This window comes from Cricetulus griseus, chromosome 6 (assembly GCF_003668045.3).
Source record: "Cricetulus griseus strain 17A/GY chromosome 6, alternate assembly CriGri-PICRH-1.0, whole genome shotgun sequence".
NCBI lineage: Eukaryota > Metazoa > Chordata > Mammalia > Rodentia > Cricetidae > Cricetulus > Cricetulus griseus.
In genome coordinates this window covers 49,098,561-49,170,649 of record NC_048599.1, presented here as the reverse complement: position 1 = coordinate 49,170,649, position 72,089 = coordinate 49,098,561, and the positions used below count along the sequence as shown (strand labels likewise).

Sequence of the window (72,089 nt, the reverse complement as noted above, 5' to 3'; positions counted from 1 at the left end):
GAGGATCCCACCCATCTTGCGACTGTGCCTGAGACATGTGCAGTTAAGTGCCTGCGAGTCCAAGTGTGGGTCTCTTGTCCCAGGGGCCAGCTTCAAGCTAATGGAGTGTCTCCCCACCTTTTCTTTGCCTTTAATGAGGGGAGACTTCAGACCTTGAGAGACTTGTGGTCATTTGAGAAAACTACTGGAGATACACCTCTTGTCATCCAAATGACATTTCTTATGGGTAGGAGAGGTCTGCATGCCATTAGACTTCCAGTCCTGCTTGTGTGTTGTTCTCAAAGCTGGCTATGCAGTGGTAGAGAGGAGACTGGGTGGTAGAACAGGGAAGGAACTCTGCTAAGGAGGCACAAACAACCTGTCTGGCCAAAGAAATGCCCTCAGGCTTGTTCATGAGTCAACTGTTTTATCATTGCTGTGTTATTTCTGGGTAATCTCGGAAGATCCTCCCTAACCAGCAGGACCCCAGGGCTCACCAGTTATACAAATGGAACCCAAGAGGCAAGAAGCGCTTGCTCACCAGGCAGACGTCAGAGCTGGGACTCCTCCCCACAGGGAAGAGTAGAGTCCTCCTATCTCAGGCAGAGAGACTTCTCCATTGTCAATCTGGACTCACTGCTCCAGTGGGCTGGGTGCTGTTGGTGTTACTGGAGTTGAAGGTTTAGAACTTGGGCTCTGGCAGCACTAACAAGCTAAGATACCTATCCTCAATGAGTCCATTTGAAAAATGCATAACAGTAGAAAGGAGAAGAGGGGAGCCTTCTTCAGTATGGCCAGATTGAGAAGAGAGACACAAAGGTCCTGGCAGGAGGCATAGGTTTAAATAGACGGCAAGAGGTGCCACAGTTAAGCCGTCCCCTAGTCAAGGAGGTATGGCACTCATCGCTGTGGACTAGGCCCCAGGCTTTCAAGCAAGGTGGTTTGATACAGTGTGAAATCTCTTCCAGGAGACAAACTCCCTGTTAGCTGGTTTCAGAGCTCACTCAGCCTTTTTCCTTTCCCAGCCTAAGACTCCTGGGGAACCCATTTCTTATGGACCTTTGTTTCAATAGTCTGGTAGCCAACAGGAGGGACACTCGTGTCTCTTTAGATCTTTTCGTTCCTGCCAGGATAGTTACAGTGGGGAGACATGGGAAAGGGGGTTGAGGAATACTGTCTGTTGAGGAGAGAGTTCTTGCCAACGCTGGCCACACACCAGGACTTGTCAAACACAGACCACTTAATGCTACACACCAGTGGCATTTCCAGGAACTATAAAAAGGATGGAAGGGGCACAAACAGGAACCATGGGTGCCGGGGCTCTAGGAAGGGCTGTGCTTTCATGAAAGGAGAGTCAACAAACAGCACCAGGTTTTCTGTCTAAAATTGAAGCCAGCACCTGTTGTTCCCTGTTTCGCCCCTGGCAGAGACTTTTGCACTGGGCTGTCTGGCTCTGCTGGTGTGCGGGCCTTAGCGTTGAAGCCTTTGCTGCTAATGTTTCACTGGGATCCAGATATGTTTAGGTTTTGCTTCCTAATTTAAGTAGCAATGTGAAAGTGAACATTCTGGACACCAGAAATCATAACTCAGGAGGTGCCTACCTTTTGGGAGTGACCCACATGAACAACCCCTGTGAGCAGCTGGAAACCATTCATATCATAGTCCAGGTGCCCAGGTGTTTACCCATATGAAAATAAAGGGTCTGGTTCTCTTTTGCTTATTTACTCTGGCTAAGATAGAAGTTCTAACAATCAAAGCACTTACAATACACTTTAACATGTATGCATGTGTGTACACATGTATGTGTTCCATTTATGTGTGTTGAAGTCAGAGGACAATCTTCGGGAGTCTGTTCTCTCCTCCAATCATGTGGATCCTGATGAACAAACTCAAGTCATCAGGCTTGTGACAAGCTCCTTTATGCTCTGGGCTATCTCAACAGCCCACAATAACTGTTTTATTGATTTAGTTTTTATTTAGGTATCCCTATAATTAATTTTATAGCTGGCTTTGGATATCAGGAAAAGGAATTAATCATAGTTTTAATTTACCCAAATGTAGCGCTTTCTATTTATTTTTATTTTTATGTACATTGCTTCTTTGCCTGTATGTTTGTCTGTATGAGGATGCCAGATCCCTTGGAGCTGGAGTTACACAGTTGCAAGTGGCCATGTGGGTGCTGGGAACTGAACCCCACTCCTCTGGAAGAGTAGCCAGTGCTCGCTCTCTCTCTCTCTCTCTCTCTCTCTCTCTCTCTCTCTCTCTTTTATCTGAATTAGAAACAAGATTGTTTTACATGTCAATCCCAGTTCCCACTCCCTCTCCTCCTCCCCTATCACCCCCCAACACCCTACCTATCACATATCCTTTCTGCTCCCCAGGGAGGGCGAGGCCTTCCATGGGGGGGTTCATAAGACTCTATCATATCCTTTGGGATAGGGCCTAGGCCCACTCCTGTGTGTCTTGGCTCAGAGAGTATCCCTCTATGTGGATTGGGCTCCCGAGGTCCACACCTATGCTAGGGATACGTACTGAACTACTACAGCAGGTTCCGTAGATTTCCGAGGTCTCCTCACTGAAACCCATGTTCCTGGGGTCTGGATCAGTCCCATGCTGGTATCCCAGCTATCAGTCTGGGGACCAGGAGCTCCCCGATGTTCAGTAGCCAGTGCTCTTAACCACTGAGCCATCTCTCCAGTCCCAAAGACTTAATTATTTAATTAATATTATTAATGCAGCACTTTCTAAAGTAGTGGAAATAAGAGTGAAGTGCTAGAGGCCCCCCGAAGGCTGATCCCCACAGACGAGGAAAGGCATCTGAGAGATGGGCTGACTTGCCTGGAACCGCTGTCAGGGACAGGGGACACCGGGGTCTAACTTCCTACTGACAACTGCCCCTCACTTTTCATAGTGCTTTACCGCCAGCAATTCTCTCATGTGCCCGATCCTATCAATCCATACTTGTAGCAGCTGTGGGTAACTTGTAGCAAATCCTCTTCGAAATATTATATGCACTTTATTCTATTCAGACAACTCTAACATTCACCTGACTTATGTCTGACATTAATGAACATGTTACCACCCCCCCCCACACACACAATAAGGGTCTTCCTGAATCATGACCTCTAAAGTAAATCAGATAGTGGCAGCCAGTGTGGACTGGGCACTTTAGCGTGGCCAGAATGCTACCCAGCCACTACACGTGTATTATTTCATTTTTATCACCACAGTACCATGACACAGCAGATCTTATTAGTCTCTCTTCTTTGTAGGGTTATAAACTAGGCTTCAAAGTCAAAGAGGCTGCTCAAGTTACTACAAATAGGAAGCAGTGGAAGGAATTAAGCCAGAATCAAACATCTAATTCTCCTGTACAAACAAGTGCCATGTCCCAATTTGACGTCTGTCACTAAGAGTTGCAACAACACATCAACAAAGAATCAAGAGGAAAAAACCTATAAGCCGAAGACTCCACAAAATACAACCTGGGTGTTAGGGACTGTGGAGTCACTAGCCTTGAAAAATAACCAATACAGGATTACAAAGAAGTAGAAATCAAATTAATTTTGCAGAGCAGGACTGATAGAAATTAATTATAAAGTACAGATGTGAACCCAAGATGTAATTTAATATTTTCTAGCTTCTATATTAAAAAATAAGAAGAGACCCAGTGGGGTGGCTCTTGCTGGTAGCCCCAGCACTCACGAGGCAGAGCTGGATGATCACTGCAAGTTCCTGGCCAGCCTGATCTACATAGTGAATTCTAGGCCCACCAGGTCTTTATAACATGATCTTGTCTCAAAAAAAGAAAGAAAGAAAGAAAGAAAGAAAGAGAGAGAGAGAGAGAGTGTGTGTGTGTGTGTGTGAGAGAGAGAGAGAGAGAGAGAGAGAGAGAGAGAGAGAGAGAGAGAGAAGATTAAAAATAAAGAAAAATAAAAATAGGTAAAATAAATTTTAATATATTTTATCTGATATATCTGAAATATCATTTAAATATATAATCACACAAAAGTGTAAAAGTTATCATCAAGATAGCCTAATCCTCTATTCTGCTTTATACATGAAATCTAGTGTGTGTTTTGAGCTTTCTACTTCAGTGGGTCACATTTCAAGTTCTCAGTAGCCACATGTGATAATGCCTGCCACACTGAACAGTATAGGTCTACAAATAAAGAAATAGAAAGGGATTCAGGAGGGATATTGCTGGGTGGCAGCACTATGGTCAGTGCTTAAGGAACTGACTTGGAGCCAAATGTCGACTGACAGTATCAGCAAGAAGTTAGGTGAGACAGTTGTTAAGCCTACATTATCATTTTTCTATTGAAGAAAGCTAGACATTTTAAATATTAAAGCAGTAACCCAGTATGTCCAAAATGAGGTATAATAAAGAAAGAGCTTGCTCTAGGTGCAGAATTACTGGACCCAAAAGTGTGTGTTTTGTTTCCCATCACCCAAACGGCTTAGGAGAGGATGGGGGATCTCTCTGTGTGTCTCACAGATGTGCATGCATTAAAAGGCAAACAGAGTTTTTCCCTTCCAGGCTTTTCAGGTTCTGCCCTGAGACACTCTGGCCCCTGAGCTTTGTGTAGCCTCAGAAGCAGGGAACACCCAAATCATGTAGTTAAAAGCTCAGGTTCTCATTTCCTTGCCAGGAACCCGTCCCATAGGCCACATCGGATGTTGAACTTTTCTAGTAAAACTGTCCTTGGGGCTGGAGACAGGACAGCAATTAAGAGCTCCTCTAGATGACCCAGGTTCAGTTCCTACCACATGCCTCACTCAGGAGGCTCTCAATTCCTGTGGCTCCAGATCTAAGGGATCAGACACCCTCTTCTGGCCTCTGAGGATACTGCACTCACATAGACATTGCTGCCCTCTCTATACCAGGTAAAAATTAAATAAATCTTAAGAAAAAAGTAGAATTTTCTCCATTGTTATATAATTTACCTAATCTCAGGTGCAGTTCTCCTCTGGTGCTGTGGCAGAAACTCAATCCAGTCTTGACTTAGGGGTTCTATGTAGCACAGAGCTGTTGTGTGGAAGGGCACTGGTCTGCGGTGGTTCTGGGAAATGCTATTGTGTGACCTTAGATCGTTAGCCTTGAGCTCTGTGGTCCCACTAATAGATAGCATATGTCCTTACCCTAATCCCAAGCTTCCAGACCTTCGGTCCCCTCTGTGCTGAGATGTGGAATAAGGGAAACCTTTAGATGGTCCTCTGAGCTCCTCTGGGACCACAAGAAGCTGTGTGTGTGTGTGTGTGTGTGTGTGTGTGTGTGTGTGTGTGTGTGTGTGTGTGTGTGTGTGTGTATGTGTTTGTGCAGAATTCAGCACTTTCTTGCTAGGATTTCCATAATTTCTATCTCTCTATAGCTTGTAGCTTCCCTGGATCCAAGCAGAGCCTCAGGTCTCTAAATGCCTCTGGGTTTTAGTTATGTTCCTATCCCAGAACCCAGCCTACAGTAGGAGGAGTAGTGGGTACCAGGGCTCTTCTCAGATTCCTTCCTCAGGTATCTTCCCTCCTGTTTGAGCATCCCATTCATGGCATTGGGGAGGCTTGTCTAGCTCTTTTACATAAAGCCATAGTTCTGAAAAGTACAGGTTAAAGTCAGGAAATGCCACAATAAATGAAAGTTTCTCTGAGAAAAATTACCCATAGGATAAAAGTTATTCTACATCAAAGGACAACCAGAACTGGAGCATTGTTACAGTGGTAAAAACAGATTCACTTTTAAGACTGTTGCAATGTGGGAAAGAGGATGCAGTATAGACCTGGGATGGGGTCAGGATACTGCATGGGTAAGGAGAATCTACAGCTGGGGAGCATGGTGGGTGCCAGAGGATGGAACAGGACTGACAGGAAATATCGGGAGTCAGGAAGGCTCTGGCTACACTCACCTACCAGGATTCTTGCTGATGACAAGGTGGGACGGTTTCACCTTACCTGGGTGATGATGCAGGGTGAGGAACCTGATGAGCAGATAGCCCGACTGAGCAGAATTCTTGCTGAAACTGATTTTATCAGGAAGCAGAAGGGCTGGGACAAGGATCAGGATACCTGCTAAAACCTTTGTCCCTTTGCACTCTGACACTGTTGTTCGGTTTCTTTTGGGTCCACAGCCAGTTTTTACTGGAGCAGTTTTAGGCGGTTGGAGATGGAGAGGGAGTAATAGTCAGAAAATGCCAGAAGAAAATAAGTGAGTCCATGTTGGCTCAGTGGGCAATGGGTAAGTAAGGGCATGTACGTGGGAATGCTTGGTTACATCCTCAAATTCTGCATGCTGCCAGTACTACCCTGTACATAGCCCCCGGCCTGGGTTATGGACTTCTGCCCATGGAGAGATGAGCAATTTGGAGGCAAAAGAGTTCAATCTTTTGTATTGAGACAGGGGTTAAGACTTGCAGTCGGTGTTTCTTTGGTTGGATTTGTTTAAGCAAACCCTACAACGTGTGCCACCACAACCTTCTGGATTGGATCAAGATGGCATGCAAAGTCAGGCTCCCTGGCACTAATAAACCACTGCTTTGCTGAAAAGCATCTGCATTCAGAGAGTCCTGGGCTGGAAATCTCTCTAAAAATGTTTCCAATGACGGGTTTCTTGTTAGTAGATAGTCAAGTTCTATAGGTGTTAGCGAACAGATGTCATGTTTACTGGGCTGTTGCTCAGAAAGTTCCCTTACCAATGACACAGGCAGTCAGGTCAAGGCCAGGAGCTCTCCTCCTACCAACTCGGACAGGCAGAGCCAGTGACTTGACCTCAGACTGGAGGGGCAGCTCCACCACCTAGTGGCAGCATGCAAACATTTCAAGCAAGTTTGCCCTGCTGAGTTAATCAGCTGAGGCACTTAACAATGCAAAACTGAACTAAATAAAGATAGGGGGAAATAGATGTTACAAGAAAAATGTGTGTTTGTGTTCCAGCTCCATTGATTCCACAAATAGTGCCTGTATGTGCTAGTCAGTATTCTAAAAGTCAAACACATATTTTTAAATGTGCCCTATCTGTGACTATAAAAAGATGGCTGATATATAAAGCTTGGGATGATTCATATTTTAGGGAGTAAGATGTAGGATTTTATAATGCATAAAAGTGTATTGTGGGTCCAGAAAGCTGAGTTGCATCTTTGGCTCAGTGTGTTGAAAACTGGGTTGGTCTGTGGAGCCTGCTATGTGGAAATCACAGGTGAGGAGTGGGAAAGAGCCCTCCCCACTTCCTGAGAAGCTGGTGCTAAAAGGATCGCAACTCTGTATTTACAAATGGAAGCACAAACTATATGATGGGTTTATAATCTTGAATTTGGACATACTTTCTGTGCTGTTAGAAGGGGTAGCAGGGAACAAAGGGAATCCTTTTTCAGCTCCCATGGGATGTGGATCCCCCACTTCTAGAATTAAAAAGCATGGTCTTGAACATTCTCTCCCCTGGCGCTCTTCTCTTCATTGAAGGTCCGGCTTCTTCCTCGACTTCTTTCATCTAAGTTCTTTTTTCCTAAAATCCCCAATCTTAGAATCTGTAGGGAAAGAACCAATCCCCCTTTCACACTTCCTTCACATCTAAAGTTCTCTTGAACCCCAAAGAGGACCGTAACATGATACCCCAGTTAGCCCCCCTTTGTTACATGTATAAGTATTTATGTTATAGGTTTGGGGGGCTCTAATAGATGTCACACTGATAGGCATGGGTGACTCATGCCTGTAAGTCTAGCATTTGAGATGCTCATCTAGAACTAGTGTGAGTTCGAGGTCAACTTGGCTACATAGTGAGGTCAAAGCAAACTGGGCTTGAGGTGAGACCCTGATTCAAAGAACTAAAACCAAATCAAACCAAAACAACAATAAAAAATACCCCACTGATTTGTTGAGGTATAATTTACATGTAACTAAACTTTCATTTGAGTTCATGTACAGCTTGATCAGTTTCAATAAACACTCAACTTGTGAAACTAGTATTCCATTCAAGCCATCCCCATCCTTCCCCACATTTTATCACCATATTTTATTACTATTATTATTTTTTTCAAGACAGGGTTTCTCTGTGTAGCCCTAACTGTCCTGGAACTTACTCTGTAAGCATGTACACACCTTTAATCCCAGCATTCAGAAGGCAGAGGCAGGCAGATCTCTGAGTTAGTGGCTAGCCTGGTCTACAGAGTGAGTTCCATGACAGCCAGGGCTACACAGAGAAACCCTGTCTCAAAACAAAACAAAAGCTGTCACCACAATTTAATTAGACCTGTCTACAACTCCATTAAATGGAATTATGCATTGTACTGTCTTTGGCTAACGTTTTCATTTTTTTCTTTTTTCTTTTTCTTTTTCTTTTTTCAAGACAGGGTTTCTCTGTGCAGCTTTGGAGCCTATCCTGGCACTTGCTCTGGAGACCAGGCTGGCCTCGAACTCACAGAGATCCACCTGCCTCTGCCTCCCGAGTGCTGGGATTAAAGGCATGCGCCACTAACGCCCGGCCATTTTTTTTCTATTGTGGAACAGTATGGATATATCAGGATTTGAATATACATTCAACTACAGGTGACAATTTCATGTCAAGCTAGCTACTGTGACTGGTCCTGATATAGACTTAACATTTTCATTTTCCTTGATTAGGAATGGAATTGCTGGGCCAGCAACTCACTGTACACCTGTTCTCTTTAGTGAAGCCTTGCTGTTCTGAATTCCCACCAGTGGTGACCAAGACACCCAGCTGTCCCTTCCCACATCTTTCCAAGCCCCTTTTGCTTTACTGGATTTTTCATAGGGGCATCTTACTAGCTCTAGTCTGTGTCCCCAAACAATTATTGAACATCTTTTCCTGTGCCAGAGTCAGTGAGCCAGTCTGGTATTCCGGTGGCTGCTATTAGTTAATCGGGTAGTTTTTTGTTTTGCTTTGTCTTGTCTTGCTGTGTCATTTTAATTTGTGACACATGATAACCACGTAACTGTTGTGACACTGGCTGAGGACATCTAAGGGTGCTGGGAAGTGGGCTTTCTTTGATTTTGCAACAACTGTGTGTTTTACTTGTACCATGACTGCCTCTTTCGTTAACACAAATTCATGGAAGCAAAACATATAACAAGCGTCTGCTTCCCTTTAGGTACCAAACTGATTTCTCATAAATATGTTCACTTCTCTCTTAACTTTAAATATAAATCAAATTGTTTTATTGTATCTTTTCAGTGTGTGTGTGTGTGTGTGTGTGTGTGTGTGTGGTGTACGTGTGCATGCCACACTGAGCATGTGGAGGTCAGAGAACTAGCAGGAATCTCCTTCTGCCGTGTGGGGCCTGTGATCATCGTGTCATCAGGCTTGACAGCAGGTACCTTTACCTGTTGAGCCACCTCGTTGGCCCTATTCCTTTATTTTAGAAGAGATTTAAGATTATTGAGATTTGGAAACTGGAGCACAGAGCGAAAAGATTCCACCACCCTCAGTTCCCCATCCTCTCCTTTCACAAGACGGTATTTTGGACCCTTTTAGAAGTTCCTTTTCCGCCCTGATTTGCATGCTTGTGAAGTGTTGGTTTTTATTTGAATTTGGTTTGCATATCTTCCGAGCCACGAGCCATGATTACAATAAGGTTTCACAAAGTCCTAGCAGCATATTAAGCCAAGCAGTCCTGCTCTTGTGGTTCAACAGAGAGTCCTCCAAGAGATTCTGCTCATGTTATATACCAGGAGGGTGGCCAGGCAAGCTGCAGTATGCACATCAGGATAGGATGTCAGGGCTTGCACTGTCTCTTCATCTTAATTTGGTTTTCATTTTGCACATCAGTGATTTTAATTACTTCTGAGTAAGTAAGCCCGGTAAGTGCAATATGAGCATTGATTTTATCTTTTTTAAAAAAGAGAATTATTTTTATTTTATGAGTGAGTTTTTAATAATTTAAATTTTTTTTGTCTTTTGAGATAGGGTTTCTCTGTGTAACAACCCTAGCTGTCCTGGAAGACCAGACTCTGTAGACCAGACTGGCCTCAAAATCTCAGAGATCTGCCTGTCTCTGCCTATTGAGTGCTGGAATTAAAGGTGTGCACCACCACTGCCTGGCTCGATTTTATCTTTTTAAAAAATGGTCATTGTGGTCAGTGTGACAGTCTCTGTCTCTCATGACAGCACCCCCTCTAGGGTTTGTCTCAAGATCCCCTGTGTCTTGTTTCATTGCCCCCACTATCTTATTGAAGAGCAATGGCTTATTCCTGTCCATCGGAAGGAAAGGTCTGAGCCCACTGCTTTGATTCTGCCTCTTGAAGAGTCTGGAGGATGGATAAGAACTATGGATAATTGCACATATATATGAAATGCCACAACAAAAGCCATCACTGGGTATGATAACATGGATGAGGGACCCAGGAAGTCACCTACATCTCTCTAAGCCCCACCCACACCTCAGCATACAGATGCTTCTCACTTTCCTTGGCTCAGAGCTCAGCTTCCTGATAGCTCTCCTGGGTCCACCCTTCCCCTGCCTGGACTCAAGTCCCTCCCATAGTCATATATCATAAAAAGATTCTAGAGGTCCTGGTTACCACAGTGACACACGGCCCCTTTTGAAGAAGAGGAAAGACATACTGGGAGAAAATTATTACCATCCCTACTTACTTTGTTTGGCTGATTTGGGGTTTTCTATCTAGTCGGAGCTGGGCTCAAGCTCAGACCTTCCTTCCCCACCTCCCCAGAGCTAGACTGTAGGCGTGTGCTGCCAGGCACATAGAGTCACAGCTTTCCCAAACAGCCACTGTTAACATAGTTTCGGCCTGTAGCATGACTTTGTCCTAGAAGTTTGAAAAAATTAGAGGATGGAGAGATGGCTTAGTGCTTAATAGCACTTGCTGTTCTTGCAGAGGATCCGGGTTCAGTTCCCAGCACCCATATGGTAGCTCACAACCATCCATAATACTATTTCCAAGGGATCTGACACCTTCTTCTGCCATCTGCAGGGAACAGGCATAAATGTGCTCTACATACATCTATGCAGGCAAATCACTCAGACATATTAAATAAAAATTATAAATCTAAAACATTTTAAATTACATTTTATTTATTCTGTGTTGTGTACATATAATGTGTGCATGTGCACACGTGGCTTGGTACACATGTGGAGGTTGGAAGAGAAGGATTAGTCATTCCTTCTACCATGTGGTCCCTGGGGAACATGGGAAGAGATCAGGTCATTAGGTTTGGCGGCAAGCACCTACAGGTTCTTTTCCCCAGCTCCAACTAGGCATTTAACCAAGACTGTCTAGACCATGGTCCTATCTTTAATTAACATTCCAGTGCTGGGGCTTGAACCTGGAATCTTTTGCTTGCAAGGTAAGCACTAAGCTATACCCCCATCCCCAAGGTTATATGTTTTATTTTTACCATTTCATAGGCGAAACTTGCCTTCATCTGGGGCGTTTACTAAAGAGAAGTTCAGGGTAATAATGCAAACATAACGATTGAAAAATAACACAAGAATCATGTTTAGGTATAGTGACCTGGGCTCGTGGTAAGCTACTGTGCCAAGGTGAGTGATGACACACCTTGTGTGAAAGGGGTAAAGGAGCTGAGGAAGCTAACACTTGGGGAAAAGCCAGATGACCTTAGGTTTCCCGTGTGAACGGAGGTGAGTCAGCAGGTGAGTAGCTGCCTGGTCCCCGGCACCTGTGTTGCTGGGTGCTGGCCAGAGAGGAAAGTGATGAGAGCTGTTGCAGCTGGTGGCTCTCACCACCCCACTAGGAGGAAGAGGAAACCTTTCCTGTCAGTAGATAAGCAGGAAGAGCTGGCCTACAAGGCGGTATGAGAAATGACAGCCTCCGGAAACCTTTAGACTTCCATGGTAACTTTCTCCTGCTGTCAGTGGCCTGCCGACTGGAACTTTTGAAACCATGTTGACTGTTTGGGGCCTCCCTATCTAGGCTGGTGGTCTGCCTAGTGTTTGTCTCTTAGGCTGCACGTCCCTCTCTGCTTGTGCTCAGTCAGTCAGTGGGAGTTTGGTGAACCCTATGGCACGCTGCACACTGCAGTTAGAGTGAGATGGCAGGACAGGGACTGGTGGCTGAGTCCTCCTGTTTTCCCTACCAAGGGTGCTGCTTGTGGAGGTTGCCTTAATCCTCAACAGAACAAGCAATACAACTGCAACTGTTGTGGACTGCCTGGCCTCTGGGTTGGGTGGTTAAGGGCTAGTTCCTCGTCTCTGAGCCCAGGTGGTTAAGTGTGGGAACCAGAGTTTGCAGCTCTTCTCATAGTCTGCTTCCTAAAAAAAGACAGTTGAAACAGAGAGAGAGAGTTATGGCTGCCTGGGCTTCTTTTGGAAGGCTCTAACCACATACATCTAGGACTTAGGTACAGGAAGCAGAAAGCAGGCAAGAGGGTGGCTGAAATTTCCTCTGCCGAGTTGGTGCTAAGAAGTGAGCCCCTCTTTAGAGTGCTGCAACAAGGGCAAGGGAGCCTGTCTGCCTGGGTTGCGTGTCTCCAATGTCTCCCAGGTCACATACCTGTATCCCTTCTCTACATCTCCTCATTTCCTTCAAAAAATGAGGCATTTCTAGGATATAATCTTGAAGTATACTTTATAACTGGCCTGCAGCTACCTACCCCTGCTCCTAGAGCAGAGGCTGTAAGTACACAGGAGCCTTGTTGAGCTCCTCACTCCTGAGGTTGTAGTGTGGCCTTGTACACAGTGGGTGCTACTGTGTTCTGTAGCCAGACTTTCCTTTGGGCCACCAGCTCACAAATAATGGCATGGAGACTTGTTATTAACTATGAAAGCTCGGCCTTAGCTTAGGCTTGCCCCTAACTAGCTCCTAGAGCTTAAATTGATTTGTTTCTATTAGTCAATGTCTGCCACGTTGCTTGGTTACTTCTCCTCTGTACCGTATTCCAACTTCTTCAGTGGCTTGGGGTGTCTCTTGTACCTATTCTCTCCTGCCTAGATATTGGCCATCTGGCTCCTTATTAAACCAGTCACGGTGACACATCTTCACACAGTGTAGACAAAAATTCCGTAACAACGGTCTCCTAGTATGTGGTTTTAAGGAACTGGTATTTATTTCAAGTAGTTCTCAAATAGTAGCAGCAGCAGAGCAGCATTAGCAGAAGTCTGAGCCACAGTGATAACCATAGCAACAACAGCAGCCTCTCTTCAGAGTGATGAAGAAATATTAGGTCCCTTACACACTTCTTATCCTTTGGCCCTCAATGTCCCTTCACCTGGGAGGAAAGTCAGGCCTGTTCTTAGATCTTGAAGCAGGGCTGGGATTCACATAAAGTCTCCCAATTCTGTCCTGGCCATAGGAGATGATGGAGCCTTATCCCTGGGGAGTCAAGAAGGTAGATGTTAAAAAGAACTGTTCTTGTCTTCTTGTCATTTACCCCCTATGTCATCTGGAACAGGTGAACCAGCTACTTTGTTTCAGTTCCCAATATGAGATGGAATCTTAAAGCAGTTTGATTTTGTCTGCTGTGATCTAAAAAAATATGGCTTTGAGGTACAATTTACTTGCAACCTATGTACCCAAATTAGATACATAAATCTGATTGTTTTTGATAAATGGGTAATTCCACGGTAACTCACCCTCCATGCATAGCCCGGAGTATTTCTTTTTTTTCTTTTTTTCTTTATTTTTTTCAGTGAAATGGAAATTACTGTTTATTTATGGACATGGGTAGACTACAACAAAGATAAGTCACATGATAAGCAGTTTTCCAGAACAATCCATTCATTGCACTCCCTGCATCAAAAGGTGAACATGGGGTTAGGAAGATGGCTCAAAAGATAAATATGCTTACTGCCCTAGCTTGAAGACCTGTATTCAAATATTCTGCCTAGTTCCAGGTTCAATGAGACACCCTGTCTCAAGGGCATAAGGCAGGGAGTGATAGACCCAGACATCGCCCAGAGTACCTCCCAAAGTTGCCTGAATAATGTATATGTATTTCAATTGAGCCATGCCATAGCAATATACTCCATTGCATGGGACATACCACCTTTGTTTACCCAGCTCTTGGATATGCTGAATATATTTAATTGATTAGCGGTGTGGTTGGGCTTAAGTGGCTGTTTTGCCATTTGCTTCCCATATGTCTCTTTCATATCTTGTTCTTTTCTAACTTCTATTTGGTAAAACAATGTTTTGGAGTGTTTTACTTATTTGCTCTGTTGTCTTTATTATGCTTTGTTTTGTTATTTTTCTGAGGCTGCTTTGGGTTTATACCCCTTTAAATTAAACGTTAATACTTGTTCTTTTCAGTGTAGGCATCCAGGCCATTACGTCACCTTTCTGCTGCTTGTAAAGGATATAAACTTTCAGTCTACAAATGAGAAGATCTTTTCCTTCATCCCCAATTTGTCTTAAGCTCCTGCAGATGCGGAACACAGTGCAGATGGGAATTACAGATTAGTGGATTCTAAAGGTCAAAAAGACATAAAAGAAGAAAGAGGACTACTGGGGAACAGGGAAGGGACCAGCAGGAGTCAGGAGGCCACAACTGTGAGAATGGAGGGGCAGCTATGATCTAAGTTTTTTATGCACAACTATCAAAACATCACGATGAGACCCTTATTTTGCATGATTAATATTTACTCAGAAAAAAAGTTAATTTATAGCCAGCTGAGCATGGCTGTGCAAGCCTGTAATCCCAGAACTCAGTAGGCTGAGGCAAGAGTATCAGGTTTGAGGTGAACAGAGGCTCTATAGCAATACCCTAACTTAAGCAGAAAAACCCACCCACTGCATTTATAAACCTATTAAAAAGGTTAGGGATGTAGCTCAGTGACACACACCTACTCCAACAAGGCCACACGTCCCAGCAGTGCCACTCCCTTTGGGGGCCATTTTCTTTCAAACCACCACACTCTCCATGCTATCCTTTTCTTATAATACTATTTTTCTATCCTGTGTGTGTGTGTGTGTGTGTGTGTGTGTGTGTGTGTGTGTGTGTGTGTGTGTGTGTTGTATGTATGTGTGTGCAACTAGCTGGCCAGTTAGGCATGGGATCCTATTTCTCCTTTCCCAGCACTGGGTTTGCAGCCGCACCTGCCACTTTACGCGGGTGCTGGAAATCCAGACTCAGCTTCTCATGCTTCTGGGGCACATACTTTACCCACTGAGCCATCTCCCCAGCATTTCTCAGTGATTTCTATTCTTTCATCAATGGTCTTTCTCTTCCAGGTTCCCCAACTTTCCAGGTGGTCAGTATTTGTCCTCACACATGACAGTCTTGCATAAAGGTCTGCAAGGACAAGTTAGCTGCCATAGCCTTAACCTTTGAGCCATTCTGGGCACCTTAAGGTCACAGAGGATCATATTCAGGGGAGTTGGCCAGTGCTCCACAAGGAACTAGGCTGTTAGCTGTGTAGCATGGGCTTGTCCTGTCACTATTCTATCTATGCAGCAGTAATAATGAAGATGTTTACACCCCAGGGTTGATGCTGGCATCATAAATGACAGCGTGGGAGGGAAACATTGCTTAAATGTCCAATTTAACTTAAATTGAACTTCACAGCTCCTGACTTTCTGGGTTCACCAGAGGGTACAGGCACTGGCCAGTTTGATGGAGTCAAGGGTCTCAGGCCCCTGTATGTCAGTTTAGCCACACGCTGTCTGAGTTGCCAAGGCCATGGCATGATGTCAAGTGCCAGACAGGCTTTTTAAAAATTGTATCTCTGGCTTCTGGATACACGTGCCATGTGTCTAACCAACTGTCTTCCTCTTTTTACCCCAAATGTCTGCTGCTTCGGATTGCTCCGCAGACTCAGAACCCAAATCCTTTCCTCCTTCCAGGAAAGCTCGTGTCTCTCTCCCAAAAAAAGTCATAACTGTGGATCATGGCCACCCAGCAGGGATGCTGGGTCTTCCCCTCCCAGCAAAATCAACTCTGGAGGAACCAGAGAGGCTGCAAGGAGTGGATTCCAGGATTTACCACGAGGGAGAGAGTTAAACTCTGTGGGAGGGATAAAGGATGCCTGAAAAGATGAGCATGGGTCTTTCAGTCTGTAGAGGACAGGGTCAAAGTGACAGGGATATGGAGATGTGAGGAGGGAAGCTTTCAGGTTCCTTTGGCTATGATGCCATGCGGTTTCAATATCTCACTGGGTGTCCCTTCGTCTAGAAATGCCACAGATATAGACAGCCATGGACTGAAATGATGTGTGAAACACATTCCTTTATTGTGGGCTGTAGACTGCCAGGAGCAAGTGTCTCTGCAGTATGATGTAGAGACTTCAGCTCTGTTCTTAATATGTACTGCACCTTGGTTAAGAATGAAGCAGATTCACACTTGGGGTGTCTCTGTGTGGTGGTCTGGATGCTCTGGCCACACACACTGAGATTGTGTTCCCAAGGCGATAGCACTGAGGAGCAAACATGTCAGGAGACAGGGGTCTTTCTCCAGAGACTGGATCAGTTCCTGTGACGGTAAGTTAGAAGTCACTTGGACCACTCTTGTCTCCTTCTCTCAGGTGCATGCTGCTGCTAAGCTGTTGTGCACACCCACTGTGTGAAGCCCTCCACCATGTTAAGCACAGTATAAGGCTCTTTTTTGCGTACATAGCCATCTATGCCTGTACTTTTTTTGCTTCTAGAGTTATGAGCCTAAATAAATTGTTCTATTTAATAAATTACTGAGTCTCAAATATTCTATTATAGCAACAGAAAATAAACTAAGGCATGTTGTCTTGGTTGTCTACTTTGGTCACACTACCCCAGTTGTCAATAGCATTCATGGCAATAAGAGAGAAACCTCATGCAATTGACTCAACATCATTAGATTAGGAAATTGCTAGGGGGTCCAATAGATGTCTTCTTAAATAGTGTATAATCAAGTGTAATGGTTTTCAATGGACATGGCACAAAGAATGTAGCAATTGTTGGTCTGTCTCTTGAGTCCTAGAGATGTCTTTACAGAAAAGTTGATTGAACTCTCTGAAAAGCTGTTGCTGCTATTGATGCATAACATACTGCTATTATTGGTCTTTATATATATATATATATATATATATATATATATACATATATAATTTGAATTTTTGGAAACTTTAGCTGTGCTGTCAACTTTGGAAAAAAGTATCCCAGTTTACCATGTTGAGTTGGCATTGTACAGAAATTAACAGCCATATTGGTCTAGAAATGTTGAACTTAATTTTTTTCCATTTGTACAGGAGTAACGCACTGTATTAAATATGTAAGGTCTTATCTACATGGGTTTGATTACAAAAACTAATAAAGTATTCTCTAAATTAAAAAAAAAGATTGAAAAGGAGATTTATCCCACAACATCTGTCTAGGAGCCCATCTTCCTCCCTGACCTTTCTTCTCTCTCTTCATTCCTTCCTAATGGAATATTTTCTTTTTTTCCACTTTTACTTGAAAAATTATTTGCATTTTAATGGAAAAATGGAGAGTCTTAAAAGTAACCTAAAAGTCAGAGTCAGCCACCAGATGAAACAATCTAATGGTGAAATAGTGTAGAAATTTACAGTATCTCTCTGTGTCTCTGTCTCTGTCTCTGTCTCTGTCTCTCTCTCTCTTATTTTTCATGACAGGGTTTTACTTCTCTGTGTAGCTCTGGCTGTCTCAGAACTTACTTTATAGACCAGTCTGGCCTTGACTTCAGAGATCCTCCTACCTCTACCTCTTGAGAGATGGGATCGAAGGTGTGTGCCACTGATAATTGATCCATTCTTCTACCATGTCCACAGCCCACTGAAAACCATTGTTTCCTTATTTGCTAATTACCAAGTCAAGGTCCAACATAAAGATATATAATATTTCAAAATTTAAAACAAGGTTTAACATGACTTGTAGTTTGTCAATCAATGTTGGTGTCTTTCCATACAAAGAATGACTTTTTTTTGCCAGAGGGTCAGCAGTGTCATTTGGCGGATAGCATACTGAAAGACACTACCCCAAGAAAAGCCTCTACAGTGTACATGTCAGTGTCTGATGTCTTCATTTTCCCATAAGAGCAAGAGTTAAGATGGGGAAGGCAGAGAAATCCAACTGAAGAAAGCTTTCAAAGTGGATGGAGCAGAAAGCATGAGCAGCAGCATGTCAAGTTCAACCCAAGAACAACTTTGTCTGTGCTTTCACAACTAAAATCCAAGACCAAAGCTAGTGCGGATTTCCAGTCAGTGCTGTGCGCCAGCAGAATGCTGTTGATATTCTTATGGCTAATGTGCCTCAAAGAGGATCCCATTAGTTTTCCGAACTGTAGAATTCTCCACGGTTGACACTTTCTCACTGAACTCTCACGATTGTTTGGTTTCAAAGTCTGTTGGGCTCAAGATGCATTTTGTTTTAAATAATCCTTCATGAAAAATTCAGCTTGCAGTCTGATTTGATTGAAACTCAGCCCGAGTTTGTTTTATAATGCATTTGGACTGGGAAGCCTACGAGCAGTGAATTATTCAAGACATACAGACAAATGAGGGATCTGTGCTCACACATGGGGAGGGGTGATCAAAAAATAAGAAAAATTTGACATGTCTTGTTATCTTATTTTATTTACCTTTAAAACTCCTCCAAATATTAGAGGAAAGAAACCAGTCTTCACCTCTGTCAGGTTCTGCACTTCAATTATTAATTTACCCATAGTTCTCTGGATTGCATGCTTCACAACAGTATTTCTGAGCCTTTATTAAAAATGTAAAATGTCATTAGATTTCTAAATATGACTGTTTGGTAGCTAATTTCTCTAATTTTATTAATAAGAAGATACCGAGGAGTAACACTAACTTAGTATGCCTGTATGTAAGATTGAACTATAATTTGTTTCCACTGAAGATGTTAAGCAATGGCTGTTGTGAGGGTCTGGGCTTTACCTTTGAAATTAAGCCTGCAAGAACCACAACTTCACACAGTGGCAAACTGCTATCTGCTCATAGGGATTTCCAAATGCAATTCCCCCTCAGCAGCAGCCTTACTAGTGATTTTCACAGTGTCTTAATGTTGTCTGTATTAAGACATCCTCCAAATCCCTTACCCATTTAGTTGTCTATACAACACTGTGGATTCCAAGTTTCTAAATACAAATTGAAACAACAATCAGAAACTTTGACATTGCCGGTCAAAATTGCTGCAAGAGACAGAATGTCTTGCCTATTTTAAGACATAATGTTTTTATGGGGAGGAGCTTGATTGTATTTCTACTGAAAGAAGGATATGCTCTGGGTCATGCCTGGGAGAGAAGTGAGAGACGCATTGCTTCACATAGGAAGTCACAAACGATACTTGGAACTACCTCTGGCCTTGTCTCCTTTGCACAACATCAGTGGACCTGGTTGTTCAGGAGGACAGCAAAACAATTTCTAGTAGACTTGGCTGTTCAGGTGGACAGACAGAAAGACAGTTCAGTTACTTGAGTGCTTTTGCAGGTTCCATAGGGTAGAGCAGAGAGCGAGAGGAAAGCAGAGGGCAGCCCAAAGAAAGGAAGTCTAACATGAGCTGGGGATGCTTCCCAGGAAGGACAACACACAGTGACCCTACTTAGCAAATTAAAACAAACCAGAGGAATTGGCCAAGGTGAAGGTCATACATTCTCTCCTGCTCAGATGGTTTCAGGTGTTCAGAGCAAGAAAACAAATCACTCATACAAGGGAATTCCCTTAGTTTCCCTGGGCAACAAATGGTAGACAGTTGAAACTGTTGCGTTTCTAAAACTTTGTTAGATAAATGGCAGTAGCAAGGTGATATCCAGCCTATATGTGCTTGCCTTTTTTTTTTAGACTAAGACAACACCTGACTGAGAACATATCTTCCCCAGTGAGCATTTTATGTTAAGCATGGACAGGCTTCCTTTGAACTGGTCCCCAGAGTTCACGGGAAACTTCATAGACCAGATGGTTTAGACATAGTCAGATAAACCCATGTGCTCCAGGGCTCATTTTACTATGTATATTTTGTAGATGAGCTCTGAAATTATTCAAAGCTTTATACTCATCAGGAAAATGAAAGAGGTCAGATTGTATAGACACAAACCATCAAAAGTCTCTGAAGTTAAAAAAGATTGTGTTGACAAAGGTTACATTTAAATCCATACCTATATGCTATCAATCATTCTGTCTCTCCATCCATCTACCTAACCTTATTGTAATTACAATTCTAATAAAATATACATAGAAAAATAACCACCAGAAAACATACTGAAAAGTTCAAAGAAAATGTCCTTAGATGAAGGTATTAGAAGTGAAATGTTCTTGTTTGTGAATCTTCTTGGTTTGTGAGTTCATTCATGAAAGATAGCCTGAATGGAAGGTAGAGCTCCAGCTCCAAGATGCCACCTGTAGTGGCCTGATGAGTTCTTTTTTCATATATATGTAAAAAATATCAAGCACTGTGATCCCTAAAATTATGTTTAAAGCTTAAATTACTGTGCTTAAAAGATAATGCATCTGGTTGGTGGTGGTACATGCCTTTAATCCCAAAACTTAGGAGGCAGAGTCAGATCTCCATGAGTTCCAGGTCAACCTGGCTTACAAGGCAACTTCCAGGACAGCCATGGCTGTTATATAGACAATTTCTGTCTCAAAAAAAAATCTAAACAGCAAAAAATGCCTCTAGCCTGTTTTTACCCTGCTAGGCAGCTTGCTTAAGAACAGATGGCTTCCTGGAATGCCTGGGATATTTCTCACAATTGTCTAGTCCTGAACAATTTTTAACTAAAACTGCCATTCATGTAAGGTAGTGGTTACAATGCTGACCACGTGTTTCTGCTTCTGTAAACAAGCTTGCTTGTTCAAGATAACCAAAGACATCTGTTTGCTAATTATGCCCCTGATCACACATAGTCAGGACGCTTGCATGTAGTCACTATATGTGCTGACACAGCCCCCAGAATGTAACCTTGTGGTTTTTCTTCTTTATAAACCCCTGATTAATGTGGCTTGAGGCTGCATCTTGAGAATCCGGACTCTTGGGTGCAGTCCTGTGCTAGTCTCAGTAAAGCCTCTTCTTTGTTAAACTTACTCATAACTGGACTGGTGAATCTCTGAACAACCCCAGACCCATAACAATGTGTGCCTTTCCTAACAAATACTATAAAACTCGTGTTGGCAAGGAATTAAAGTCTTTTTTATCTCTCTCACACTGTAAGACATTTGTGCAGTATTTTAATCCTCCCTACCCCAGTGAAACCTTTGTTTAAACAAAGTCCCACTGCTCCAGGAATTGGATGGCCTGGAGCAGTGACCCTTTTCTCCTTGGAGCAGTGACTCCTTTCCCCATGCACCAGTTCTTTTCAGATTAGCTGATTGAATATGATTGTAAGGTCAGACCCCAGACACTGGGGGAAAGACACAGCCTCCAGCTGGGTTAGAGTAAAAACTAAATGCATTTTCTGTCTTGGTGTGTTCACTCTTCTCAGATTAAGAATAAAGTTTTCCTGTCCAGGCACTTCAGTTGGAATAGTGGTCTCACCCGAGGGAGTACCTCAGACCTCTCCCCAGGGGACAGGCTTGCCACCAGCTCTTTATTGGTGGCTTTTGTATCAGGCTTCTGGCACTTTCCAGATCAGCAAAAGAGGATAGAAGTTTTATCTGTTTTGTTGATTTTATCAAAGAACAAACTCTTTGTTTCGCTAATTCTTTTTATTGTTCTCTTTGTTCCTGTTTTATTGATTTCAGCCTTCAGTTTGATTATTTTCTGCCATCCTCTCCTTTCAGGCGTGTCTGCTTCTTTTTGTTCTAGAGCTTCCAGGTGTGCTGCTAAATCACTAGTATAAGATCTCTCCAAATTCTTCATGAAGGCACTTCGTTCTAGGAACTTTCTTCTTAGCACTGCTTTCATGGTGTTCTATGAGTTTGGGCATGTTGTGCATTCATTTTCATTGAATTTTAGGAAGTCTTTAATTCCTTTTTTAATTTCTTCCTTGACCCAGTGGTAATTCAGTATAGTTCAGTTTCTAAGAGTTTGTAGGCTTTCTGTTGTTTCCGTTGCTGTTGGTTTCCAGCTTTAATCCATGGTGATTAACTCCTGATAAGATACAGGAGTTATTTTGATTTTTTTGTACCTGTTGAGACTTGGTTTGTGGCCAAGTATATGGTCAATTTTGGAGAAGGTTCCATGAGGTGCTGAGAAGAAGTTATATTCTTTTGTGTTTGAGTAAAAAGTTCTGTAGATATCTGTTAGGTCCATTTGAGTCATAACATCTGTTAGTTCCTGTATTTATCTGTTTGGTTTCTGTCTGAATGACCAGTCCATTGGTGAAAGTGGGGTGTTAAAATCTCCTGCTATTATTGTGTGTGGTTCTCTGTGTGAGTTAAGTTTTAGTAATGCTTCTTTTACCAGTGTGGGTGCCCTTATATTTGGGGCATAGATGTTCAGTACTGAGACATCATCTTGGTGAATTTTTCCTTTAAGGAGCATGAAATGTCCTTCTTCATATATTTTTTAAATTAATTTTGGTTGGAAGTCTGTTTTGTTAGATATTAGGATAGTTCACCAGCTTGCTTCTTGAGTCCATTTGATTGGAAAATCTTTTCCTAACTCTTTACTCTGAGGTAATGTCTATCTTTGATGTTGAGATGTTTCTTGTACTCAACATGATGTTGGATCCTGTTTTTTGTTTTTGTTTTTTGTTTTTTTATCCAACCCATTAGTCTGTGTCGTCTTATTGGTGAATTGAGTCCATTGATATTGAGGGATATTAATGATCAGTGAATGTAAATTCCTGTTATTTTGTTGTTGGTGGTAGTGTGTGTGTGTGTGTGTGTGTGTGTGTGTGTGTGTGTGTGTGTGTGTGTGTGTGTGTGTGTGTGTGTGTGTTTCCCTTCTTTGGGTTTTGCTGGTGAGATTATCTATTGCCTATATTTTTGTGGTTGCAGTTTTCCTTCTAGTACCTTCTGTAGAGTTGGGTTTGTGGAAAGACATTGTGTTATGAAATATCTTGTTTTCTCCATCTACAGTGATTGACAGTTTTTCTGGGTACAGTAGTCTAGGCTGATATCTGTAGTGTCTTAGAGTTTGTGAGATACTAGGCCCTTCTAGATTTTAGGTCTCTGTTGAGAAATTGGCTGTGATTCTAATAGCTCCCCATTTATATGTTACTTGGCCCTTTTCCCTTGCCACTTCAATGTTCTTTCTTTGTTCAGTATGCTTAGTGTTTTGATTACTATTTAGTGAGAGGATTTTCTTTTCTGAGTCAATCTATTTGATGTTTTGTAAACTTCTTGTACCTTTATAGGCATGTCTTTATTTAGGTTGGGAAATTTTCTTCTATGATTTCGTTAAATATATTCTCTGGGCTTTTTTTTTTTTTTTGGCTTTTTGTTTATTTTTGAAACAGGGTTTCTCTGTGTAACTTTGGAGCCACATTGCCTTTTCTGTTATTGATTGTGTTCTTTCACTGGTCTTTAGCATCTGGATTTGGGATGATTTTAGGCCTAGGTGTTGATTTCTGCATTTGTCTTTGTTATATGGGCGTTTAGTTCCGTGGTTTCTTTTTTTCTCTGGTCTTCTGGCCTAGATGCCTAAGGATTCTGGTGACTAGTATATCTTCAGGTTCAGTAGGGTGTCCCTTTAGGTTTTGGGGGTCTATGGGTCTCTAGATCTGGCCTCTGGTAAGGCTGAAGCCCTCTTCCAAAGTTGTAGACCAGGGTATGGAACCCTGGGGTCAGGGGAGGCGGTAGTAGTGCAGACCAGGGGCCCTAGATCTGGTCCGACCTTTGGGATCCATAGGACAAGCCTGGCCTCCAGTACAGATTTCAGCACTGAGGTCCCTAGATCCAGCCTGGCCTCTGCTAAAGCATAAGTCATCTTCTAAAGTTGTAGAACAGGATATGGGCTGGGGAAGATGGTTCAGATGATCAGTGGGGTATGCCGTCTGGGGTTGTTGGACAGGCTTAAAGGGATTTAGCAGGTGGTGGGTAGTGTCTTCCCTGGAGTCTCTAGGACCTCTCTGGCCTCCAGTGCAGCTGCTGGGGACTGAGGGCCCTAATGTGGAGTCCAGGAGATGGGGTATAATCTCTAAGTTGTCTTAATTTAAAGAAATGGGTGAAATTGCCCATAGATTTGAGATAGGGTTTTTCTTATGTAGACCAGACTTTCCTCAACCTCACAGAGATGAGCCTTTCCTGAGGGCTTGGATTAAAGGTGTGTATTACCATACCTGGCTGAAACTGCAAACTTAATTTGCAGTTATATATAGATCCCAAAGGAATTGTGCCCTGGTGGAGGATTGACTCCCTTTACCATGGAGCTGAGCTCATATACAGAAAGTAATTGGGTATTTTGCCACTATCTTTGATGACTACCTTGTTAAGATGGAGGTAACTGTGTAACTTGGCAGCCATCTTTGCTAATGACATCATAAGGATAGAGAAAGCCCTATGGCTTCTTCACCATCTTGGTTAATGTCATTGCATGGCATGAATCAAAATGTCAGCACCCAAAAACTTCCTGGTGCCACTGAGCCCTCATGGGTTACCCCCTATATAATACACTCAGAAAGTGGTGTCTGGTGAGGACACCAGACCTCCTCCATGTTTGTTAAAGTTTTTTGTTTTGATTTAATTTTGACACATTGATTTGTATGATGTATTTACTGAGTTTCAGAAGGAACTTACAAATTTACTTAACCATATGCCTTTAGTACTTTTTTTGAAAAAATTTTTTTCATATAATATATCTTGATTATGTTTTCCCCTCCCCCAGCTTCTCCAGGATCTTCCCCACTCCATCCATCCATCCATCCAACTTTAATACCTTATTAAACAAGCATTGTTTGTAAATCCCAATGGCCATTCAGCTCTTTATAAAACCAATCACAGTGACACACTTCACACAGTGTAAAGGAATATTCCACAATATTTCCCCCTTTTGTCTAAATAAAAAGGAAAGGTTTTAACTCTAACATAATAAAACTATGAACAATAAGAACAATTATCAGGTAAGAATTACATTCACAATGTCTAGCTCATTTGTATTTGGCACATTCAGGGAAAATACTTTGTTATGTATCTTATCTTGATGAATTTAAAGTTTTATACTAAAACCATTTATTACCATAACTTGTATAACCATCTTAAAATATCTTTTTAGATCTTAAAACATCTTTTTAGATGAACAAGTTAGGCTTTTATGTTTTTCAACCTTATAAACTTTGTAGATTTTTAAAATTTGGTAACAAGGAAAACTGTAGTCTTTGATCTCTATCAGAGACCCAAGAAGGATAAAATATTATCTGATTAAATAGGAATTCAGAGCAAATAACTTCCAAAACTAATTAACTACAGAGACACCTGGCTGTCATTCCAAGGTTCCTCTGCAATGTTGGGGCCTCCATCTTCTGCCTATATGCCCCAGAATATTGGACATGCTTTTCTGTAAAGCAGGAATTTGCCAACCTTGTCTTGGCAAAACTTAGTAGCCACTATGTTTTATGTTCTGTTTGTCTAGTTTGGACAGCATACTGTCAGCAGTCAAGACAAGGGCAGTTTCTTGCCCAAATGACTAACTTTTGCTACGAAGAAGGCAAACTCCATATGGAGATTCTTTTTTGAATCATCATCATCCTTTTTTGAAGTAGATTGTTGCTGCCAGGAGCAGACATATCTCATTGTCATGAAAAGCCTTATGTTATAAAAAACAGTTTAAGTGCCATATTCTGTAGGTCTTTGAAGTGTTTAAAGGCCATCTATTAAAAATATATCTATGATTAACCTTGAAAACATACTTAGCATGAGTACAAGTTTGATTGTTATAGATGACTACTAACCTGTATTTCGTTATTATCCTAAATAGCTTTCATGGACTGAAACTTTATATTACATTTTAATGAGCTGCAAACAATTAATACCTTAATCAAGGGTAGAAGCATATAACAGTATAACAAAATAACCCTAAATTTGTATCAATATACACAAATCCATATCAATGTAAAATATTTGAGAGTAGTGATTGTGTAAAAGTAGACTCATCAATCCACCACTTTATCCTATCATTCCTACATAATACCCCCCCCCCTTTTCCCTTCCGAAAGTGATCATTCAATTTAATCTCCTTTGTTCAGTTTTTTCCTGACCATGACCAATAACAACTTGTAACAAATCCCCCTAAATGATGACAAACATCCATAACCCACTAAAAGACCAAAACCACCCTCCCCACCTCTTTGGAATGTGGCAATGTGCTTTCTAAACTGTTTCCTGTTGTCTGGGGATGATGCCATCATTAGGAGACCTGAGAAAATTGAGATAATGGTCAAGTCCTGTGAGAGCTAGCTGTATCACTAGTTGTTTAGTCCCTGTGTAATGAGAAACTACAAGGCTTATCTGAATTCCTGCCTGCACCTGGACCATCTCAGCTTTGAAGTTGTTCTGGATGTAGAATTTTGAGGAAACTGTAACAGAGGCCCTCTGAGAGGCTGGATCACCTGGGATACTTGTCTTTATTGGTGTCTGGTCTTTTTTTTTCTGAAAACACATAAACTTTTAAAGGTAACATATATATCTGCATTAACACAAATATGGAATGTGCAGTTTGCATGAGTCAGCTAAAGATGTTTTGTTGCTGTTTTGAGCAAGTGAAATAAAGGTCACCTGTACTGTAGTTTTTCTAGGTTTATTTCTTTACATCTGTAGCCAGGATTTTCATGGGGGTCTCCCCTGATCAAATATGATCTCTATCAACCTTGAATAAATCCTCGGCCTTTTGTTTTCTGTGGAAACAAAGTATAACCTCTTCTCCAAAGCAATACATTTTCTGACTTCTATTCTAAAACCAAGACATTCCTAAAGTATGTAGACTAGTTTATTTCAACAGTCTCTTCCACAATCCAATGTGTCACTCAGCATCTACCATTCTCTGTTCATTAACATTCAAAAATTTCAAAATTAACAAACACTATTTAGGGTCCAAACTCCTTGTGTTACATTTTCCATTCCTATGTGATGTCTTTCTTTTTATTACTTTACTCTCCCTTTAAAGACTTTATTATTTTAAAACTATTTTTCTATGACTGTTGATACCCATTTTCTTTTATCAGCATCTAAGCACATTTTAAAGCATACTGTACCCTTTTAGAGATTTTCTGTGTCTAAACCCGGCTTTATTAACCATCTGTAACATTTTCTGACAATGTGAGACAAATCTTAAACTGCTGTGTCAGCCAATGCATGGCTCAATTTAACACATGGCACTGGTGGTTGGCTCCAGCCCACAGGGAATAGCTGGTAGCCACACCTCTGTATGCCACTGAACACTGGCCTGCCGTAGAGACTGCAGGACTAGGAAGCTGCATCCAGCTCCCTGTCCAGAAATATTCTTAGCTTCCTCAGGCCCTATGTTTGGATATTTGAGCCTTCATGTTAGATGCCATATGTATTGAGTTTTTTCTCTGTCCTGCCAGGCAGCTCCCAAGTAATGATACGGAGACATTATTAATTATGAAAGATTGACCTATAGCTTAGACTAGTTCCTAACTAGTTCTTATAACTCAAATTAACCCATTTCTATTAATCTACATGTTGACCACCTGGCTTGTGGCTATTACCTCTCCTCCTGCATGTCTTGCTTCTTCTCTGTCTCCTTTCTCTCCCATGCTTAGATCTCTCTCTCTCTCTCTCTCTCTCTCTCTCTCTCTCTCTCTGTCTGTCTGAAGATCCTCCTTTCTTCTCAGAGCTCTGTCCCCAGAAGTCCTGCTCTTCCTGCCTAGCTAATGACCATTCAGCTCTTTACTAAACCAATCACAGTGACACATCTTCACACAGTGTAAAGGAAAATTCCACAGATTTTGGTAAAACTGGTGAACCTCTGAATGACCCCACTTTGTTGTTATGTTTGTGTTGTGTCTTGTGTTTTACCTGTCTTATGTGTTCCAACTTAGGGCAAATCAAATTGATGAGTGACATGGGTAACAAGATTGGTAAGCTAGATTCCTCTATCTTGTGTCCTAAAATTTTTGACAAATTTATTCCCCTCTAGTTAAGGAAGATTTTGGCTATCCTTTCACTAAGAGCTGTGCTGATCTTGGAGAGGTCACTCTGGAGATGGCAGTGTTTTGGGGGTGTGGGGGTTGGTGGTAGTATGTGGCAGATCAGCGTATAGTGGGTGCAGAGTGCAATGCCCAGCGCCAGGCTCAGGACTCCATGGACAGCTTTGAAGGAAAGCCAGGACCCACGCAGAAGCCCTTGTGCCAGCCTTGCTTCAGCTGGTTGCAACAGCTCAGCCCTGGGCTATGGGGTTTGTACGGTGTGTGGCTGGAGCTCTGGCCCCAGCACCTTGCCACATGACTTCTCACTGCAGAAGCTCATGGGATTGCCCAGCTGTCCCACTTATAGACTCCCACTGCACCAGAAGGTTCCATTGCCTTCCTCTTTCTCTACACTGCAGGCAGGCACCGTAGCCCACTGGGAAAGAAAAAAAAGGGAAAAAATTAGTGAGGGTGGTCTCATTGCAGACATTGGATTCAATTTGTAAGGACTTAATACAGGGCAAACAGGAACTTATTCTTTAATATTGCAAGGATTTAACACAGGGAAAACAGGAACTTATTCTTTAACTGCAAACAGAAACCTTAACCTGAGAGGGATATTGTTCCTGTTTTGGCCTCACATTTTCTGTATGCCACTTTCCTTTAGTTCCCATCCTATGTTTCACAGCATTGTAAACTGAATCTACTCCCTTAATAGTAAAGTTGAGACTAGTCTTTGAGGTTACCAGTGACCAGCCCTGCTGGATCTGTTGCACTGTTTTTATACTTTACCTTACTTGCTAAATAGTTTCCATTTGTTGAACCATTTTCCCCTGTCACTCAGAAAATGTACCTTAGGTCTTTATTAGTAATCTGCATCTTGTTGAATGGCACTACCCTATTTCCAAAAGTGTAGGTTGCCACTGTCCTTTCATCAGTCCCCAGAGTCTATATTATTGCTAAAACATCCTGGGTGTATCTTAAATCTACCCATTTTTATTGCTAACAACTGGCATCAGTTTCTATCATATCACATTCACAGTGTCATGTCATACATTTATTGTGGCCTTTTCCCAAACCAAGCTCACAGCTATCTGTTAAGAAACACAGACATGACCATGTGACCACCCAGAATAGAAATACTTACTTCTTACCCTTAGGACAAAAACAAAGCTCAATAACAATGTCTATTTAGTGCTTTCTGCATCCTTCTTTTGTTCTGCTATATCCCACATTCCCTACATTTACTCTAACCTAGGAACCCTGGCTCTCCAGCACAATCTCTTATTTGATATGTGTCCTTGTAGGAGGCACAAGGGTCTTTGTATTCATAGATAAACACTGGGAAACCTGGAATGTTAAACACACAGTGTGGTTCCTTCAAGGGAAGGAATGCTATGCCTGTTATCAGTATGGCTAGAGACTTTTCTGGTACCAGATTCTCCCCAAGACCCTTATCATAAATATGTTTTTCTCAGTCAACCTATAACAACTATCTTTATGGACTTTACAGTTTCATATCCAACTTGTATTTAGCTTACTTTGTTCCTCAAAGAAATTTATAGATGCTTTGTTGTAAATGCAGTGGTGGGGAATGTACTTCTTTGTATGTTTATCTTATTGATTGTTGAATAAAATACTGTTTGGCCAATGGCAAGTAAGGACTAGGAGTCAAAGAGGATTCTGGGAAATGTAGTAGAGAAGTGATGATCCAGGCAGGAAGTGACATGGCAAGGAGACTCATATCTAATCGAGGAAACAGGAAGTATGCCTCTTTTCCCCTCTGCTCCTGCTCCAGCGGCACAATGTGATCCACTGGCAAGGAGGGACGCCAATAAGGCGTCCGATAAGATAAGTCTTATAAAATATATAGATTTATGATAATTAAGACTGAGCTAACAGATGAGAAGTCCTAGTCATTGGCCAAGCAGCTTTAAACCTAATACAAGTTTCTGTGTATTCATTTGGGCCCTAACTCAGGTGGGCGGCTGGCGTAAAACTCACACGTTGCGGTGGGGCTCAGGTGGCTTTTGGCGGAAAGATTTATTGTAACAATGCAGGATTGGGTTAGTTATCATCAGAATAAAATTTCAGCAAATCATGCTGTGCTTAAATATGCCTAAGATACTCAGAGACCAGTAGTTTGAGCCAACATCTACTACTGAGTCATGTTGACCCAAACTGGCTTCTTGTCTCCTATGGATTGTCACTCTGAAGGTCCTGGGGGTCAAAGAGACCCCTGAAAATGGTACCCAATATGTGGGGCTTGACCCTTGAAGAAGCTTAATTTTTTTTTGCCATAAGAAGAAGTGGAGGGTCAGAATTCAGTCCTTTCACCCAAGGAGTTTTGAGCATAAATAAAAGAGTGAAATAAACACGGGTCTTTCTCAGTCCTCTGAAGTGAAGCATTTTATACAACTATTGAGCTGTCTGTTAAGGCCAGGGGAGCCAAACATTCAGAGCACCAGCTCTGCAACTTTGTACAAGTGACTGTAAAATTCAATCCTTGGTTTCCTGAACAGAGAACCATTGATGTTAAAAATTAGAGAGGCAGAGGGGCTAATGTAAAAAGAGCCTATGAAAAGGGGATACAATCTGCCCATTATTTCACAATCTGGACTGCAGTAATGTGCTACTACTTGGATACTCTTCAGGAAAACCATAAAGAGGAAGACCCTCTGGACACATCTCATCACGGGGGACCCCCTGGCCATCCCAGCCCTGCACATGTGTCTGTCTGCTGAGCATAAGCCACTGCCAGAGGCCTTTGACTTTTGCCCAGGGAAAGCACTGGTCTCAGGAATGACAAGGCCCCTTTACAGGAAAACTTAAAACAGGCCCAACTTCTAATACAGGAATTTCAACTACAATATATGGAACCTTCAGTCAGTCATTGGAATGTTCCTATTTTTGTAATTCATAAAAAAGGCAAAGAATAAATTCCCCACTGTTACATGATCCCATTTAATGCTTTTTCAGGTGGCTCTTCCAAAGGACAAGGAGCTTGTGTTTCAGATACCAATTCTATATTCTGCACAAAAAGACAGCTCAGCAGTCTGACTGACTATAATCAATCAGCTGTTATTAGATGTTTCTCAGCCATTGATTGTTGTAACTGACTTTGCATATTGTGTTCAAACTGTTTCTTTTAGAAATTGCAGGTCTTAAACCTGAGTCCACTCTCTACTAGCGTTATTTCACAATTATTTCTCTCCCTTTAGACATCTATACAACAACAAGCTCAATCTCCCTTCATAACTCATGTTTGTGCTCATTTCATCTGCCAGGTCTGTTAGCATCCACAAAAGCTCAAGCTAATGCAGCAGCCCACTCTTAACCCGCAGCGCTTTCTTTTCAGACAGCTCAAAAATCTCATGAATGTCATATTCTTGTTCTTCCTTCACACCACTGCCCTCTGCTGGCATAATTAAACCTTGAGGGTTAAAATCTAGCACCATTTGGCCAATGTATTAGATGTTTGGATGTTTAAAATATGTTCATATAATGATGGGTCCTTTTTATTCTTTAACCATGATTGTTGCTTTTGCTCATGGGGTGAAACAACCTTGGTTGCCACTAATCACTTATTATTCACCTCCTCCTTTCTAGGACTTCTGTTATAACTGAAATGCTAATAGTCCTTATTCTAGCAAATGTTTTAAGGTATTTTGCAATTTATGGAATATTAACCATCTTACTGATATCACTTATAATACCAGTCCCTATTACCAACTTCTGTCTTCATTACTGCTCTATTACTACGAAAGAGACACTATGACAATGTCAAATTATAAAGAAAACATTTAACTGGGGGCTTGCTTACAGTTTCAGAGTGTTAGTCCATGACCATCATGGCAGGAACATGGAAGCAGACATGGAAGCATGGTTCTGGAGTAGCAGATGATAGCTTACATCCTAATCTACAGTCAGCAGACAGAGAGAGCATGACTCAACTGGTGTGTGGTTTTGAAATCTCAAAGACCACCCCTAGTGACACACCTCAAGCAAGTGCACACCAACAAGGCCATACCTTTAGCCTTCCCAAATAGTCCCACTAAGTGGGGAACCAAACATTTAAATTTATGAGACTACTGAGGGTGTTCTTGTTCAAATCTCTACAGACCTACAAAAGTTTTCCTATCTTTTCTGAGCTGAGGCTTTGAGGAAGGCTTGTAGAAAGACTAATGTAGTCAAGGAGATAAATTAGGAAAATGATCAGAGGGAAGGTAAGAGAAGAGTAATTTTTGAAAGAATGTGGAGTTCAGGTGCTAATGGGGTATCCTCCAAGTCATTTAAATCTTTAATTCTTGCTCAATAAGTAAATACAGACAAAGAACAAGCTTTATAAACTATTATATGTCATGTATATACATAGACTGTGTGAGATTTCAGTGTGGAAGTGAAATACACACACACACACACACACACACACACACACACACACACACACACACACACCCCTACCACCACCACCACCAGATACAGAAAGAGTTTAACACAGATGCTTAAAGAACAGAAGCTAAGGTGTAGGCAGATTATAACACACATGCTTAGAGATCAAGGGTGTACAAAGATGCCAATACATCAGGAACAACAGGCAGAAAATAACACAGATGCTGACAGACCATGAGTTTGAGCCAGAAGCTATAGCTCCCCATCTGTGTAACACAGATGCTTATAGGTCATGACAAGCACAGCATTTCTAAAGCACCACAAGGGAATATGCATGTCCTAATACAGCAGAACACACAGTTGTAGTGGTACAGCACTGCCCACGTTTGAGCTGGTACCGCACTGCACATGGATGTTCAAGTAACACAGCATCTCTGTGTATACTCTTACAACACTGCAGGTGTATATATTGTACCAGAAGAGGGGTACACAAGGATGCAGTAGTACAGAGGTGCACAAAGATGCTCTAGTAGAGAAGTGTGCATGAATGTAGTACAGCTGCAGACACAAAAGTAGGAAAGTGGTGCACTTGGAAGAGTTAGTGTAGTAATATACACAGACACAGCAGTGGAGTATCATTCATGTATTGTCTAGGACGACAGCAAAGAAAACTGACAGAAAGGAAGGAATAAAAGTAGAAAAAAACAGACAGAAAAAAAGAAGAAATGAAGACAAAGGAAGGAAGGAAAAGAAACACTGAAATAAAGACAGAAAAAATAAGAAAGATGAAGACAGGTAGATGGAAAAATAGGAAGAAAGAAGAATGGAAATAAAAATGAAGAGAGAAAGAAACACAGAAAAAAGGAAGGAGGGAAGTTAGAAAGAAAAAGGAAGAGAAAAAGAAAGAAATGAAGACAGAATATAAAGGATGGAATCAAGGCAACAAAAGAAAAAAGACATAGAAAGAAAGGTAGGAAGAAGGAAAATACGAATAAAAGACAGAGAGGAAGAAATGGAGACAGAAAGACAAAGAATAAAGAAAGGAAAACAGAAATAAAAGCACAAAAATGGAGAAACAAAGAAGGGAAGGCCAAAAGAGAGGGAATCAAAAAAAGAACAAAAGAAAGCATGTTAAAGAAAAAAGACAGAAAACAAAAAAGAAAGCTTGTAAGCTTAGCTGGGTAGGGTCTTGTCCTAAGGGAACACTTTGCTTTATTATAGTGGGTCTTAGCGAGGGTTTCTATTGCTGTGATGAAGCACCATAACCAAAAGCAACTTGGGGAGGAAAGGGTTTATCTGGGTTACACTTCCACATTGCAGTCCATCTTTGATGGAAGTCAGGACAGGGACTCAAGCAGGCCAGGAACATGGACGCAAGAGCTAATGGAGAGGCCATGGGGGGTGCTGCTTACTGGCTTGTCCCTCAAAGCTTTCTCAGCCTATTTCTTTTTTTTCTTCTGATTAAATAATTTATTGTGAACCATACATTTGAATATAATGTAGATATTTCTTTTTTCCCAGATTTTTTAATTTGAATTAGAAACAAGATTGTTTTACATGACAATCCCATTCCCTTCTTCCTCCAGTCCTCCCCTACCACCCCCCCCAACTAAAACCCTACCTATCACATATCCTTTCTGTGCCCCCCCATGGTGAGGCCTTCCATAGGGGGGTCATCAGAGTCTATTGTATCCTTTGGGATAGGGCCTAGGCCAACCCCTGTGAACATTTTTTTTTTTTTTTTCGAGACAGGGTTCCTCTGTGTAGCTTTGGAGCCTATCCTGGCACTAGCTCTGGAGAGCAGGCTGGCCTTGAACTCATAGAGATCTGCCTGCCTCTGCCTCCCAAGTGCTGGGATTAAAGACATGTGCCACCCACGACCGGCTCAGCCTATTTCTTATAGAACCCAGGACCACCAGGCCAGGGATGGCACCACCCACAATGGGCTGGGCCCTCTCCTATCAATCACCAATTGGAAAAAGCCTTACAGCTGAATCTTATGAAGGCACTTTCTCAACTGGGGTTACAACTTTTCAGATGATTCTAGCCTGTGTCATGTTGACATAAAACTAGCTAGTACATAATATAAAGCAGGCCTCTCCTTGATGGAGCTACTTAACAGTTACAATTGCAGCCTCTCTTCCAGCACTTGCCTTGGCTGTAGTGCTGTTTTCTGGTGATCTTCTTCGCTCCAAAACTGAACATTTTGTATTTTTTCCTACTTGCACCTTTTCACTGTAGACTTGCATATAAGTGTCATCAATAATAACACAACACATATAGTAACACCACAATAATAATCACAATCTTGAAATCTCCTCCACTGAAGAAATTAACCACTTTTCATAATGTGTATGAGTATTTTGCCTGTATATATGTATGTATATCACATACATGACTGGTGCCCATGGGGACCACAAGAACTGGTATGGGATCCCCTGGAACTGGAGTCACAGGTGGTTGTAAGCAACCATGTGAGTTCTGGGAATCAAACCTGAATTCTCTGGAAGAGTAGCCAGTGTCTTAACGCTGAGTTCTCTCTCCAGCCCCAGGCTAGTATTTTTAAAGCTAGCTTCAGTCAATTCACTCAAGACATGGGCAGAAGGCAGCCATGTTCTTGGTCCAATTATCCCAGGAATGGTCTGTAGTCATTCTCATCTGAGACCTCTTGAGCTAGGCCTCTACTGACTACATTGCTTCCAGCACTACTGTCTTCTAGGCATTTACTCTAATGTATCTTCAAGTTCTGCTTATAGCATTCATTTTTTTTCTAGTCCAAAACACCAGAATCTTTAGTATTCCTCCCAAGTACACAGTCAGGTTCTTCACAGCAACACCCACTTTCTGGTACCAATTTCTCTCTGTTATTTTTCCTAGTTTACTTTCTATTGCTATGATAAAACACCATGACCAAAAGGAAAGGGTTTATTTGGATTACAATTCCCTGTGAAGATCCATCTTTGAGAAAGGCCAGGGCAGGGCCTTAAGTTGGAGGACATGAAGTCAGGCTGTTTACTGTCTTGCTACCCAGGGATTTCTCAGCTACATTTCTTAGACAGTCCAATGCAACCTGCCCAAGGGTGGTACCTCTCATAGTAAGCTGGGCCCACCCACATAAATCATTTATCCAAAAAAAAAAATGCCCCAGCCAGGCGTTGGTGGCACATGCCTTTAATCCCAGCACTTGGGAGGCAGGTGGATCTCTGTGAGTTCGAGGCCAGCCTGGTCTACAGAGCAAGTGCCAGGATAGGCTCCAAAGCTACACAGAGAAACCCTGTCTCAAAAAACCAAAAAAAAAAAAAAAAGCTATTCTAATTAAGGCAGCATAGTCTTGACAGAGATAGACATGTACATTAATAGAATAAAGTGTTTATCAACACAGCTCCAGATTATAGAAATTTAATATGTAGTAAAGGAGGAAGTGTGTCAGTATATATTGGATCACCTAACCTTGTAGGGAATAAAAGGTCCCTGCCATATATTATACATACATGGCCACCATAATCAGGAAAAGAGAGAGAGAGAGAGAGAGAGAGAGAGAGAGAGAGAGAGAGAGAGAGAGAGAGCAAAATGAGAACACATGTTCAAAAATTGAAAGTTTATTTATTTTTGAGTTAACAAAACACGTATGACCTTTCTGTGCTCTGCCTGAGTACCAAGATTCCCCCATGTATTTAGAGATTATGAAAAGAATGTCACAAAACTGTAATTATAAAAGCATTGAATAAAGGTTCAGTGTCCATTATGAGATGTATTAATAAAATATGGCATACTGTTACAATAGAAGACCACAGAGCAGTGTAAAATGAATAAAATAGCTACATGTTTCAATATTAATAAAATTACAAGGTATATTAATTATAAAATGAAATAAAGTTCCAAAATGCTAAATATAATAGATGTTGTGAAAAATAAAAGCAAAAATACTATATGATGTTTAAAGGTTATGCATATGTCATAACAGTTTATAACCATGATTGAGAAAGAAAAACAGCAAATGCAGGGCAATGTTTAAAAGAAACTTGAAGAAGATATGGGCAAAATGTGAGTTCAGAGATATTTTATACTGTTTTTATACATTTAAAGATAGTAAGTGCTTCTTTAACATTCCAATAATTTTAAGGTTTGTGTCTGCTAAAATTAAATTTCTGTAAGAAATTCTACACACTAGTGAAAACTAGAAAATTAAGGGATGACCACAATCAGAGACAGTGAACATCTGTTTTCCTTGTCATTAAATTGCCTTTGGGTGTAAGCAGAGCTCATTTGATGTTCAGCATTTTGAGGCTGGACCCAAGTCCAACTAAGTAACCCAAGTCCATCTCTGACAGTGTATGGAGGGAGCACATCTGTGGAGAAGGTGGAAGAGTGAAGAGCAGGAGTCTTGTGTCATCAACAGATCCTTGCATCTTCTCTGCATTTGAGCTCCTTAGAGAGGGTAGGAGGGAATGTATTACAGACCACATAGAAGTGGGAAAGTCATTTGCTCATTTGTTTCTTCATTCATGCATTAATTCTACTACTATTTGTTGAATACACACTAAGTGACCATCTCTCTCTCTCTCTCTCCCTCTCCCTCTCCCTCTCTCTTCCCTCTCTCTCTCTCCTGAATTCCTTATTAAAGGAACATCAGAAATGAAGCCTCTATTTATTACACCTCACACTTCTTCCTGGGTCCTGGCCTCTCTTCCATATGCACATTCATCGTTTCCACCAGTTGGTGTGTCCATTATTCTGGATGTGTCTTATTGGTTGACATCATAGAAAAATTTAATGTGTGGGCAGACTCTTTGGAGATGGGTCTTAATTATCATTCCATTTTCACACCTTCAACCCAGAATCCCAAGGAACATAACTAGAAAATTTTCTAACTCCAGGATACCACACAATGCACAGTGTTGGGACCTTCTAAAAACCTCAAATGATATTTGGAGAAAAGGGGATACTTACAATCTCCCCTTAAGGCTAGGTAACATTTGTGGGGCTCTTTGAAGGGCATATCCTGTGAATTCTGTGTATTTATTCTTAAGTCCTGTACTACCCATGGCCATGGCTGCGACCTTGTTCTCTCAGGACTAAGGGCCATTTTCAAACTCACCTGTCACAGGTTCCACCGCCTGTATATGTAGATAGTGAGTATACTCAGCACCAGAAGTCCCTTGAAGCATAGGAGGAAAGCCACAAAAATGTGGACATATTTCTCTGAACCTAAAATACACAGGGCAAAGGGGCCAACAAATGGGGTTATGTGAGTTGAGATGGTCTATCTGAGGTTGGTAGCCAGGGAGTTCCCAATGTCTCCCAATTCTGATTCCATCCTTGGGTTCATTGCTCTATGGTTAGCTCTCAGAAGTAAGAGACCTGTGAAGCTTACCTTGAGTTATTTTTAGAACAAACACTGCTTAAAGACCTGACATTCATCAGTCAATGTGCCAACATGAATGTAATCAATCCCTTGTCTCCATGGTCTAGTGGTCACTTACTGTGACCTTTGTTGTAATCTAAGAACATTGGCATTATCAGTAACATATTATAGATGAAGAAATGGGATCTCTGAGAGATGGTTGACTATGTTGCCTAAATTTACACAACTGCAACTGTTAGAATTTAGTTGGAAAACAATTTTACATAAATTTAAATGATAGTAACAGCTGACATTTAGTGTAGACAACATATCAACTACACATCCATTGTATATTAACATTTAATCCTCAAAAGGATTCTATAAATAGGAACCTGATTTATACTCTATTACAGGTAAGTAGACTGGTGAACAAAGGATATATGTTTGTGAAGTAACTACACAGAAATAATTATCATTAGAGTGAGCATAAGGCTGTCCTCAGATATGGCTGTTTAAGTAAGTATTATAGAACAATGTGCAGACAAGCTTACCCCTATACTACTGGAACTGCTTTAAACCAGACTCTTAGTGACAAACATCTCATGATCACTAGTGGATCAGCACTAAGCTAAACTTTCTCTAGGGCATTTTCAAAGAGCTTGAACTGATAGAATGTTCTCCCAATAGAAATGGAAGAACCATTCTGGGTGGTCACTCTACAGCAAGCCACTGGCTGGAGACCAGTCTGCCTATTCAAGAAACCACAGACTTCCAATTTGGACAAGACATCAATGACTATGAAACTCTTTATCTTCCTAGGGTCTTCTGTAATGCAATGAGGAAATCAAGGTAACCCTGATATGACCAAGAGAAAAGAGGTGAACTTACTTAGGTTCCCAATGGTTTTGGCCGTGACATAGGATGTCAGTATAATGCTGGCCTGGATAGGAGGCTGAGCTTCATGTTCTACCTTGCAAGTGATTACTTGATCAGGCCTCTGCAGTGATGTGTTTACCGACTGTGAGACTTCCAGAGTGTAGGACCCATCCTCATTCCTCTTAGGTCTAGTTTGCTCCATTCTCTTGAGCACATGGCAATCCGCCAGCCAGGTGAGATATACTTTCTCTGGATAGAATCTCTGCACAAGGCAAGTGACAGTCACCGGACTGGTGGCAGTTGAAGACTGGAACAGTCTGACTGAAGGAGGAACTGAGACAAAAATCCATATAAAGCAAATAATTACTGCAGAAAATCTACTGGAAGTCCTTTGAGGATGGCATCATCTGCTAGGGCCCAACCCAGTGACTGGCACAAATAAGAATTTGGGTATCAGTTAGTAGGTGCATGAATAGAGAAGTGTACAGTGGGATGTGAGTGGGAATTCAGGTTTGGATAGATGGATAGGAAGGTGGGTTATTTCTTTTCATTTTGAGCTATAAAAAATGTACCAAATCCATTTAGCAAATTACAAATCAGTTGGCTTACTCTATGACTAGACAATTTCAAGATTTGAAGATTCACAGACACCAAGTGTTAGAGACCAAGATATTAAGTTTTTACATAGAAAAAAGAACTCCTCAGTTTGGAGAAGTTATATAATTTGTCCAACATCTCATATAGCAATTCTTGGGATTAAAGAAGAGACAGAATGTTCCACTATATTACAGTGACAACCAAACCATAAATTTTCTGAAAGTAGGACTTGATGACTTATAGAAGGTATAGGGTTGGAGTTGTCAGTGTACAATACAGTGTGTTCACAGTGGCAGACAATGGGTGCAGGGATGAAAATCCCATTATGATCCTTTACAGTGTCTTCACATGAGGTGGCAGCATGGTAGAAATAGCGCAATAAACTGAAGGCTGGGTGTTCTAGATTCTGGCAGCTTGGTAGTAATGGCACACTAGACTGAAGGCTTGGTGGTCTTAATTTTGGTCTTTACATCAAAGCCAACCACATTTGTGTAAGCAGTTTTTTCTCTCTTTCTGAGACTTTGAAATTAAGGCATTTTCTAATACCAAACCAGCTCTCTGATGTCTAAATTAGACAGATTTCAGCTTTTGATCTAGTGTAGATAATGTAAATTCTTATTATTACAACTTGAAGGGACTCAGGGTTTGACACACAGAAATCCTGCTTTTAGAGCAAACAAAGACATTTCTACAAGAGAAAATCTTGCTGGAGACACATATGCTGTGAGCAAGGAAAGGTTGGAAATGCAGCTAATTTGATAAGCAACCAGTTCATTTGTGAACATGTCTATGTTCTATGACTTTTCTTCTTTACACAATTGTCCTAGTTCTGGGCAATTATGTAAGAAATACTTGGGTAAAGAGGCCTCTCAGAGAAATAGAAGAAATTTTGTGAGTGGACTGGGGGCAGGTGGGGCTAGGAACATGAGGGATCAGGTGGGGCGGGGTGGGGGGAGAATACTGAAAGAGTCAACTGGAAAGGGGGGTTATTTCAGGGTTTGGTGGAAATCTGGCGCAAGGGAAACTCCCAGGAATATACAAAGATGACCCCATCTAAGACTCCAAGCAAAAGAGAATATATAGCCTGAACTGTCCACTTCCTGTGACCAGGCAAGATTACTAGTGGAGGCACTGGGACACAAAGCCATCCATACAACCTTTGACCTACAGTCTGTCTGGCTTATAGGATGTGCTGGGGTATGGGTGATACAGAGATCATGGGAGTGGCCAACCAATGACTGGTCCAGCCTGAGATCCATGCCATGTGAGTGGGCCCACCCTGACACTGCCTAGAGTGCCAGGACCCAGAGGCTGGATGGCCCAGAGACCTTGGATAGAACCAAACATGACTGGAGAAAGAAATGTCAATGTAATGATTCCTAATGATATTCTGCTATATTCATAGATTGGTTCCTAGCCCAACAGTCATCAGAAAGGATTCATTTAGCAACTGCTGGAAACAGATACAGACCCACAGCCAAACATTAGGCCAAGCTCAGGGAATCCTGCTGAAGAGAGGGAGTAAAGATTGTAGGAGCTAGAGGGGTCAAGGGCACCACAAGGAAACACACAGAATCAATTAACATGGGCTCATAGGAGCTCAGAGATGGAACCAAAACCATGGAGCCTGCATGGGACTGACTTAAGCTCTCTGCATATATGTTACAGCTGTGTAGCTTGGTCTTCTTGTGGGACTCCTAACAGTGGGAGCAGGGCTGTCTCTGACTCTGTTACCTGCTTTTGGTACCCTATCCCTTATACTGGATTGCCCTTCCCAGCCTTTATACAAGGCAAGGTGTTTAATCTTACTACAAACTCGACATGCCATGCTTTGTTGATACCCATAGAAGGCCTGCTGTTTTCTGAATAGCAACAGAAGAGAAGTGTATTGGGGGGATAGAGAGGGGAGGTAGGGAAGGGGTGGGGAGGATAGGAGGGAGAGGAAACTGTGGCCTGGATATTAAATAAATGGATGAATGAATGAATGAATAAATATTAAAGAAAAAAGAGGCCTCCCTGAACTATCTGTTTATATTTGACATCCAAACATACTGAGGCTGATAACATAAGCAACCTGAATACATAAATAATAGAGCTGGACACAGATCACTTACTCATCAGCTTTGCAATACTGGGTGCTTTCATGTCAGTTGCCTTTTAGAATAAGACAAAGAGTACAAGATACCTGTACTAACTGAGTAAGGCAGTAACCCCCACTGTGCTGAAGTTCATTTTTTATTGTTCAATTTTAAACCTTTAAATTTATTCCTAGGTATGAGACATCATGATTTCCCTGATTTTACAGATCTGTCAAGCATTGGTGCATCCTGTGGAAATCAACAACGAAAAGGAAAAGTGAGGCTCAAATCCAGAAAGAAGTAATGATCTCAGAGCAACATAGTCCCTACAATTTAGAAGCCCAATAGAATAGCAATACTAAAAGTAAATCCCAGAGGGTAAATATTCTGTTTTTCAGATGAAGAAAGCGAGTTCTGAGTGTTAATATGCATAGTTATAACAACAACAAATGCCACTTCTGCACAGTCAGTCTGAGCAGAGCTGGCAGAGTACTTCACAGATTCTGTTTCTAGTGTCACCATCAAGTAATGTCATTACTCAGTGAGTAAACTGACACCAAGAGAATCCCACAGCCTATCTCAACATTACCTCAGCCAGAAAGAGAAAAGCCTTACCACTGAGGTACTGGTCCAAGTTGATGACCTTCTGGAAAATCACTGAAAACTTGTGCTCAACCCGGCAGAGAACTGAAGATAGTATGTCATCACTCTCCAGTGGGACAAGCACACTGCTAGTCACACTGTAGGTATTTCCACTGGTGAAGACATTGGTCTGAGTCTGGAGGTGGCTATGGTTGTTTTTGAGCCAGGTCACAGTAACGTGTTGCGTTGGTAACTTAGAGGATGAGTACTTCAATTGGATGCTTGTTCCAGCTGAAGACCGCTGCAGGGGGCCTTCAAGGTGATTGGAGTAGTCTCTCATTCCTGCAAGAAGAGAGGCTCCACGTCACACCAAATCCCACGTGAACAGTTTCCTGGAACCCCTCTTGCAAAGTCCCATCACTTCCTCTTTCATGGAGACTTGGATATTTCCTGCTTGTAGGAGGATTCTGAAGCTGCTAGCAGTTGGTAAACAGTAAGACCAAAGAGCTCGGAAGACCACACCACATAGAAAACACTCAAAGAAAACAATACCATGCTCTCAGGCTCTCCTAGAATTCATCAAATCTCTACCCCACAACTCTACATGTAGCTGTTACCATTCTCATTTCACAACAAGGACAGGAAGGCAACAATGGGTGGAAGTCCATGATTAGTGACACAGCCAGGAGTTCAAAACCAGGTAGTCTAGTCCCAGGGTCTAGGCCTCTGACCTTATACTCAGTCTTTCCTTCAGTCACCGCTAAAGAGAGTTCTCTTAATGCTCAGACAGGCCATATTGAAAGGTTGGCAGCATAGACTTCGGGGTCCACTCAAACTGCATCTGTATCACACACACACACACACACACACACACACACACACACACACACACACACAAAAGCACCCATGCATGCATGCATGCACGCACGCAAATAACTTCCCATGCCTCTGTAGTAAAGTGGGGTAAATCTTATTTCTTGAGGTTTTAAGGAAGCTGATGTTGAATGTATGATGCATGGTAACCACTTTACAAGTGTCAACGACTTTCAAATCTCAGAGGATCATCTGAGTTGTTATTATCTTTAAAAAATAATACAGGTAGCTCATGCATTGGTTTTCCCTGAAGAGTCCCACAACTCTGGAAGTGACATCCCTACACTCTCAGGTCTAGTTCTGGAGCAAGAGTCACCCATTGAATTTTCCTGATGAGTTCTCCCAAGCCCATCTGTACACTTCTAGCTCCAGAAGTACAGCTATTACCGTGGATCTCCCTAGTAAGTCTACCAAGAACCAAAACTAACCATTCCATCTCAGAACCCAAGTCTAGCTCTGGTCATACAGTTCTTGCACTATCCCAGCACAAAGCAGGCAAGAATCATACTTCATACTTCAGACACTCAACCAAGGAAAGAAATCCACACCCCTGGGTCACATTGCAAAAACACAACGATGAATGACCAAGATGGCATGTCCTGTCCCCACAATCGCTAGTCCTATAGAAACATTTCCCACTGAAGGATACCTAGATGAACCATGAGACAAAAATGTAAAGGAAAAATTATAAACATCATTGAAGAATTCAGAGTTGTTAAAGAAGACACAAATAGCCCAAATGAACTTAAAGGATATATCAGTAAATGCCTGAAAGATGCTCAAGAAACAAAACAAGAAAGAAAATTCAGAATTGGAAAACTAAATTCAGTAAAGAAATACAAATGTTAAAGAAAACTCAAGCTGAAATAAAGATGCAACTGAAAAACTCAACAACCCAAGTACAAAACTCAGGAAAAGAATTACAAGTAGGATGGACAAAATAGAAGCTATATTATCAGGATTTGAAGCTAAAGCAGAGAAATTTGACCACTCAAGAAAATAATATGAACAAATATTTTTTAAAACATTTAAGTAGCATGCAGGAATTATGAGACGCCATGTAAAGACAAAATCTCTGAATTATAGTCATAGATGAAGAAGGATCCCAGGTCAATGACACAGGCCAGATATTCAACAGAATCATAGAAGAAAATCTCCCCAAATTTAAGGAAAGCTAATCCCATACAGATACAGGAAGCACACAGACTACCAAGTGGGACCAGTAGTGAAATTCCCCAAGGCATATTAGAATTAAAACATTAAATATAAGCCTGAAGAGAAAAAGTACAAATCACATATATGGGAGAACCCATCAGAATAAAATCTGACTTCACAATGGAAATATGAAAAGCCGAAGAACCTAGAATAATGTACTGCAAATTCCAGAAGGACATTGGTGCTTTTGTGGTAAAAGTCTGGAACATAGCTCAAAATAACAAAGGCTATGTGCAACAAACCTATGGCCAACATAGTTTTAAATGGGGACAAACAGTTTCCTCTAAAATCAAGAAAGAGACAAGGATACCCATTCTCCCCTCTCTTATTTGACATCATGCCCCAAGTCCTAGCTGTAGCTTTCAGATGAGAGAGGTAAAATTGATAAATCAGAAGGGATGAAGTCAAATAATTCCTATTTGCAGATGAAATTATTCTTTTTTATTGAAAATAGATTTTCTTTTCATGCAATATATCCTGATTATGCTTTCCCCTCCCTCTACTCCTCAAACTTCCTCTCCACCTCCCCTCCCATCTGGATCTAACCCCTTTTCTGTCTCTTGCAAGAAAACAATGACGCCATGATTCTTTAAAGACTCTATTAAGTCTACTAGAAAACTTTTGGACCTAACAAAAGTTTACAGTAACATTTTAGAACATAAAAATTAATAAAAAAAGGAGTCTTCATTTATACCAGAGTACTCACAGAAAGAATTACATAACATTGGTATTCTCTTTCTGTGGGAAAACTGTTTCTTCCACCCTTAGTTACCTGCAGTTCTTTGTGTAGCATCAAGCCTCATGGTCTTTTCCTCATCCATTTTAGCATGTCTATTGTTACTGTCTTTGTTAGGGCATATTTAGTCTGTCATGTTGGCAAAACATGATGAGTATAGCTTCTGTCATTCCTAGGAGACAGAATCTCATAGCACACTCCCTAATCCTCTGGCTCTTTAAGATCCTTCCACTCCTGCTTTCACAATGTTCCCCAGGCCTCATGTGTTGAGCTGTTTTATAGACGTATCCATTGGGACCGGACTCCACAACTCTGTGTTTTAATTGATTGTGGTTTTCTTAATATTCTCCATCTGTTGCAAAGAGAAGGTTCCTTAATGGGAGGTGAGGACTACTCTTACCTGTGTGTAAAGACAAATATTTAAAATGTAGACAGGGGTTATGATAGATTTGAAAGTGTGGTTGTAGATTCTCCAAGAGTTATGACTTTACTAGCCCTGGGTAGTTGGCTAGATTTCCAGTACAAGGCAAATGTCCCTCTTGTTGACTGTGTCTTAAGTCCAATTAGAGAGCTGTTGGTTACCATTGAAATGTGAATGCCACTAACTGCACCCTTAGGGTTATCTTGCCATGTTGGTCATTCGGGGTCCACTCGAACCACATCTGTATCACACACACACACACACACACACACACACACACACACACACACACACACACACACACTCACGCACGCACGCACGCACGCACGCACGCACGCACGCCCGCAAATAACTTCCCATGCCTCTGTAGTTGTGGTTCATAGGCATCATATCTGGGTACAACTATTGGTTGCTTCCCTTCTTTGGAAGTTTGCATGGCACTTTCTGGTACCATTAAAGCTAGTCCTCAAAGAAGGAGCATCCAGGTCACTTCCAGTTCAGGGGCCTCTGGGTATTGTCTGAAGTGTATGACGTTCAGCAATAGGAACTTACTTACCTTTCACCTCTGGGGGGCAATCAAAGACAATAGCAATAGCCTGTATGTCTTGAACAACAACTCAAAAGGGGGCTTCTCATGACTGATATTTACGTTTTGTTAGTCTTGAATCTTGGAGGGAGTATTGTTGGTTACCCAGTACCAAATAGTCAGCTCTGAAAATGTACCTACAAGTAACATATAGATTAAACAGATTGTGTTTATGTGCTTAGGAATATATATGTCATGTATTCAGGAAATAAACACACACACACACACACACACACACACACACACACACACACACACACATTTACACAAGTGATGGTTGTTAACTATTCTTGGTTTTCAACTTGATTACATGTGAAATTAACTAAAACCCAAATGACTTGCCATACCTGTGAAGGATTTTTTTCTTAATTCTAATCCAGATCTTTTGAGGTGGGATGATCCACCTTTAATAAGGTCACACATTCTGTTGGAAGCATATATAAAGGACATGGAAGAAATAAGCTTTCTCTTTCTTTGCTTGCTTGCTCCCACATTTGCTAACAAGTCCATCCCTTAGCTGGCATTAGAGTCTACTTCTTTAGGATTCTGGTGTATATGGAAAACTAACTGAGACATCCAGCCTTGTAGACTGACCAACTACTGTATTCTTGGTCCTTCTGTTAGTAGACAGCCATTATTGGGATAGTTGGACCACAACCTGAAGGCCATTCTAATGAATCCCCTTTGTATGTATGTATGTATGTATGTATGTATGTATGTATGTATATACAGAACCTACAGGTTCTGTTCCTCTAGAGAACCTTGGCTAGTATAGCACATAACAATTATTAATGAAAAAAGAGGCCATGAATTTGAGAGACCAAGAAGGATTATATAGAAGGGTTTGGAGGAGGAAAGGGAAGGGGAAATGATGAAATTATATTATAATCTCAAAAACTAAAGGAAATAATTTTGAAAAGAAAGAAAACAGAACAGTATTCCAATTCAAAATAACTCCAAAAATATTTAGTGCTTAGGAATATATCTAAACAAAGAAGAAAAAGCTTTCTACAATGAAAACTTCAAGGTATTGAAAAAGAAAATCATTTCTATGATCTTCTGATACTAGACAATAGAAAGACATTCCATGCTCCCAGATTGGTAGAATTAATATTGTGAAAATGGCTAAAATACCAAAATTAATTACAGACTTAACACCAAATATATCAAAATTCTGATGTCATATTTCACAGATTTAGGAAAAGCAATACAAGAAACCACAAACAACCATGAATAGTCAAAGCAACCCTAAGGAGTAACAACACCACTGATTGCATTATAATATCTGACCTCAAGTTATAGTACATAGCTATAATGATAAAGACCACCTAGTACTTGCATAAAAATAGGCAGGGAAACCAACTGAAAAAAAAGAAGGTCCAGGAATTTAAAAAAGTCAAGGCTATGCCTGCTTACTTTTTTACAAAGGAAGCAAAATTATACATTGAAGAAAGGTAGCCTATTCAATAAATGATGCTAGCAAAATTTTATTTCTACCTGTAGAAGAATTAAATTAGATTCTTATTTTTTACCTTATAGACAGATCTATATTCAAAATAGATCACAGACCTTAATTTAAAGCCTGAAACTGAAATTCCAGAAGAAAACATATTCAAGATACCTGGAGAACAAGAACTTGTTGAGTAGCTGGCTAACAGCATGAGAACCAAACCCAAGTATCAGCTGAGGGGAACCACAGGAAAATAATGGTTTTCTACAGCAAAGGAAACAATCACAAAGCAAACATCCCAAAGAATGGAAGAAAATCTTCACCAGCTACACTTCAGATAATGGGCTAAAATCTAGAATTGATAAAGAACTGCACAATTTAAACACCAAGGAAACAAAACTGTCAATCAACAAATGGGCAAATGAACTAAATAGAAAGTTTTCAACAAAGGCAGCTCAAGTGGCCAATAACTATTTATTAAAGTGTAAATATTTCTAGCCATTAGTAAAATGTAGATTAAGACTAATTTGAGATACCACCTCAACCCAGCGAGAGTGACTATCATCAATAAATCTAACAACAAATGTTGGAGGGTATGTGGAGAGAAAGGAGCCCTATTTTCTATTGTCAGAAATACAAATGAATACAGCCATCGAGGAAAGCTGTTTTTAGATTTCTCAAATAAGAATTACAAATAGAACTACCACGTGAACAGCGATTTCACTCCTGGGTACAACCAGAGACCCTCACACCCTCCCATAGAGATATTTTCAGGTCATATTTATTTAAGTACACACACACACACACACACACACACACACATGACAATAATGAGGAGATTATGAAGTTGAGAAAAATGCGGGACACGGAAGAGTTGGGGGGAAGTGTGGAGTGAAATGATGTAAGCATAGTACTCAGGTATACAATTCTCACAATAGTAATCAAATAGAAAAAAAAGTAAAAATTCTGCAACTTGCTTTCCATGAAAAAGCATTATTTTGGAGTTTGTCACCTAGATCTGTACATCCTACTGGGTGGATATTTTTCTTATTTCTACTGGGCAACCAAAATAGGACCCAAAGAAACTTGAAGGTCTGTGGGATCATTACCACTGAGAATTCTTACAGCAACCAAAAAGACTGGTTCTGCCACAGGGCTGGAAAGAAATCATGGTGGAAGCCTGCTGTGAGAATGGGCTGTTTGGTTGCCTGGCATCTCCACTCCTTCTCTGGCAGCAGCTATCTGCTCTGCAAAATTCTGCATAGAGCCCACATGCTCTGTAAGGGAAAGCTCACACGCTGCCTTGCCCTGGGCTTGCCCATGCCTGACCTATTGTTATATCTCTCCCTGGCTGTGCACCTGCACCAAGACCACTGCTTCAGGACAGGAGTTCTTTCTCCCAAGAGCATGAAGCATAGCTGGATCAAAGAAACAAGGAAGCTCTGGACTGCAACGTCACAGTGCCCCCTTGTGGGAGAAATAGTATGAGTCTGGACACAGTGAAATAGGGAAGACATAGAAATTAGTATCAGGAGCTTGTGTGCATGGAAAAAAAGTAAAAGGAGTGACAGGAGGGTTCACACCCACTTTGTGTGACCCTTTTTCTTAGCTACGAGAGTCAATGATTCTAGAGATCCTCAAACTTAATTTCCAGAAACACCCAGCTAAATTCACTGTCCTGATTAGTTAGTAAAGTTGTCTTCCCAGAGAATATTTGGAGACCAGCTACCCTTGACTTTGACAATGTCTTGACTAAGGGTAAAGAAGAAAACCCTGTAATAGTATCAGTGCAGCAAAGGAGAGTCGTTTCTTGGTGGAAGGATCCGGAAGAAGGGGGTGCAGTTGGTGGTGGCTATGCAACTTTGTCCCTAGGGAGAGCTTCCTGTCTCTACTTTTACCAAGGGTTTCCCTGAGTCTCTAGCCCTTCAGCCACAATGCCCTGAGGATGCAAAGGCATCAGGCACACACCTCTGCCCTTATGAAGGACCTGAGCTCCCAGGGTAATGTTGATCAACAGTGGATTCTGGTCATACTGGAACACACAGCAGCTAAATTGGGTGTTCTCGTTCAATGTGACATCTTCCTGCAAGGTGTGATTTAGAGAGTATGTCCCATCAGAGTTTCTGGTGGCCTGAGGGACCTCGAGAGTCAGGATCTTGCCGTTATTCTTAATCCAGAGGAGTTCCACGTTTTGGGGGTAGAAATGGTTTACATGGCAAGTCAAGTTCACTCTTTGATGCCCATGATCATGGATCTCCGGAGGTTCTGTGGTGATTTCCAGTGTGGGGATAACTAGGCAGAAACAATGGGGAAACAGAGGTGAAATTTTAGAAGTGTCTTATTTCCCTGTCCCAGGTCTCTCAGTTATTTTGTTAAAATTTGATTTAATGGGGCTTGAGGAATAGCTCAGCCATTAAAGGCTAGGCTCACAACCAAAAATATAAAACATGACCTTGAAGTCACTGTGCAGCCAGGGGTGAACTTGAATTCCTGATCCTTCTGCCGCCACTAGGTCCTCTCTTCAGCCCCTCTTTTCTTACAATCTAGCCAGTCTAATAGGTGCTGATTATATACTCATGGGTTTGAGACACTGGAGCATGCTTGCCCTGCCAGGGCCATACCCTTATTGAAAACTCACTCTCATTCCTTCAGAAACTACCAGCTTTCATTAGATCCATAGCTAGTGGCAGGGTCTATGAGGACCTCCATTTCATGCTGGAATGTCAGATGTCTCAATCTCATACAATTCCTACACAGCTGCTGTGGAGTTCACAAGTGAAGAGAGTTCATGAGTTCACTATCTTTTTAAATAAACATTTTTATGTTTCATGTAAGACAAATAGGGACAAGTATAAATATTCATGAAACAAAGCTGTTTATATGGATATCTAATCTGGTCAGAGTTCTAAATAGTCCATATCATGACATACTATTATAGGAATTATTAAAGTGAATTGCCCCACAGGATCAGGGACTCTATAATCACAACACCTACAACAGTGCCTGGCACACAGCAGCTGTTCATTATTTATTGAGTGAATAATATTTTGCATAATACCGAAGATTTCCCAGAACTTAGGGTCTTCTGCATAAGAGACAAGCACTCTACCACGGTAAGTTCATCTTCAGCCCCATTTTCCACTTCTTTTATTTGATTTCACTAAGTTGTCCAGGCTGGCCTTGAACTCAGTCTTAATCCTTACAGGCCTGGAATTCGTTATATACCTGCCTGCTTGCCAAGGAGCTGAGATTACATGCCTTATACCACAAGCTCCAGCTAATAATACATATTTAGAACCTTTTAAACATTATTAATGATAATCAACAGGACACATATGTTTAGAGAGGGATGCTAGGTCCATACCATAGCAAGGTCAAACATTCATAAACAAGCTACAGTGTGTTAGGCATACTTCTTTGTGTTCTAGAAGGAACAGCTGGCTTAATCTTCAGAGGAAACTTACAAAGTAGGTCTTGGTTTCATTCCAAATTTTTAAGGAAACTGGGGCCTGGAATATTTAAGACACATGGCCAATATTCATCAGCCTAGGAAATGATACTAGCTAAGATCAAAGCCCAGCTAGCCAGCCTGTGGAATCTATACTTTTAGTCCATATTCATGTGTTGAATACTGACAATGATCAATTTCTATTCCCCATGTGTAAAATGGGGCCTTCGGGAAAACCTCCATGGTACCAGTGTGGCCCAACCACATATTTCACTGATCACTCACCTAGGAGCACTTGGGAAAGATTCATGGTCATTTTTAGGGGCTCATCGAGGTCCGCATGGGTGACTTCACAGGTGATCTGAGAAAAAATATCTTCTTTGGTCAATGACACCCTTGCCTTGCTTGTGACATAGTGAGCATCACTGCTGATATACAGTTGTGGGGCTGAGGCTAGGTAGTTATTATTTTCCTTCAACCAGTCAAGACTGAGGTTCTGGGAGCTGAAAGGGCCAGCGGTGCAGTTAAAAGGCACTAAATTTGAAGTGGTTGTCCTCTGCTCTGGGCCCTTCAGAGAGATGAAAGGCTTCCCAGCTGAGAAAACAAAAAACAAACAAACAGAAAACAAAAACCAGTTGTGACCACCTTCTCATTGTTGGAGGAACCAATATACAACAATAAGTGACCCCTACCAAGGCCTGTCCTATGAGTAGTGAAAACTGTCCTTTTTCCTGAGGTCACACTTTCAGAGATATAAAGCAATGGCTCACTCAAGTCAAAATGCATTCCCTGCATCCATGCTCAAGGGAGAATACATTACCTGTGATATCTGCCTTCGGGGAGAATGGGAATGAACAAATAGGAGCAAACAGCAAATAAAATATGACTGCTGTGTGGGAGTGAATGTCCTCAGGACACTCAGCATGTGCAGACATGGAACAGTGAGGAGTCCTGAAAGGGTGGTCAAGAAGGACATTTTGAGCAAAAAAAAAAAAAAAAAACAAAAAAACAAAAAAAAAAAACAAAAAAAAAAACCAAAAGACAAAAAACAAAAACAGAACCCCAAAAAGACAAAAACAAAAACAAAGCAGTGGATAATAATGTTTCATGATATTAATTCCAGCACTTGGGAGGCAGACGCAGATGGATCTCTATGAGTTCCAGGACAGCCAGGGATACAAGGAGAAACCCTGTCTCAAAAAACAGACAAAACAAAATAAAAAACCCCACAACAACTGAGGAATGAATAAAAACCATGTAAGTAAGAGGACACAGTAAAGTCATTTTGGGCCTGAGGAGAGAGGGTGCAATGCTTGGGCATGTGCCAAAGAAATGGACCATATGACCCAGCTGTACTGCTCTTTGGCTGCATCAGGTAGCAAGAGTTTAGGAGGCTTCAGAAAACAAGTCTACTACAAGACTGCAACATTGCTTTCCACACATGCAGGCCTAATTCTGTAGCTTGCACAGTCTTTTCCTGCTGGGTTTCACCAGTGAATAGATAATGAAAATTTGGGATACTCCCTACACACACACACATGCTATTCAGCTTTGAATAAAAATGTATTTCACAAAATTTGAAGGAAAATGGATGGACTTAGAATGTATTATCTTAAGTGAGATCACCTAGTCTCAGATAGAAAAGACTGCATAATCCTTCTCAGATTTCAAAACTAACCAATAATATATGCATATATGTAAACAAATTAGAAAAGATAACAAGAAAGGCTAAATATTAGGAAAAGAGAAAGGAGTGAATGCAGGTAATAGCTTTGAGTTTTGAAATAGGATATAAAGTTAATTGTTTTAGTTTCACACCTATCACAGATTTTTTTATTCTGATGATAGATAAGTGTATAAAATATATTCAGTAGTGAAAGCATAAAGTCCATTGAAGCTACACAATTTCCATTTCAGATGATCCATATACTATACAGTCTAACTGTATAGTAGTTCATTAGGCTATCTAGATGTTATCTTTGGTGTATAGTTTTGTAAGTCTTTTTATAATAAAGTTTACTTTTAATTTTTAGATATAAAAGAAGAAATAAATAAAATAGTGCAAAGAATCAACAAATTGAGAGGTAGTTCTTTGAGAAGATAAAGATTGACAGACCCTATCCCAATTCTCTGAAAGAATGGGGACAACTCAACAGAGCTAGATATGAACAGGAAGACATAATAGAAACCAAAGAGATTTAGAAGATTATAAAGGAATACCTTCAAAATCTCCATTATGTAAGAAAATTATGTAAGAAAATAAATACACTTCTAGATTTTCCCAAACCACCAAAGATTAACCATGAGGAGATCAACAACTTAAATAGACTCATGACAAATAAGGAAATGGAAACAGCAAAAAAAATAAAAATAAAAAACTGACCAAAACACACCAGGTGTTGGTGGCGCACGCCTTTAATCCCAGCACTCAGGAGGCAGAGGTAGGAGGATCTCTCTGAGTTCGAGGCCAGCCTGGTCTCCAGAGCAAGTGTTAGGATAGGCTCCAAAGCAACACAGAGAAACCCTGTCTCGAAAAACCAAAAAAAAAAACAAAAAACAAAAACAAAACAAAAATTAAACAACAACAAAAAACTGACCAAAACAAACCAATCCAGGCCAAGGCAGATTCACAGGAGAATTGTACCAGACTGTCAAAGATCTACACTAGCTGGAATTCTATTTGGTCTTAATCATCATCATCATCATCATCATCATCATCATCATCATCATAATAATAATAATAATAAACCTGGAAGCAGATATCAGGATAAATGCTGATAGATCAGAGAAGTAAAGGAGCAGCCAGTAAAGGACCTTTTACTTCTGATGAATCTTCACACCAAAGTGAGCAAGATCCTGTCTCCACGAAACCTCAGGCTGAATGTCATGAGCTCTTGTCTCCTCCTACCTAAGATTCCTCTTTCTACCCGTCCGCATTCTTCCTGTCTCCGTCTCCCTAGTGCTGGGATTAAGTTGTGAGGAAAGAGAATGTACCAGCACTGCTTGGCTCTGTTTCTCTTTAGACTGGATCAATCTCCTGTAGCCCAGGGTAGTCTTGAACTCACAGAGATCCGCCTGCCTCTGCCTCCCGGGTGCTGGGATTAAAGGTGTGTGCCACCACTGCCTGGCCTCTGACTAGCTAGTGACTAGCTCCACCCCCTGAGCTTCAGGCAAGCTTTATTTGCTAAAGCACAAACAAAACATCACCGCAATCTACCACAACACTTCTTAAATTACTTCTAAAAAATAGAAACAGAAGGAATGCTTCCTCTCTTTCTACAAAGCCAGTGTTACTCTACATACAAGTCAGGCAAAGATACAACAATAAAGAAAACTACAGGTGAATGTGCATGGTGAACACAGATACAAAAATCCTCAACAAACTAATTGCAAACTGAATATGGGTATGCAGCTAAAAAAAAAAAAAATCCACCACTATCAAGTTGGCTTTCTCCTGGAGATACAAGGATTGGTAAGTAACTCAATGCATTTAATAAATCATATGGACGTCAAGACAAAAAGCATATGCTTATCGCCATAGATGCCAACAGGTCTATGGCAAAAATTTAATATGTGATTATGATGCATGTTGTAGAAGGACATCAGGAGACCTACATCAACAAAAATAAGGCCATGTGTGACAAACTCATAGCCAACATCATCTTAAATGGAGAAGAGCTTGAAGCAATCCTGTTAAAATCAGGAGGGACAAGGACTGTTCCCTGTTCCCTCTCTTGCAATATAGTGATTGGAGGACCAGCTAGAGCAATAAATGGGGTTCATTCAGGTCAGAAAAGACGGTGAGTTGTCCCTATTTGTAGAAGACATGTAGTAATGAAGTCCTTCTGTGACTAATATGAATGCAGGTTGCATTTTTAATTTGTTTCATCTATTACGGAGAGACGCCAAGGTTCCCTTCCTTTGTTCCTACATGGTATCTGAACCCCGGGACATGGTTGAGCTGCATCTGTTGAGATGAGCATACGAGTTTTGTATTGAAGTCCATCTATGTGATTTATTAATTTATGCATAACAGATCCCAAAGTTCCATCAGAAAGCTTCTAGAAATTGTCAGCAATTTCAGCAAAGTGACAGAATATAAAATCAACCCACAAAATCTATATATGCCTTTCTATATACCTCTAACAAAAACTCTACCGCTCCATCTACATCTCCAATTTTTAATATTGTCTAGCTTTCAGCCCAGCTCTGGGATAGGGTTAGTGTAAACTTGGAATAATCACTGCAGAAGCTCAACCATGTCCCGGGGTTCATATACCATGTAGGAACAAAGGAAGGGAACCTTGGCGTCTCTCCGTGATAGATGAAACAAATTAAAAAGGAAACTGTTTACCTGGGGTCACACAGATAGGCATTGGCCACACTGATCCTGCAGTGTGACACTGATCCATTCAACTGCACAGTTCACACATAAGCTCCAAGAGCTGGAGAGGGGGGCATGCAGAATAGGGTCATGATAAGCCGCAGGCCTGGGCTCTCAGACATCACTGACATTTAAGCACTTGATTGTGGGAGCTGAATGGCATATGTGATATCTCAAGAAAAAGAAATACCTTCCAATAGGATTTGAGAAGCGTTTTGTGACAACTCTAAGGTGTGTATTCTCAGGTGACCAAGAAGAGAGAAGCATACAGAAACACCACATCCAGTCTGTGATCTGATGGTTCTGTAAGCCTAGTGCCGCAGGCTGTGACTCGTATCTTACTCTCTCAGCTGCTTGCCAGCTCTCAAAGTGTGAGCCAGCAATCATCGGGGACACTGCTCTGCAGTAAGTGCTCTGTGGGTGATATGTAGTTAGTGTCGGTGACATGGGCACTAACAGAATAGAACAGGTGTGAGAGTCGATGTGACCAGGTGTCAGGGTGCTGAAGAAAGGAATCTGGGAGAGCTTGGGAAGAGACAGCTACAGAGATGTGTTAGTACCGAATAGAAAGGGGCCTCAATGTCTAACTCAGTAGACCTTGGGTGTTGGGCACTATCAGTGTGAGGCTGTGATGAGGTTCATCCTTCAATAGGAGGTTAGATACACTAAATGCAGGTGTAGGAGAAACATAAGACGGGAAAGAAAAACCTTAGTATGAATTACTAGCAGAGCATATTTATGTAATTATACATACATACATATATGGACATAATGAAGAGATGGTGAAGATGAGAGGGAATGGGGGACATGGGAGGAGTTGGGGGAAAGTGTGGAGTGAAATGATGTAAACACAGTAGCCAGGCATACAATTCTCACAATAGTATTCAAATAGAAAATAACTTTAAAGAAATGATGCAATTTGCTTTCCATGAAAAAGCATTATTTTGGAGTTTGACACTGGGTGGATATTTTTCTTATTTCTACTGGGCAACCAAAATAGGACCCAAAGAAACTTGAAGGTCTGTGGGATCATTACCACTGAGAATTCTTACAGCAACCAAAAAGACTGGTTCTGCCACAGGGCTGGAAAGAAATCATGGTGGAAGCCTGCTGTGAGAATGGGCTGTTGGGTTGCCTGGCATCTTCCACTCCTTCTCTGGCAGCAACTACCTGCTCTGCAATACCCTGCATAGAGCCCACATGCTCTGTAAGGGAAAGCTCACACGCTGCCTTGCCCTGGGCTTGCCCATGCCTGACCTATTGTTATATCTCTCCCTGGCTGTGCACCTGCACCAAGACCACTGCTTCAGTACAGGAGTTCTTTCTCCCAAGAGCATGAAGCATAGCTGGATCAAAGAAACAAGGAAGCTCTGGACTACAACGTCACAGTGCCCCCTTGTGGGAGAAATAGTATGAGTCTGGACACAGTGAAATAGGGAAGACATAGAAGAAATTAGTATCAGGAGCTTGTGTGCATGGAAAAAAAGTAAAAGGAGTGACAGGAGGGTTCATACCCACTTTGTGTGACCCTTTTTCTTAGCTATGAGAGTCAATGATTCTAGAGCGCCTCAAACTAATTTCCAGAAACATCCAACTAAATTCGTTGTCCTGATTAGTTAGTTGTCTTCCCAGAGAATATTTGGAGACCAGCTACCCTTGACCTTGACAATGTCTTGACTAAGGGTTAAGAAGAAAACCCTGTAATAGTATCAGTGCAGCAAAGGAGAGTCTTTTCTTGGTGGAAGGATCTGGAAGAAGGGGGTCCAGTTGGGGGTGGCTATGCAACATTCTCACTGGGTAGGGCTTCCTGTCTCCACTTTTACCAAGGGTTTCCCTGAGTCTCTAGCCCTTCAGCCACAATGCCCTGAGGATACAAGGGCATCAGGCACACACCTCTGCCCTTATGGGGGGCCTGAGCTCCCAGGGTAATGCTGATCCCCTGTGAAGGGTACTCATTCTGAGTTGCCAAGCAGCTAAATCGGGTGCTCTCGTCCGACATGACATCTTCCTGCAAGGTGTGCTTTAGAGAGTATGTCCCATCAGAGTTTCTGGTGGCCTGAGGGACCTCAAGAATCGGGATCTTGTGCCCATTCTTAATCCAGGTAAGTTGCATGGCTTGGGGGTAGAAGTGGTTTATATGGCAAGTCAAGTTCACTCTTTGATGCCCATGATCATGGATCTCCGGAGGTTCCGTGGTGATCTTCAGTGTGGGGATAACTAGGCAAAAACAATGGGTAAACACAGGTGAAATTTTAGAAGTGTCTTATTTCCCTGTCTCAGGTCTCTCAGTTATTTTGTTAAAATTTGATTGAGTGACTGATGGGCAGGGTCCTAAGAATTCCAACATGACCTCAAAGTCATTATGTAACCAGGGGTGATCTTGAATTCCTGATCCTTCTGCCACCACTAGGTCCTCTCTTCAGCCCCTCTTTTCTTACAATCTAGCCAGTCTAATAGGTGCTGATTATATACTCATGGGTTTGAGACACTGGAGCATGCTTGCCCTGCCAGGGCCATACCCTTATTGAAAACTCACTCTCATTCCTTCAGAAACTACCAGCTTTCATTAGATCCACAGCTAGGGGCAGAGTCTATGAGGACCTCCATTTCATGCTGGAATGTCAGATGTCTCAATCTCATACAATTCCTACACAGCTGCTGTGGAGTTCACAAGTGAAGAGAGTTCATGAGTTCACTCTCTTTTTAAATAAACATTTTTATATGTTTCATGTAAGACAAATAGGGACAAGTATAAATATTCATGAAACAAAGCTGTTTATATGGATATCTAATCTGGTCAGAGTTCTATATATTCCATATCATGACATACTATTGTAGGAATTATTAAAGTGAATTGCCCCACAGGATCAGGGACTCTATAATCACAACACCTACAACAGTGCCTGGCACACAGCAGCTGTTCATTATTTATTGAGTGAATAATATTTTGCATAATACCGAAGATTTCCCAGAACTTAGGGTCTTCTGCATAAGAGACAAGCACTCTACCACGGTAAGTTCATCTTCAGCCCCATTTTCCACTTCTTTTATTTGATTTCACTAAGTTGTCCAGGCTGGCCTTGAACTCAGTCTTAATCCTTACAGGCCTGGAATTCGTTATATACCTGCCTGCTTGCCAAGGAGCTGAGATTACATGCCTTATACCACAAGCTCCAGCTAATAATACATATTTAGAACCTTTTAAACATTATTAATGATAATCAACAGGGCACATATGTTTAGAGAGGGATGCTAGGTCCATACCATAGCAAGGTCAAACATTCATAAACAAGCTAGTGTGTTAGGCATACTTCTTTGTGTTCTAGAAGGAACAGCTGGCTTAATCTTCAGAGGAAACTTACAAAGTAGGTCTTGGTTTCATTCCAAATTTTTAAGGAAACTGGGGCCTGGAATATTTAAGACACATGGCCAATATTCATCAGCCTAGGAAATGATACAGCTAAGATCAAAGCCCAGCTAGCCAGCCTGTGGAATCTATACTTTTAGTCCATATTCATGTGCTCAATACTGGCAGTGATCAATTTCTATTCCCCATGTGTAAAATGGGGCCTTTGGGAAAACCTCCATGGTACCAGTGTGGCCCAACCACATATTTCACTGATCACTTACCTAGGAGCACTTGGGAAAGATTCATGGTCATTTTTAGGGGCTCATCGAGGTCCGCATGGGTGACTTCACAGGTGATCTGAGAAAAAATATCTTGTTTGGCCAATGACACCCATGCCTTGCTTGTGACGTAGTAAACATCTTTACTGATGGACTCCAGTTGTGGGGCTTGGGCTAGGTATTTATTATTGTCCTTCAACCAGTTGACATTGAGGTTTCGAGAGCTGAAAAGGCCAGCGGTGCAGGTAAAAGGCACTGAATTTGAAGTGGTTGTCCTCTGCTCTGGGCCCTTCAGAGAGATGAAAGGGTTCCCAGCTGAGAAAATAAAAAACAAACAAACAAAAAACAAAAACCAGTTGTGACCACCTTCTCATTGTTGGAGGAACCAATATACAACAATAAGTGACCCCTACCAAGGCCTGTCCTATGAGTAGTGAAAACTGTCCTTTCTCCTGTGGTCACACTTTCAGAGATATAAAGCAATGGCTCACTCAAGTCAAAATGCATTCCCTGCATCCATGCTCAAGGGAGCATACACTACCTGTGATATCTGCCTTTGAGGAGAATGGGAATGAGCAAATAGGAGCAAACAGCAAATGAAATATGGCTGCTGTGTGGGAGTGAATGTTCTGGAAATGCAGCATGTGCAGACATGGAACAGTGAGGAGTCCTGAAAGGGTGGTCAAGAAGGACATTTTGAACTTAACAAACAAACAAACAAAGCAAAACTGTGCATATAATGTTGCATGAAGTTAATCCCAGCTCTTAGAATGCAGAGGCAGAGTTCAAGGCCAGCCTGGTCTACAAAGTGAGTTCCAGGACAGCTAGACCCATACATAGAAACCAGCTGTACTGCTCTTTGACTGCATCAGGCAGCAAGACTTTAGGAGGCTTCAGAAAACAAATCTACTACAAGGCTGCAACATTGCTTTCCACACGTGCAGGCCTAATTCTGTAGCTTGCGCAGTCTTTTCCTGCTGGGTTTCTCTGACCCACACCTAGCCCTGCACCGTGCCCATACTCACTAGCTTAGTTCTGGATATGCAACCTGTGCATCACCTTTGCATACTCAACTCCTCACACACAACCACACACCGAACACTAGCTCCAGACACACACCTCACGTACCCTTTTGGTCGAGGACATCCTCTGGCCCCCACCTGCCTCTGTATTATGTCTACACTTACAGGCATGTCTCTGGACACTTACCTCACATATAACCATCACAAACTGAGTCCCCTTGACCCACGCCGACCATCTCCACAGACCAAATTTAAATGAGCCGACCAAACACCAGGTGTTCCTGGTCTGCCTCCATTCATTCGGTCCCAGCACTGCCACAATATAATGCAGCCTAGAGTCTCACAGCAGGCATACAACCAAAGAAAGAAGTCCACGTGCCCAGGAAACATCACAAAACACACAAGAATATAAAAGGACAATAAAGTATCCCCTCTCCCCATACCCACCAGTCCCACAGACACGTTCCTCAGGGTGAATTACAGAGTTGAATCCCAGAACACAGAACTTAAAAGAACAACCAGAAACCTTATCAAATAAATCATGAAATTTAAGGAAGATACAAAACACAGCCTAATGAATTTGAAGAGGGAAACTATAAATGTACAAGAAAATATCTGTTGCTGAATAAAACGAGGAACAAAGTCCAGAATTTGGTAAAGAGAGAAATACTGAAGAAAACTTATGCGGTAACAAAGAGAATTGAATAACTAACGACACAATTAGAAAACTCAGGGAAAAGCTTTACAAATAGGATGGATCAAGTAGAGGATAAAATATGTCTTAGAGGTAAAGTAGAGGAACTAGAACACTCAAGCTAATAGTAATTATAATTATTTAAAGCTCTTGAAAGGAACATTCATAAACTATGAAACAACATAAAAAAAAGACCAAATTTAATTATGGAAATAGATGAAAGAAAAGAATCCCAAGTCAATGGCAAAGACCACATCTTCCACAAGATCACAGGAGAAAACTTCCTCAGACTAAGGTAAGTTACACCCATATAGATACAAGAAACACACAGTCCAGCAAATAGACAAGACCAGAAGCAAAACTCCCCATGCACGTTATAGTTAAACTTTAAATATACTGAACAAAGAGAGGGTACAAAAGGCAAAACGAGAAAAATTCCCAATTCCCATATGAAGGAAACCCCATCATATTAACTGCTGATTCCTCGATGGAAAATTTAAAAGCCTGAAGTAATGCTCTTCAACTTCTAAAAGACCACAAATGCCAATCTAGATTGGCATCTCCACCCAGCAAAACTACATGCCACGGAATGAAGGCCTTTTCATCACACTAACAAGCTAAAAGAATCCATGTCCATCAAAACAGCCCCACAGAATACTAGAAGCAAATCTCAAAGAGAAGGGAGGAATTTGCAGCGCCACGCGTCTAAGAAAGAAGACAAGGGAAGCTACAATTACACCCTACTTAGATGAGATTGGCTAAGATTAAGAACTAGCAGCAAAGGCAGGTGAGGGAGTGAGGAAAGGTAAACCCTTAGTCACTATTGACGGGATTGCACGCTGCTGCTGCCCCTCTGAAAACTGATGGAGAAAAAAATACCTGTGGGGAATTCTCAAAAAGCTAAAACTAAATCTGCCCCATGACCCAGTTAAACTGCTCTTCAGCATATACCCAAGGATTCAACACCCTGTGCCACCAATACTTGCTCAACCAGGTTCAGTTTTGCTCTGTTTTCATAGGAAATGGAAGCAACCTAAACAATGAGAGCACATTCCATTTAACCCCATGCAGCCAGGACCGTGACAAAGCACTCACTACTCCTAACAGAGGGTCTGTCTTTTGGAGTAATAAAGGTTGCCCATCTCCTGAGGACAGTGTTTGGAGATTCAGAGCAGTGGTTTAATTGTCATGCTGCACCCCTACTGCACTCAGACTGTGAGTTAAATTCTAGGGTCCCGGTGACAAGAACCCTTCTTTCAAAGTCAAGTTGCAAGAGTAGGACAAGTAGTCCTGCAATGACAGAGAAACACATGGTAGAGAACTGTGCCATGGGCTCTGACACCTTCCACATAGCACCTGATGGGTTATAAATCACTTCCAGGTATAGAGGCTCATTTCACCCACAACCCGACTGTTGGAGGATAGGATTGTTGCCTTCTCTTCCCTGGGGAGCAGAGACTCAGACAGGTTTAGGAACTTGCTCATAGTCACATAGTCTGTCAGTGACTAAGGAAGGTTTAGAAAGTTCACCTGATGCTGTTGGATCCAGAATTCATTACTCAGGTTTATCCCCCCCTCATCCTCCCTTTTTCCTCCTTCTCCCTTCCCCTCTCTCTCTATATACTTATAAAATATATATTACATATAAATGCTTATATGTAATTTCAGGCTTCTAGACATGATAGCCAGAAAGTCTGGAGCTAACATCACAGAACCCAGGCTCCTTCCTTGCCACCAGGCCTCCTAGCCCCCACCTCTGTGTCACTTTCTTCCTCTGATGCCTGAGCTCTCACTACCTCCCTGTCCCTGAAAGGTCTACAATATGGAAAAGGTACAAACAGCCCAGGAAGGTTCCCTGGGACTCAGCTTCTGTCTGGAACCCCATTTTGTCACCTTGGAGTGTTGCCCTTCGTGTCTCCAAGGCCAAGACTCACCTGCAAATACCAGCAGAAGTTTTGGCAGAAGAGGCCCCAGGACCAGACCCTTCCAAAGTGTAGTAGCCATGGTAGGAATGTTCCCGTGACAAACTTGGATGAAGCTCTACATTAGCCCATGAGCCTCTGGGGCTGGTATCTTCCCAACCTAGGCTGTCCTTTATATCCTTGCTGCCCACACTTAGCAGAGTCTGGGCAGAAATTTGAGCCACAGTGAGGGAAGTGGTCATTGTGGCTAAGGTCTCTCTCCATCCCTCAAGCCCACAGCCAAATAAAGTTTACCATGTTGCCTGGGTGCTGATTTTCTGGAACCCCATAAGCCAGACTAGGGAGGGACTGAGCTCATCCCCAGCTTCTAGCTGCAGAGCTGGAGTCTGATGTACTGAGCCTTAGACTCCCCTTTCCTGGAGGGACCAATACATTCAGTAGACATCACTGTCACTCAGAGTCTGCTCTATTATAGACCTGGGACAATGTCTGGCAATACAGGACGGATGCTGAGTCCCAGAAAGGCAAGTACAGTGAACCTTGTCAGTACAACCAGATACGATAAAGATGGAACATGGACTTTAAAGCCTAACCAATGGTCTCCATTTAAGTGGGTTCATAAATGTTGCCCTCTTATTTCCTGTTGCTCAGAATCATATAATAAGCTACAGAAAAATGAACCCAAGGCATAGCAGCCTGTTTCTCTGACCTGATAGGGAAAGGCCCTCCCTTGGATTTCTCTCTATTCCTTACTCTATTATATCTGACTTTTCAGTTGTTCACTTTGTTGTTTTGAGGACTTTGATTTGGTTTGTTTGTAGTACTAGGAATTGATCTAATAATTTTGTGCATATTAAGTAATTATGCTACTTCCAGATACAACTCCAGCCTTAACTGTTTTTTGTAATCTTTTTCCCCTATGAAAAATAACTTGACATGAAAGATGTTGCATGTCCAGTGTGCATAGAAGAAATACCATAATAATAATGAGCCCCTTGGTGTCAGGTGTGCCCTTAGGAGTGATGATGAAGCCAGCCTGCCTTCTTTCCCCCCCTCATGCCACACCCCATCTTCCTTTTCCAGTGTGTCCACTCAACTAATGTGGGAGGGGGCTGAGTGGAACTATTCGCCTGAGAGGGAAACTTTGATGGAAGTTTCTCCATTTCTTCTAACCACTCAACTCTGCAGAAGGCTCCAAGAAAGAGAACTCCTAGAGACCCAGGAGCTCCCAGGAAGAAGAATGGGTCCTCTCTCCTCTGGTATAGGGCTGCTGGACTATATATCTTCATGCCCTGTTGAGCAGGGGGAGAAAGGAGGAAGTGAGAATCTAGTGGGAAATAAAATGGAAAGAAAACAACCTGAGCTTCCTCCAGCAGAGCAATGGCGAGGGAGGGAGAGGGAGCGGAGAAACCTGTGTGAAGGAAGAGCTTATTCTGGGGTACTGGCTCCCCATAAGAGGTTCCAGAAGCAAAGATTCAGCATGAACTGCAAGGTTGGAGCAATGGAGATGAGTCAGATAACCTAACCCAGGCAGGATGACAAAGGGCACAGACCCTTTACCAATGAAGGTGTGGGTTACTTCTCCAGGAAAAGAGCCAAGACCTTCTGAGGTGCTTGCTAAGGGTAGAGAAACTGAAGAATGGCAAGTAGAGGATAGTAATTATAAATACCAGTCATGTGATCAGTTCCAGAATTGAAGATTACAATTGACATGAGTGTTTCTGTCATATTTTGTTAAGAATGTATTTGTACAGATATTTGTGCTTTCTTTCAATTTCTTTATCATGTAATGTAACATCAATTAAGAGAATATCAGTGGTTATCATATTTACGTTTGAGATACTACAAAAATGTCTCTCAGGAGACATTCCCCCCTACTCTTAAATTTATAATGCATTTGTGGTTGTATGAGGGACAATTGTATCAGCCATAAATATGACCTAGTTAAATATATAATGCTTTTGCTATTGTACATAGGATAGTTACACCATGTTAGGTATAATTATGATCTGGTTATTGTTTTCATTTAGAAATTAAGCATGGCATAGAAGATAGATTGTGTGTCAAGTTGACAAGGGGTAGACTTCTGGTAGCTATTCTTGGTTGTCAATTTGACTACATCTGGAATTAACTAAACCCAAGTGGCTGGGTACATTGTGAGGCGTTTTCTTAATTAAATAATTTGAAGTGGGAAGACCCACTTTTATCCAGATCTTTTGATAAGGGAACATTCACCTTTAATCTTGACCATACCTTCTGCTGGCTGCCTATATAAAGGACATGGAAGAAGGAAGCTTGCTCTCTTCACCTGCTTGCTGTCACCGGAAAATCCATTCCTTTGCTAGCATTGGCACCTACTTATTCAGAATTCCAACATATAGCAAAGACCAGCTGAGACATCCAGCCTCATGGACTGAACAATTACTGCATTCTTGAACCTTCTGTTGGTAGGCAGTGTGTGTGTGTGTGTGTGTGTGTGTGTGTGTGTGTGTGTGTGTGTGTGTGTGTGTGTGTGTGTTATATCTAACCATCCATCCATCCATTCATGTCTATCTATCTATCTATCTATCTATCTATCTATCTATCCAATCTATCTAAAAGCCCATGGTATGAACTATTTTACAAACCTAAAGAGACAAATGCATTTGATTATCATGATTCACAAAATGTGAAAGAGGCAGATCTGGTAACTCTGTATATAAAACTTTTGACTATTTGAAGAAAACTAAGGAAAAATCAACTCAAGAAAGAGAGCTCACAACAGGCTAAAGCAATGATCGTGCCAATGTCCAGTTTGGTGAACTAATGGGTTTTTATTGGAATTACTAACATGAGTGTGGATGAGGGTTACTTACAAGGAACAGGGATAACTCAAAAGCAGCTGCTTCACTAGGAAGCCCACCCAACATGGGTGATGACTCCCATAACCTTGCATCCCAGATCTGCTTTGCAGCTTGCAGCTACTCTATGGTCCAGACATCTCTTTCCCCACTGTTTACACTGTTGGGGAGAGGCCTTCAAGAATCTTCTTGTTCTCAGGCATGACCTTTATTTATCTCCTGTTTATAGCTAGGGAGTCTCCCTTTCCCTCCCAGAGGAGATATTCATTTGTAGGGAATGCTGCAATTGCAGGGAACATACCATATAACACAGGAACAAGGTCCCCCAAAGCACACCATAGCCAAAGTCCAGGAACTTTAGACATCATTTATGTGACCCTCAACGTTCTTAGGGAGAATTCCTGAGTACTCTAATGTTTTTGGAAACCTGACATAGAAGTCAGGTACAGTTTCCCCTGGCCTTTTTTTTTTTTTTTTTTTTTTTTTTTTTTTTTTTACATTGTTGTATTATTTTGGCCCAATCAAGAGCTTGTGGGAATAATTTTGGATAAGATCAGAAAGATGATTTCTTAACCTACTGCTAGCATGTTATCATCTATTTTACAAAAGTCCTCGGAGGTGGGGGGGGGTTCCACTCTTCCAAGCAAAGCCATTCTTTTGACTTACTCCCTGAAAGCAATAATTGGATTAATTGATTTAGGCTAGAAATACCTTGGTTCATATGCTAATAGAGTAACATGAAATTCTTTTCCACATCCCAGAGCTTCTTTCTATTGGTCAGAGAATGATGGGGGTTGTCCTTCTGTATAAATGTTTCTCTTATTGTTTGAAAACACTGTTCGGTCAATGAGGCAGGAAGATAGGCCAGTCTAGGAGAAAAGGAGAATTCTGTGCCACACAGAGTCGAAATGCTGCTGAAGGAGTAACAACATGCCAGGGCATTACTGGGTAAGCCACAGCCTTGTGGCAATACATAGATTGATAGAAATGGGTTAATAATTAAGACAGAGCTAGTCAATAAGAAGCCCTACTCATCAGCCAACAGCTTTATACTTAATAAATAGCATCTGTGTGTTTATTTGGGGCCCAAAGGCAGCTGGACCAGGTGGGACAAAGAAAGCTTTCAGTAACAAGAGAAGCCCATAGTCAAAGATTTTAGTTCACTTTTGTCCAGGGAGGATAGACAGTATCTGAGACCCCTCTCCCTCTCAGTTTTAGTTTTAAAGGAGCTGTACTATTTTTCCTTTACTATAGAATTTGATTCCTCTTGAGAATGGCATAAGTCTCTGGGAGTTTCTAGGGAGAGGGTAGGAAAGAAGAGTGGTAAAGGAGGGGGAAGCTGAAGTTCTATTGGAGGAGGCGAGGGGACGAAGGGATAGATGACAGCAGAGGGTTGAGATGTGTTGCGTTCTTCAGCATTTATCTTTACTTTTGACACACTCTCTGAGATTTTCTTTCCGGTCTCCTGTTCCATTCTGATGCTGTTTTTGTTGTGGGATATCCACCAGAGACATCTGCTCTGACATAAGTTTAAGTCAATAGAAAGTCTTTATTAGCCAGTCAGCTACTATACTGGGTATTTGGGATCCCAGAGTAGCCTTGAGTCTTTCTCAGGGTGAGCTTTTAAACACAAAAACCAGGATCTGTGTTGACATACTTCACTTAACAAGAAGTTAGCCAGAAGTGGAACTACAGAAGCCAAACACAAGGTTAGTACATTTAGAGATTTCCCAGAACTATGGGCTTTGATGGATTAGGTCTCTGTTTTGTTTGTTTTGACAAGTGGTGCTGTCTTCACGTTAAGTTTTACTCCCTGAATGGTACTTCCATCATGGAATCGGTTGTGCTAAGGGCTGGGGCCCTACTAAGGTCTGGGGCCTTTTACATTTTTCAAATGTTCTCTATTCATTTTCTGTAAATTAGCAATTTTACTGTTTCTTCTCTCCAACCTTCCTAATGCTTCAACCCTTTAATGCAGTTCCTTGTCTTGTGGTGACCCCTCACCATAAAATTACTTTCATTGTTACTTTGTAACTGTTATTTTGCTACTCTTATGGATCTTGTGATCTTGGTGACCTCTGGGAAAGGGTCCTTAGACACCAAGGGGTCATGACCCACCGGTTGAGAACCTCTGTCTTAGAAGCTTCTAAATTCCAATTAAAGTAGGCTATTCATTCATTGTCTTTTGTTTTAGTATCTAGGACTTACAGTTTTCTGTGCAGAAACACCAATTTAGGAATAGCAAATGTTCTCCACTGAGGGAAATTTAAAGCCAGGTTATCGCTAATTACATCTCCCTATTATTTTCCAAATACTTGAAAGTTGAACGTCTGTAATTTTACATAAAGCTGGCTGTAGTACCCAATAAGTTTATCTCCAAGCATTCTCTCATTTTGGGAAACATATATATATATATATATATATATATATATATTCTCCTGAAAATTTGACTGGGATAGATATTTTAGGTCAGTCTTACCTGCTGCTTTTGGGATTGACTTTCTCGTCTTTTACCCCAGACCATCTCCTCAATTTGGGTTTCAGGTTATCCTGCACATTTACACAAGAGGGCGCTCAAGATGCTGGGTGACGAATTCCTCCTAAGTCTTCCCAGCAAGCCAATGAAGTTTCTTCTGATCCAGGCATGGGTTGTTTGTTGAGTTTCCATATGAAGTCATTGTACATCCTGGGGTGTGCCTAGGGCAAGTCTGCCTTAGTTAAGATTTCTACCATTTCAATAAAACACCATGACAAAAAAAAAAAAAAGTTGGGGAGGAAAGGGTTTATTTTGCTTACACTTACACTGTTCGTCACCATGGAAGGAAGTCAGGACAGAAACTCAAATAGGAACCTGGAGGCAGGAACTGAAGCAGAGGCCATGAAAGAGTGCTGCTTACCCACTTGCATCTCGTGGCTTTCTTATAGAACCCAGAAGCACCAGCAGGGGTGGCCCCACCTACAAGAGCCTTGCCCCCCCCCCCATTGATCACTAATTGAGAAAATGTCCTACAGGCTTGCCTACAACTGATTTTATGGAGATATTTTTTCAATTGAGATTCCCTTCTCGAAGATGACTCTAACTTATGTCAAGCTGATATAAATCTATCCAGCACAGAATCTTTATGACCTTCCTGGGCAGCAGAGTGAGCAGCCATAGGAGGCAAGAAGGCAGTTCAGCACTACAGCACTCAAGAGCCAATGTTGGTTCAAACTTTGGAAGTCTGACCTAGAGTTGTCTATTTTAGGTTATTTAAACAACACAATCTAGTGAAAACTATTCTTGTGATGACCAACTCAATCCTACATGCACAGCAAAAGCTTACCTAAATCTCTCTGAGGAACAAATTAAGCTAGATATAGATCAGATGTGACTACATCGAAACTCCTTGTAAAGTACATGTGACACCTTCCATAAAGATAGGTTCCATAGATTGACTGAGAATAGAAAGTTTATGAGACTGGGTCTGGAGGAGGGGCCAGTGCCAGAAAGTTTTCGGCCACACAGATTGTGCAAAGGTCACCAGGCTAGAAAGCAGGTCCACTCTAATCTTCTGGGTGGAAAATGGGTTTTGCATTCCTTCCCTTGTAGGAACAACCCTGTGTGCTTAGCATTCTGGGTTCCCCTAGTACATGTTTGTGAGCCAAAGACCTCCACACCTTATACCCCCTGACACTTGCACACTTTTGAGTGCAGAGAACAAGTGCCTCTTTTCTTCAGAGTTTTTATCATCAGTTGTTCACAAAACTTCTAAGCTAAAGGCTTAGCAAGTTCACAGGAAAAGCAGCAGAAAAACTCAAAATTATGTATTTGAGGAAGAGTGTCAGGAGATGAAGGTCAAATGACAACAAATGGAAACATTGCAAAGATAAAGAAAAGCATAACAAACAAAACAAACCCAAAATGCCTTCCAAGTTCCAAAAGAAAACAAAAATTCAAATGCTTTTAGAGATCAAAAAGCAAGAAAAGCAAAACAAAAACAAAAACAAACAACAACAAAAAGGCCCTTAAAAATGTCTAGACCAAAATGCTTCAAAGCAAACAAGCTAGATACTTTCAACTAAATACTTTGAAAACAGAACAAAATCGTATCTATCAAATTAGAATCCTTGATTAGCCAGCTCAGAATAATCAAATGAACCATCAAGGAAATAAAGAAAGGCTCAGAGCCATGGAAAGAACTTACCAACAACCTGCCTGGCAAAATGACACCAGATAGCTTGGACTCAAAGAAGGTATCTGGCTTCCATTCAGGTGATTGCTCTGGAGAAAAACTGCATCAGTACCCAGGTCCCACATTGTGGCACTGTATTGTCAACACAAAAACACATCAATCACTGATGAAGAAAACGTCCATCTGCTGGGCAGTGGTGGCGCATCCCTTTAATCCCAGCATCCGGAGGTCTCTGTCAGTCTGGGGCCAGCCTGGACTGAGCAAGTTCCAGAACAGGCTCCAAAGACAGAGAAACCCTGTCTTGAAAAAAATAACAGAGGAGAGGAGAGGAGGGGAGGGGAGGGAAGGGAAGGGAGTGCAAAGGGAAGGGAAGGGGAGGGGAGGAGAGGGAAGGGGAGGGGAGGGGAGGGGAGGGGAGAGGAGAGGAGAAGAAAATGCCCTACAGCTAGATGCTATACAAGGTCTATAGAGCATGGGGATTGTGCTGGCTAATTTTATGTCCACGTGACACACCTACAGTCATCTGAGAGAAGGAAACCTCACCTGAGAAAATGCCTCCTTAAGACTGGGCATAGGCAAGCCTGAAGGGCATTTTCTTAAGTGCTTCTCAGCCAGAGCTTCATCTTCTGAGATCCCTGTTTAGTTCTGTGCCCCATTTTAAAATTGGGTTATTTGAGGGCTAATTTATTTATTTATTTTTTTGATGCCCAATTTTTCGAGTTTTTTTTTAATGTATTTTGGATATTAGCCTTCTATTTGTTGTGCTGGTAAAACTGACCTTTTGTCCAAATGATGGTGTCTTTTACCATACAGAGGCTTTTCAGTTTCATAAGGTTCATTTATTAATGAACCTGCGCTATCAGTGTTCAGAAAGTCTTCTCCTGTACTATGAGTTCAAAGCTATTCTGCATCTCCTCTTCCGTCAGATTCAGTGTATCTGGCATTATGTTGAGGTCTTTGATCCATTTGGAGTTGAATTTTGTATGAGTGGTAAATATAACCCATTTGTATTCGTTTACATGCATCTGTCCAGTTTGACCACCACTTGCTGAAGATGTGTCTTTTTCCATTGTGTACTTTTGGCTTCTTTAGCAAACACCAGGTATCCATAGGTGTGTAAACTTATTTCTGGGTCTTCAGTTTGAGTCCACTGACCAACATGTCTGTTTTTGTGCCAACACCGTGCAGTTTTTATTACTATAGGTCAGTAGTACAATTTAGGATTGGAATGGTGATATCTCTAACAGTTCTTTTATTTTTCCAGATTGTTCTAACTATCCTGTTTTTTTTTTTTTTGTGGTTCCAGGTGGTTCTGAAAATTACCCTTTCAAGTTTTGTGAAGAATTGTGTTGGAATTTTGGTGGGGTTGCACTGAATCTTGAAATTGCTTTTGGTAGGATGTGCCATTTTCACTACATTAATCCTACTGATCATTAGCATGGGAAGTCTTTTCATCTTATGATATATCTGATATAGTTTTGAGACAACGTTTCCCTGCAGCTCTGGCTGTCCTGGAACTTACTCTGTAGACCAGGCTGGCCACAAACCCACAGCTATTCTCCTGCCTCTGTCTTCTGAGTGGTGTCATTAAAGGCATATGACACCACTGCCCGGCTCTTCTTCAATATCTTAAAGTTTTTATCATTTAAGCTTTTCACTTGCTTGGTTAGAGTTACCGCAAAATAGTTTGTATTTTTGAGGCGGTTGTGAAATGTGTTGTTGCCCTGATTTCTTTCTCAGTCCATTTGTCGTTTTTTTTTTTTTTTGTATAGAAGAGCTTCTGTTTGTGTGTTAATTTTGTGTCCTGCTACTTTGCTGAAAGTGGTTATCAGCTGTATGAATTACCTGGAGGAATTTTTAGGGTCACTGTATGTTATCATCGCATCTGTAAATAAAGATAATTTGACTTCTTCCTTTTCCTGTTTATATCCCCCTTTATCTCCATCAGTTGTCTTATTGGTCTAGCTAAGACAGAGCACTATAATGAATAGGGATGGAGAGAATGGACAACCTTGTCTTGTTCCTGGTGTTAGTGGAAATGATTTAAGTTGGTGTTGGCTATTGGCTTGCTGTAAACTGCCTTTATTGTGTTGAGGTATGGCCCTTGCATTCCTAATATCTCCAGGACTTTATCATGAAGGGGTGTTGGATTTTGTCAAAGGCCTTTTCTGCATCAAACGAGATGATCATGTTCTGAGAGACTTTATCATTTACTACAGAAGTAGCAATTAATATTCTAGGTATCACACCACCAGAATTAACTTCTGATGGAGAATACTTGCCTTGCAAAATCTGCAAGAAATACAGACTCCAGAATATCTATTGCTCTGAATTTGGCTGTATAATCTTGATATATAGAATATATACTGGGTACTTTGTATTCTCAAATAGGCCCCAAAGAAGGGAATTCTTTCTCACTGGGGTGTCAGTGGTAGGGGTACCCCACTGCTTACCCTGAAGCTGGAAGCAGCAGCCTCTGGATCTCACACTACATCACCTTAGTTTTTCCCTTTGATATAGAATTGAGAAGTACCCTTTAATCAGTTAACAGAATGTTTTACAAGTCACATCCCGTATGAGACTCAAGTTTGCCTGGACTTGCTTTTATTAAGACCTCATCTGCTTTCCTGGCTCTGAGAGATATACACGCCTGCTATCCTTGTTATTGTCAGAGAATTACTAATTGTGTCTGTGGGTATATAAACTGGAAACATTGTAGGATTTAGGAGAATTTGTAAGAAGAACATCTAAAGAGAACTTTAAGGGACCTTTTAGAGAAAGAACTTTTGAGGAAAAGACTTTTAGGGAAAAACTTTTTAACAAGAACTTTAGGTAAGAACTCTTTCTGAAGAATAAAGAGCCTTGAGAAGAATGATACCTGTATGAACTGACTGGTTAGCCCTCAGACCTTTTTAGTCAGCCCAAACCACCTGTTGTAAGCTTCCTGCCTGGACCCTCATTAATCATG

General features: G+C 41.4%; 1 protein-coding gene across 1 annotated transcript; it reads right to left on the bottom strand.

Moving 5' to 3' along the window:
• Positions 1-36,646: 36,646 nt before the first annotated feature.
• LOC100751767 (signal-regulatory protein beta-1) lies at positions 36,647-62,191 on the bottom strand. Its single transcript, XM_035447039.1, has 7 exons — positions 62,122-62,191; positions 58,475-58,786; positions 56,738-57,061; positions 41,765-42,073; positions 38,487-38,807; positions 37,404-37,462; positions 36,647-36,682 (listed from the first exon to the last, which is right to left on the bottom strand). The coding sequence occupies exons 1-7, from the start codon at positions 62,189-62,191 to the stop codon at positions 36,647-36,649; spliced, it is 1,431 nt and encodes a 476-aa protein (XP_035302930.1).
• Between the last annotated feature and the right edge of the window lie 9,898 nt (positions 62,192-72,089).

Bases quoted from the DNA above. Each gene is read 5' to 3' on its own strand.
- LOC100751767 (XM_035447039.1), bottom strand. From the start codon at position 62,191: ATGGCTACTACACTTTGGAAGGGTCTGGTCCTGGGGCCTCTTCTGCCA. The intron at 57,062-58,474 runs GTAAGTGATCAG...GTTTTTGCCTAG, and splicing joins TCTTTCCCAAGTGCTCCTAG to TTATCCCCACACTGAAGATC. The intron at 36,683-37,403 runs GTGCTGAGTATA...ACCCTCTCTAAG, and splicing joins TATGCTTCAAGGGACTTCTG to GAGCTCAAATGCAGAGAAGA.